This window comes from Schistocerca nitens, chromosome 9 (genome assembly GCF_023898315.1).
Source record: "Schistocerca nitens isolate TAMUIC-IGC-003100 chromosome 9, iqSchNite1.1, whole genome shotgun sequence".
NCBI classification, from domain to species: Eukaryota; Metazoa; Arthropoda; class Insecta; order Orthoptera; family Acrididae; genus Schistocerca; species Schistocerca nitens.
This window is the reverse complement of record NC_064622.1, coordinates 181,782,949-181,855,037: the sequence shown is the minus strand read 5'-3', so window position 1 is coordinate 181,855,037 and position 72,089 is coordinate 181,782,949.

Below are 72,089 nucleotides of genomic sequence, written 5' to 3'. Positions count from 1 at the left end.
AATACAGAGATACGTAAACGGGCAGAGTACGTCGCTGCGGTCGGCAACGCCTATATGAGACAATAACTGTCTGGCGCAGTTGCTAGATCGGTTACTGCTGCTATAATGGCAAGTTACCAAGATTTAAGAGAGTTTGAACGTTGTGTTACTGTCGGCGCACGAGCGATGGGACACAGCATCTCCGAGATATCCGTGACGTGGGGATTTTCCCGCACGACCTTTTCACGACTGTACCGTGAATATCAGGAATCAGGAAAAACATCAAACCTATAACATCACTGCGGCCGGGAAAAGATCTGCAAGAACGGGACCAACTACGACTAAAGAGAATCGTTCAAACTGACAAAAGTGCAACCCATCCGCAAATTGCTGCAGATTTCAATGCTGGGCCATCAACTAGTGTCAGCGTACGATCCGTTCAACGAAACATCATCGATATGGGCTTTCGGAGCGAAGGTCCACTCGTGTACCTTTAATGACTTCAACACACTAAGCCGTACATCTCACCTGGGCCCGTCAACACCGACAATGGACTGTTGATGACAGGAAACATGTTGGCTGGTCAGATGAGTCTCGTTTCAAATTGTATTGAGAGGAGGGACGTGTACGGGTATGGAGACAACCTCGTGAGTCTATGGACCCTGCATGTCGGCAGGGGACTGCTCAAGCTGGTAGAGGCTCTGTAATGGTGTGAGTCGTATGCAGTTGGAGTAATATGCGACCCCTGATACCTTTAGACACGACTCTGACGGATGATATGAATGAAAGAATCCTGTCTGATCACCTGCATCCATTCATGTCCACTGTCCATACGGACGGACTTGGGCAATTCCAGCAGGACAATGCGACAGCCCACACGCCCAGGATTGCTAGAGAGTGGCTCCAGAAAAACTCTTCCGAGTATAAACACTTCCACTGGACACCAAACTCCCCAGACATGTACATTATTGAGCATATCTGGGATGCCTTGCAACGTGCTGTTCAGAAGAGAACTCCATCCCGTCGTACTCTTACGGATTTATGGAAACCTCTGCAGGATTCATGGTGTCAATTCCCTTCTGCACAACTTCAGACGTTAGTCGAGTCCATGCCACGTCGTGTTGCGGAACCTCTGCGTGTCCGTGGGGGCTCTACACGATATTAGACAGGTGTGCCAGTTTTTTTGGTTCTTCAGTATACGACTTACTAATACTTTCTTAAAAGGCATGAAAGGAAACGCAAACAAAAATTTGGGATTGCATATAATTTTTCAGGGAGCCACTCTAAGTTCTACACGAGAACTTTGTGCATAAAATTAAATGCTTTCATTATTTTACAGTTGGTTATTTACATTTACTGGGGTGTTATTTATGCTAAAGACAGGGAAAATAGTAATTTTACTGTGCATGTTGCACATGTTACAGACGTCGCATTTTTACGATTACGTCGTTGTTACAAAGTTTATATAGAAAAACAAACTTGGTTTACGTTCATGAAAGATTCTCTCTCATGGCACATTTTTGCACCAAACCGGACATAGCGCATCACGTCACCAACTGTGATGTGCAGCAGAATGTATTTTGATGCAGTCTACTCGGGTTGTCATTTATTTTTTTCTCTCGATGTAATAAGAGCAGGTTTGAAGTTTCTGATAAAGTTCTTTACCTGGCGATAAAAACAGACATAGTAATTGGTGCTAGCGTAGTGCATTTGGAGGAATCACTTTAACACTGAACGATGGCAATCTTTCTTCAGCATGAAAAATTTGGTCTAATAATCACGAATTTTTTTATACTTCTCGCAAGTCAGCTAACAGAAGAAATTAGTTCACGTGCACTTAGGACATAAACACATCAGCAAAATTTTTTTCTGTAGGGCTGTTACGAGTTTGCCAGGTTTTGATGAAGTAATGACGACATATTTTGCCTTCCCCATTCCTCTCATGCCTTTTTGATAGATAGAATATATCGAGCATTACATCAGTCTACTTTCAATGTAAGTGACATTAAAAATTGAAACAAAAAGAAAGATGAAACAGTTTTCGCATAGCATCTCGATCACATGACCCTCAGATTACAGTTCCACACTATTGCCGCTGCAACAACCGCCGCCTAGAAATTACGCTAAGATAAATGGTGTAGGGTAATTGTAGAGAAAAAGGATATGGAAATGATGAAGGAAATATTATTTATAGTATTAAATGGTCTTTTAAGATTATTCTGGAATATATTATCAAATAAAGGAGGGGTTTGGCTGTCCGAACAGTCACCGTAGTTAAAGAAGAAAAAGCTGAACAATAAGATTCCGTTAAGAATACAAAGATATAAAAATTATAAATGTTCTTTGTCCTTTCCTGAAATAACTCCTTATACCAATTCAACGCTGCGGTAACACATTGATGTTTCCCTCCGTTATTACTGGTGTCCTTGCAGGTCCTCGTGATCGTCCAAAATTGTTACGATGGATTTTCATGGACTGATGAATAAATATAAAAAAAAACTTTTAATACTGTCACGAACATATCTGCACACACAACTTTTACGTTATACATTCACAACGTTAATAATACTTGGCGTGCGTACACATGCGTCTAGCCTCTTGTGGATCTCAACACAGACAGACAGACAGCTACTAACTAATTAGTACGCACTGTATTGCTCATTAATAATTGTCTCTGATCTCGCTATCCTTTAACGCTATTACGGATGTCATCGCTATCTAGCGGTCAGAGAGCACGTATTTTAAGCAGCTTCAAATTTACCGCCGCAATAGCTAATGCCTCTCCCAACCCACGCTAGAAAAAGCTATTTCTTCTAAACGCTAGGTCATCTGGAGCCCCTTCTTCCGTCACTTCACTACTGGCGAAGCCCTCCGTCTACCATAAATCTGGAGGAAATCGGTGACGGTGGGAAGGCGCTGTCCCCTTGTCAGTCGTGAATAGTTCGTGAAAGTAAATGTACGTTTGTCAAACTAGTGATCGCGATTTATTATAGTACTTGTTGCCGGAAGAAAATGATGATGAGAAGGACGTACTACACATTAACAGTTACATAATACATCTCTCATATTTAGGACAGCGATTGACAAAAGCGATTGACACTTATCAACCGTCATTTATTAAACGAAAGTGATTCATATTACTTTTTATGGTATAGTGAACTACAGATCTGGACCTAATTCAGAACATAAGTGTAAATTAAATTTTAGTCAGTCTACTTAGCAGCGCGGGATTAGCCGAGCGGTCTAAGGCGCTGCAGTCATGGACTGTACGGCTGGTCCCGGCGGAGGTTCGAGTCGTCCCTCGGGCATGGGAGTGTGTGTTTGTTCTTAGGATAATTTAGGTTCAGTAGTGTGTAAGCTTAGGGTGTGATGACCTTAGCAGTTAAGTCCCATAAGGTTTCACACATTTCTTCAGTCTACTTGCTTCATTTTAAGTAATACTTAACGTCACTTTCAGGTTGCAAACATGAATAAAAATTCCAGCACTGATGCAAACACCGAAACTCCTACAGTGTGTTAAGTAAGAGCTGTTTCTGTTGGAAGTGAAGCTGATTTACTGGTTCACTGTTCCAGAAAAGAAAAGTTAAGGAGTAAATTAAATTTGCCGCAAGGAAAAAGACGATATTTACAAACAATGTAGCTTCATTGTCATTTGAAACTAAAAGCAGTGGCTCTTCACAGCGTATAAATATGAACAGTAATTAATTTAAAAGCTCATGTGTTATTTTTTTAGCTAGATATCCATCACACCTTGTGTCTTTAGCGTTTCCTTTCGTAAAAGTTTTATTAGTCGATTAGATTAATTCTGTTTTGTAAGAATGTCCATTTCAAGCCGTAGTAGTAAGGTACAATAAATAAAATCTACTTAAAAAAATTTAAAATAATATTTCTTACATTACCAGGTAACAGCTTTGCCGCAGTGGATACACCGGTTCCCGTGAGATCGCCGAAGTTAAGCGCTGTCCGGCGTGGTCTGCACTTGGATGTGTGACCATCCACACCGCCATGTGCTGTTGCCATTTTTCGGGGTGCACTCAGCCTCGTGATGCCAACTGAGGAGCTACTCGACCGAACAGTAGCGGCTTCGGTCAAGAATACCATCATAACGACCGGGAGAGCGGTGTGCTGACCCCACGCCTCTCCTATCCGCATCCTCCACTGAGGATGGTCCCGGTAGGCCACTCGTGACCTGAAGACGCTACGTACATTACCAATGTTTCACTCTGTTTCAAAATGGCGTCGAATTCAACCCTTGGCTTCAAAAAAATCAGAGGAGGCGCCCTCTGCTTTAACATCTGTATTATCTCTGTTTTTTAGTACGGTCATCCGCAGCGTGCGCATGGTTCACGCATCCACGCCGACTGCTGTTCACCGACGACGAGGGCAGGAACTTGCACCACAGTACCACAACCGGATGTCTGCTGATTGGCATCAGTAGTAGGGAGACACGGGTGATGGCGCAATTTTGATATCAACTTGATATGAAAATTAATTAAATTGATCGATTACTTACACTTCCCCAACCCCACCCCCACCCCCTCCCCACCCAAGATGACATCATGTGTTTTTGTCAGCATGTACATGGGTTCTCCACCCCCCTGACTCTTCTCCACCCGTCCTCCCTCCCTCCCCCACCTACTCTACTGGCGGGAATTCCCATTTTTGGTGAGAATTTCGAATTTTGGATGGAATTCGGAATTTAAGACGTAATTTCTAAACTGTTTAAAGCGTACTGATTGTTCACATCAGGCAACTATACAGGGAGGAAGTGATGGAATGTATTCGAAGATTCGACAAGTTACGTGAAAGAAGAACGGGGCTGCTGAGCTCATTGATATTCTTATTAAGTTGCAGAGACAAGGGCATTATTCCAACATTTGCCAAAACTGTGCATTTCGTAAATACCGCTGCTGCAAACTTTTATAGTGTGGCCTCATGGTTTGGACCGTCTCCAAGAATTTTTACGTCACATGAACTCCATACATGAAAACATAAAGTTTACCATGGAGACAGATAAAGATGGTTGTCTGCCATTTTTAGACGTCTTGGTGCGACGGAAGAGTGATGGCACACTTGGTCACTCGGTGTACAGAAAGCCCACTCATACAGACCTGTATCTACAAGCCATCTCTCAAGCCGACAGTCTTCAAGCGGAACTGGAACACCTGCAAAAAGTATTTCTGAAGAATGGCTTTTCACCTAGGCAAGTGAACAGAGTGATGAAATCCCACAAACGACGGAACAAGGAAGAGGAAGAGGCCTTCAGGTCGACTGCTTATCTACCATTAATTGGGAATATTTCTCCACAGATAGGCAGAATATTGATAAAGTATCAAGTGAGAGTCATCTTTCGCCCTCTTCCAAAATTTTATCACTGGTGGGATCCGTTAAAGACGACATGGGGCTGCGTAAATCAGGGGCTTACAAAATTCCGTGTGAATGCGGCAAATCATATATAGGGCAAACAACACGAACTGTGCAGGAACGCATTGTGGAACACCAACGGCATACTCGCTTTCTCCAACCCACCAAGTCCGCAATCGCCGAACATTGTATTTCCACAGACCATTCCATGAATTACAACGACACACAAATTTTAGCCCATACATCAAACTTTTGGAGCTCGATTATCAATGAATATGTGGAAATAAGATTGTCTGATAACGAGACTCCCATCAATCGAGATAGCGGTTATCAGCTAAACTCTGCTTGGAATCCTGTTATAGAGAAACTTCGTAGTCAACGTAGTTATCTGCATACAGATGAAAATAGACCTGATATCGATACGCCAAGCTTTCACACCGTGGAGGGCGCGACGCGCAGCGCACAGAGTTGTTATGAACGCACACGCTGAGCAGCGCATGCGCAATGTCACCTCAGTATGGCTCTAAATAGCGGAGCTCAGCGCGTACTCGCCAGCACTACTACAGTGGCGCACATCTGAAGATGGCCAGAAGACTCTGCGCCGAAATATCATGGCAGGACGTTACTGATATCCGGCAGTTCTCCCGTGTTTTTATGGAACAATTTCAAAACTGGTGGGAATTCCGAATTTTGGCGTGAATTTCATTGCCTAGGCTGTGCTGACGGCCCACCCCACACCCCCACCTGGGAACTGACGGGAAATTGAAAATGGCAGTGCCCTTTCCAGGACTCATACACCGGTCCTTTTGGAAGGAAAACACAAGTGTGGCCCCCTAACACAATTATACCACCAGAGTCTCATGAAATTAGCAGTAGCCAATAGGAATGCAGCATCTAGTCACATCAGGAATATAAGACAGATCAAGCTGGTCTGCAGCATCCTCATCAGTGGATGTCACATCCTCCAGCTGTTAGGGTCTGCAACAGTGACGTGTCACAGCCTGTCGGGACCTGCAGCAGTGACAGCATCCTGGGATCCTGTTGCGCAACTGGTCACTTAATGGAGCAGGACAATCAGCTGTTATTGTTGGTCGAAGACACCCAGCGCTCCCCTGACTCGCTGAAGTGCACTGGAGTCCTAATCAGCACGACGCAGGTCGATACTGGGCTCCATCATACCTCGCATCGCAGAATATTCCATTGATATTGCATGGACAAAATGAGGATGTAGTGGATGAGAAGATACTAATTAAGCCCTGTGCACCACTAACGTTCACTTCAGTGTATAATTTAACCGCTAGTGTTTCGAAGTGCTTACATATTGGCACAGAAGCAACCACAGACGGAGATTGGCATGTTGTGATAGAGATCGAGAATGCAGCTAAAAATGTTAAAGTACGGTTTATGGAGGTGGAATGGAATGAACTGTGTCGTGCAGAAGCCTACATCAATCAGCATTTGATCCCCGAGAATCATTTACTGTGCTGCTCTATCTCTATCCATTAAAAAAGTGTACAATGACTCTGCACTCCGTGTGAAATCAGTGACACATCCATTTATCTAGAACACTCGACCGTTAAAAACTTGTTCGGTCTGCAGATGGTGCTATCAATTGTGCTGGAAATACTGAACAGATGGTTTCCTTGTGTGTGTATAGAGACATTGCGGAGTATCTAAGTATGAACAGTGTACATGTGGGCGACTTCGAACAGTAGGTCAATACGGTGCCAGTGAAAACTAATGTATTGTCAATAACTTTGAGAGAAATACATGCGGAATTCTGTGCTTCCAAGAAGGCATTATTTTCTATATTCACTACTGGCGTTAAGAAAAAGAAAGAACCAGTTGATATAGTGCATCCTGTGTATCATTACTGAATAAGAATGTATATAACCATGTATCTCCCCCCCCCCCCCCCACCTTCCCACCCCATGAACCATGGACCTTGTCGTAGGTGGGGAGGCTTGCGTGCCACAATGATACAGATAGCCGTACCGTGCAACAACAACGGAGGGGTATCTGTTCAGAGGCCAGACAAACGTGTGATTCCTGAAGAGGGGCAGCAGCCTTTTCAGTAGTTCCAGGGGCAACAGTCTGGGTGATTGATTGATCTAGCTCTGTAACACTAACCAAAACGACCTTGCTGTTTTGGTACTGCGAACGGCTGAAAGCAAGGCGAAACTATAGCCGTAATTTTTCCCGAGGGCATGCAGCTTTACTGTATGATTAAATGGTGATGGCGTCCTCTTGGGTAAAATATTCCGGAGGTAAAATAGTCCCCCATTCGGATCTCCGGGCGGGGACTACTCAAGAGGACATCGTATCAGGAGAAAGAAAACTGGCATTCTACGGATCGGAGCGTGGAATGGCAGATCCCTTAATCGGGCAGGTAGGTTAGAAAATTTAAAAAGGGAAATGGATAGGTTAAAGTTAGATATAGTGGGAATTAGTGAAGTTCGGTGGCAGGAGGAACAAGACTTTTGGTCAGGTGAATACAGGGTTATAAATACAAAATCAAGTAGGGGTAATGCAGGAGTATGTTTAATAATGAATAAAAATAGGATTGCGGGTAAGCTACTACAAACAGCATAGTGAACGCATTATTGTGGCCAAGATAGACACGAAGCCCACGCCTACTACAGTAGTACAAGTTTATATGCCAACTAGCTCTACAGATGATGAAGAAGTTGATGAAATGTATGATGACATAAAAGAAATTATTCAGGTAGTGAAGGGAGATGAAAATTTAATAGACATGGGTGACTGGAATTCGACAGTAGGAAAAGGAAGAGAAGGAAACGTAGTGGGTGAATATGGATTGGGGCTAAGAAATGAAAGAGGAAGCCGCCTGGTAGAATTTTGCACAGAGCATAACTTAATCATAGCTAACACTTGGGTCAAGAATCATGAAAGGAGGTTGTATACATGGAAGAACCCTGGAGATACTAAAAGGTATCAGATAGATTATATAATGGTAAGACAGAGATTTAGGAACCAGGTTTTAAATTGGAAGACATATCCAGGGGCAGATGTGGACTCTTGACTACAATCTATTGGTTGTGAACTGTAGATTAAAACTGTGCAAAAAGGTGTGAATTTAAGGAGATGGAACCTGGGTAAACTGACTAAACCAGAGGTTGTACAGAGTTTCAGGGAGAAGATAAGGGAACAATTGTCAGGAATAGGGGAAAGAAATACAGTAGAAGAAGAATGGGTAGCTTTGAGGAATGAAACAGTGAAGGCAGCAGAGGATCACGTAGGTAAAAACACGAGGGCTAGTAGAAATCCTTGGGTAACAGAAGAGATACTGAATTTCATTGATGAAAGGAGAAAATACAAAATTGCAGCAACTGAAGCAGGCAAAAAGGAATATAAACGTCTCAAAAATGAGATCGACAGGAAATGCAGAATTGCTAAGCAGGGATGGCTATAGGACAAATGTAAGGATGTAGAGGCTTATCTCACGAGAGGTAAGATAGATACAGCCTAAAAGAAAATTAAAGAGGCCTTTGGGGAAAAGAGAACCACTTGCATGAATATCAAGAGCTCAGATGGAAACCCAGTTCTAAGCAAAGAAGGGAAAGAAGAAAGGTGGAAGGAGTATTTAGAGTGTCTATACAGGGGCGATGTTCTTGAGGACAATATTATGGAAGTGGAAGAGGAGGTAGATGAAGATGAAACGGGAGATATGATACAGCGTGAAGAGTTTGACAGAGCACTGAAAGACCTAAGTCGAAAAAAGGCCCCGGCAGTAGACAACATTCCATTAGAACTACTGACAACCTTGGGAGAGCCAGTCCTGACAAAACTCTACCATCTGGTGAGCAAGATGTATGAGACAGGCGAAATTCCCTCAGACTTCAAGAAGAATATAGTAATTCCAATCCTAAAGAAAGCAGGTGTTGACAGATGTGAAAATTACCGAACTACCAGTTTATTAAGTCACAGCTGCAAAATACTAACGCGAATTCTATACAGACGAAAGGAAAAACTGGTAGAAGCCGACCTCGGGGAAGATCAGTTTGGATTCCGTGGAAATAATGGAACACGTGAGACAATACTGCCCCTACGACATATCTTAGAAGAAAGATTAAACGTACATTTCTAGCATTTGTAGACTTAGAGAAAGCTTTTGACAATGTTGACTGGAATACTCTCTTTCAAAGTCTGAAGGTGGCAGGGGTAAAATACTGGGAGCGAAAGGCTATTTACAATTTGTACAGAAAGCAGATGGCAGTTGTAAGAGTCGAGGGGCATGAAAGGGAAGCAGTGGTTGGGAAGGGAGTGAGACAGGGTTATAGCCTCTCCCCGATGCTATTCAATCTGTATATTGAGCAAGCAGTAAAGGAAACGAAAGAAAAGTTGGGAGTAGGTATTAAAATCCATGGAGAAGAAATAAAAACTTTGAGGTTCACCGATGACACTGTAATTCTGTCAGAGACAGCAAAGGACTTGGAAGAGCAGTTGAACGGAATGGACAGTGCCTTGAAAGGAGAATATAAGATGAACATGAACAAAAGCAAAACGAGGGTAGTTGAATGTAGTCAAATTAAGTCGGGTGATGCTGCGGGAATTAGATTAGGAAATGAGACACTTAAAGTAGTAAAGGAGTTTTTCTATTTGGGGAGCAAAATAACTGATGATGTTCGAAGTAGAGAGGACATAAAATGTAGACTGGCAATGGCAAGGAAAGCGTTTCTGATGAAGAGAAATTTGTTAACATCGTGTATTGATTGAAGTGTCAGGAAGTCGTTTCTGAAAGTATTTGTATGGAGTGTAGCCATGTATGGAAGTGAAACATGGACGATAAATAGTTTGGACAAGAAGAGAATAGAAGCTTTCGAAATGTGGTGCTTCAGAAGAATGCTGAAGATTAGATGAGTAGATCACATACCTAATGAGGAGGTGTTGAATAGGATTGGGGAGAAGAGAAGTTTGTGGCACAATTTGACTAGAAGAAGGGGTCGGTTGGTAGGACATGTGCTGAGGCATCCAGGGATCACCAATTTACTACTGGAGGGCATCGTGGAGGGTAAAAATCGTAGAGGGAGACCAAGAGATGAATAAAGTAAGCAGATTCAGAAGGATGTAGGCTGCAGTAGGTACTGGGAGATGAAGAGGCCCGCACAGGATAGAGTAGCATGGAGAGCTGCATCAAACCAGTCTATGGACTGAAGACCACAACAACAACAACCATGTATGTATTTTTTATTTCTTAGTTCTCATGATATTGCAAATACTACAGTTATTGCCACTAGTATTTTCACTGCAAACATGCAACAGGAGAAAATTATGTCATTTAATTAAATTCATCATAAAAGCCCATTGCACGCCACTTCCTGACACAGTCGGTATAATGGAAGGGCATAGTGGCCTTTATATTCTATAAATACCTAGTGCACAGCAGTACCTCTCGTAGTACGTGTCATCGCAGGGAGGCTGAAGCATCAACACTGTTGTAAGCGGCGGCAGCTGTGATGGTGTGAAGGAAGACCGGAAGAAGAATGGCCTACTCCTTCCCAGAAACATACGTGCAATAATTGTAGATCCATCCTACTGCAGCAAGACAAATCTTCTCATGCCACTGCTAATACGTCCAGATGGAGTCCGTTTTGAGCATTTATGTGTATCTTCAAAAACACTGAATAGCTGGTGGGGGATAATGCAAACGTAATTATAACATTCAAGCAGGCCAATCTGAGTTTAAAACATATTTACCAGGCTCACGTAGGAACCCATATGTCGTTCAATGATTTTATATAGATACATGCTGATTGCTGGAATGACTCACAGTATTCACAGTATAGGTTTCTTGTTATAGATAAAACAAGAAAACTGAATGTTGGCAGGTATATACGGAGCTTCCAAGAGTTCCCATATGTAAATAGCCGCTCAAAAATGTGAGTACGTCAGTATATGCATCACCATGGATTAATTCACCCGCATGCCGGGAGTTTAGCTTGATAGGAAGGGTGTGCATAGACAAAACATTCGATTGTAAATGGATGCGAAACTTCAAGCTCTCGAACGTAAAGTTGGAGGCGTACGCAAGGAACTGGAGACGTATTGTTACACCTTTCTGAGACCGAACAATTCGCTGAATGATCGGGTTAATGCAATCGAAAAGAAAGTAAACGACTTAACTGATGGGGAAATAGCTGTTATTGAGAATGGGACAATGTATGAATTGGTTAACGCAATTGGAAAGAAAGAGGACGACTCAAGTGAAGGGATAATAACTGTTGCTGAGAAGGGGGAACAGCATAAGAAGAACAAGAGCGGATATATAAAACCTCACGCTGCACAGAAGTCCGATTAGTATACACAGAGATGTCGACTAAGCATAAAGTCATCAAGGCACGGAAGGCCTTTCGCGAGAAGTTACGGCTGCTGAGGTTAGGGCATCTGAAGCGGAAGCAAACTCTGCGAAAAACCTTTAAACCCGTTACTGAATCCCTCGATAAACTCTCAGCGGAATTCCTCAACGACGACAATGACGTTATTGCCAATTTCATTACCTGTCACGGCGACGCTAGGATAGACAAAACATTCGGTGTTAGTGGTGAGAGACCATACATGTTGGGCACACGTCTATAACTTTAAATGAAAAAAGCCATACAGATTGGGAATAAACAGTTTCAAAGAATAGCCGGTCAACCGAACCCTATTTTCCTAAGACTGTAAATTATTCGCCTAAAGATCTGGAAGTGTCTCGTGGGATATAGCTTTTGGCTGATCTGCGTAAGAATGCAAAAACTGAAGCAATGTGAAATACAAATCCATTATAAAACATATGTTGGACGGTGAAAAAATAATAGCAGTAGTGATGGTATAGAAGGGTGAGCAATCGACTGCCGCAGTATATATATGTACACTATTTGATCAGAAGTATCTGGACACCCTCAAAACCAGGGTGGCCGTGCGGTTCTAGGCACTACAGTCTGGAACCGCGCGACCGCTACGGTCGCAGGTTCGAACCCTGCCTCGGGCATGAATATGTGTGATGTCCTTAGGTTAGTTAGGTTTAAGTAGTTCTAAGTTCTAGGGGACTGATGAGCTCAGAAGTTAAGCCCCATAGTGCTCAGAGCCGATGGACACTGAGGAGTCCAGAGTGGAGAAAAGAATGAGATCGTTGAAAAATGATCAAGAGGAAAATACGCAATATTGTGCAGGATATTTCTGAGTGAGTACAAATAAAAAAATAAAACAATAGTAAGTAAATTTTAGACATTCCAAACTTTAGTAACTGTTTCCGAAAACTTATACACTAAAGAGCCAAAGAAACTGACATACCTGCCTAATATCGTGTAGGGCCTCTGCGAGCACGCAGAAGTGCCACAACATGAGGCGGCATGGACTAGACTAATGTCTTAAGCAGTGCTGGAGGGAACTGACTCCATGAATCCTGCAGGGTTCTACGAGGGGACTGAGGTCTGTTCTGAACAGCACGTTGCAAGGCATCCCAGATACGCCCAACAGTGTACACGTCTGTGGACTTTGATAACCAGCGAAAGTGTTTAAACTCAGAAGTGTGTTCCTGGAGCCACTCTGTAGCAATTCTGGACGTGTCGAGTGTCGCATTGTCCTGTTGGAATTGTCCAAGTCCGTCGGAATGCACAATGAGCATGAATGGATGCCGTGATCCGACAGGATGCTTACGTACGTATCACCTGTCAGAGTCGTGTCTGCACATATCACGGATCCCACATCACTTCAACAGCACACCATTACAGAGCCTCCACCGTCTTAAACAGTCGCCTGCTGAGATTCAGGGTCCACGGATTCATTAGGTTGTATCCATACCCGTGCAAGTCCATCCGCTCGATTCAATTTGAATCGAGACTCGTCCGACCAGGCAACATGTTTCCAGTCATCAACAATCCAATGTGGGTGTTGACGGGCCTAGGCGAGGTGTAGAGCTTTGTGTCGTGCATTGATCAAGGGTACACGATTGGACTTTCGGCTCCGAAAGTCCATATCGGTGATGTTTCGTTGAATGGTTCGCAAGCTGACACTTGTTGATGGCCCAGCATTGAAAGCTACAGCAATTTGCGGAAGGGTTGCACTCCGGTCACGTTGAACGATTATGTTCAGTCGTCGTTGGTTTCCTTCTTGCAGAATCTTTTTCCGGCCGTAGCGACGTCGGAGATTTGTTTTTTTGCCGGATTCCTGATATTCACAGTACACTCGTGAAATAGTCGTACGGGAAAATCCCCCATTCATCGCAACCTCGGAGAGGCTGTCCCCCATCGCCCGTGCGCCTACTATAACACCACGTTAAACCTCACGTAAATCTTGATAGCCTGCTACTGAAGAAGCAGTAACCGACCTAACAATGCGCCAGACACTTGTTGTCTTATATAGGTTTTTGCCGCCAGCAGCGCCGTATTGTGTCTGTTTACATATCTCTGTATTTGAATACGCGTGCCTATACCAGGTTGTTTGGCGCTTCAGTGTATTTCAGGTAGATAATTCCCTAAATCTCAGGAATTACCTGGAGTACACTAGTCATATTTTCAGGGAGTTGCTACATACATACGCTGAGTCCATTGTATTAAATTAGCCGGCCGAAGTGGCCGTGCGGTTAAGGCGCTGCAGTCTGGAACCGCAAGACCGCTACGGTCGCAGGTTCGAATCCTGCCTCGGGCATGGATGTTTGTGATGTCCTTAGGTTAGTTAGGTTTAACTAGTTCTAAGTCTAGGGGACTAATGACCTCAGCAGTTGAGTCCCATAGTGCTCAGAGCCATTTGAACCATTTTGAACCATTAAAGAAATTATAACGTTAAGTGTAATTAAAATTATATTGGGGAATGTGCAAAATATTACTCAAAACTTTAACTATATAGTTAAAAATAGGTACATGTATCTCAATTCAGTAACTGAAATGTAATTGCATTACTTCTGTACACTAAGACAAAGTATTTAATGCGATTTTGCAGCCCCTATGTGATCCAGAAGTGCGATGCAGAACTGCTTCGGTCATCACGCATGTGCGAAGGAACAGGCGTTGTAGCGGCTGCAGCCGTTATGAAATCAGGAAATGTTTTCGCAGTTGCAAATATGGGCAACAATCTGCTGTGAAATGGAATGCCGACAACGAAAATTTGCGGACCAGTACTAGAACCCGATACCTTACCACCTACCATTATGCTATCCGAGCACGACTCACGGCACTTCTGTACATTGTCCACCACGTGTCTACAACCGGTACTCGAACATTCATTATGTATGTCCGCGTGTACATGAGACATTTTAACTGAAAATCACATGTCTTTGCATCGTACTTGTGAACAACAAAAAAAATTGGTCTGACAAGGGGAGGCCGCCAATTGTGAAATTCAGATTCGATTCATACTGCGCATAATAAAAGCTAATGGCCAGAGGTGTAATGTGGCAAAGCACCAAGATGCACTTCTCAGCCGTTGTCGAGAAAATCGACAGTTAAAGAAACCGTTGCCGTGAAATACTCTCTACGATCAAGTGTTTACTACAGCGTCGTGGCGCAGCGGTACGCGCTCGGATACATAATCCGAAGGTCGCCGGATCGAATCTCACGCCATGCAACATTTTTTTTATTATTAGTTTATTGTAATTCAAATATATATATATATATATATATATATATATATATATATATATATATATATATATATATATATATATATATATAAACTATTAATGAATTGCATATGCATGTTGGTGAAGGCGGATCGCTCTCCAGTTGTACCGACTCCATTTTTCCGTTTGTTTAACAGGGTGTACCAAAGCTCTCACGTCCGCTCTGATTTTCGACGATGTTATAAGTTGCGCTAGGGACCGCATCTACCTTCTTTCGAAGTTAGCACGCAACTACGCTGTTATGCGGCGGCTCGTTTCGGCCCATTCAACGTCTGTCCTTCAAGTGTAACGAGCGAGTAACGGAGTTTATATTTCATACCTGCCACAGCAAATTTGTGTTCGTTGGGTTTCTATTCTAATTCGAACGTTTGACTTACGCTATACGTATTCGTTTCGGAATATCGTTTCTACGTCTTCCGTTAACTATACGTGGTTAACATTATGAAGACAATTAATAACATTTGTGAAATACAACTTTGTTTGCGGAAAACATAATGATGTTCGAAGTCGCCAGTTTTCCACGACAAACGACTTTCAACAACTTATTATATGCATAATTATTGCAACTGATTGCCGGGAATGGTATATATATATATATATATATATATGGTTGCATGGCACGAGATTCGAACCGGCGACCTTCGGATTATGAACCCGAGCGCTTACCGCTGCGCCACAACGCTGTAGGAAACGTTTAATCGTAGAGAGTATTTCACAGCAACGGTTTATTTTAACTGTCGATTTTCTCGACAACGGATGAGAAATGCATCTTGGTGCTTTGCCACATTACACCTCTGGCCAAGAGCTTTTATTATGCGCAGTATCAATTGAATCTGAATTTCACAATTGGCGGCCTCCCCTTGTGAGCACTATAGCACTTAACATCTGAGGTTATCAGTCCCCTAGACATACAACTACTTAAAGCTAACTAACCTAAGGACGTGACACACATCCATGCCCGAGGTAGGATTCGAACCTGCGTCCGTGGCGGTCGAGCGGTTCCAGACTGTAGCGCCTAGAACCGCTCGGACACACAGGCCGGCTGTGAACAACACAGGCGCTAGACTATCGGATTTATACTCCGGCACAGGGCGAGCGACTTTCGATTAGAAGTCTTCCCTGTACGGGAAAATACGTAATGAATGTACGAGTACAGATTGTAGACACATGGCTGACAACAAATGGAAGTTTATGTCTGGCCGTAAGTCGTGCTGCTGTAGCCTAACGTCAGGCGACGGCTCGCCATAAAGCGGTTATCTTGGATCGAGTTGTGGTCTGGGACAAATTTTTATTTTGTCATTCCATTATACAACTGATAGCTCTCCATATTCACAAACGCGAATACATTTCATGTCAATTGTTGAATGTGCTGTAAAAGCTTCATTTCTGTTCCTACTGTGGTGTCTGGAATACGGGAAAGACAAAAAAAAAAGTTCAAATGGCTCTGAGCACTGTGGGAGTGGTCATCAGTCCCCCAGAACTTAGAACTACTTACACCTAACCAACCTAAGGACATCACACACATCCATACCCGAGGCAGGATTCGAACCTGCGACCGTAGCGGTCGCGCGGTTTCAGACTGTAGCGCATAGAACTGCTCGGCCACTCCGACCGGCAGGGGAAGTCATGTAATAAACATTGTCGATATAGGGAACTTCGACTCCCCTTAAGTAAGCTCAGTAATTTATGTATTTAAAAATTGTTTGTCAGGAGACAGAACGTTTTTACAACAGCACATGGAAAATCAAATGTATTGTTGAATACAGCTGTCTCACACAGAAGAAATTTATGGATTAAATAAAGGTTTTAGTTCCGAGAAGCATTATTCGACGCAATTCGCTACGTAATGCGGGAGAAACCGAACAAACAAATACGCACGTCAACAGCAGCGTCCAAACCATGATCAGTTTTTAAGCGGTCAGCAGCCGATTTGGGGTCACCTTTGACGTCAGGGCTTTTCCCGGTATCGTTGATTGCAGGTCACGTATTGTATGAGAGCAGCGACGGCAAAAAAAAGGTAACGTAAACGTTATATTCTGATTATGTGTAACTATAAAGGACATGTGTTCTTTGTTCTGCACAGTCAAGATTATCACCATCATAAAGAACTCTACGAGTAAAGAATTTCAATAACGAGATACTTTGTCTATGATATGAAACTAAAAATTTACATGGTATTAAAAACATTAAACTGATATATGTGATGTTGGCATTAAGTGCGAATGCTTTCAGCTACACTTACAAGCAAGATATCACATGTAAGTGGAGATGAAGCTGGACTGATGCCACTAGAATCAGGCTGTACAATAATTTACACTCTAAGAGAAAAGAAAAAAAAAGACACACCAGGAATTAATTTTTCGAGGGAGACTGAAATCTATGTATGTGAAATACATGAACAGACAAACAAATGATTGAAATTTCAGAAAAACAGTCAGGTTGGAATCCAACCACATCCTGGACGTCTTCAGACACGTCTTTGCTGGTCATCGGGGCTCAGTTCGAAGCGGGACTCATCAATGAAAACAGTTCTACTCTATTCAGTGATTTTCCAGACAGAAGAAGCGTCTGGAGACGCTCCAGACAGCGGTGGGATACCAATCAGACTTTCGTCCGCCATGCAGCCCGACAACCAGGAGTTACTGATGGTGTTCAAAAATGGTTCAAATGGCTCTGAGCACTATGCAACTTAACTTCTGAGGTCATCAGTCCCCTAGAACTTAGAACTTATTAAACCCAACTAACCTAAGGACTCCACACACATCCATGCCCGAGGCAGGATTCGAATCTGCGACCGTAGCGGTCGCTCGGCTCCAGACTGTAGCGCCTAGAACCGCACGGATGGTGTGGTGTGCCATTTCTTTTTATAGCAGGACCCCTATGGCTGCCATCCGCAGCATCATTACAGCACGGCGATACGTCGACGATATGCCACGCCCCGTTCTTTTTTTTTTTTGTGCCCTCATGGCAAGCCTTCCAAGGCTTATATTTTAGTAAGAGACTGCCCTCCCACGCACTTCGAGAGCTAATATTACTTTCCATTGTGCTTTCCAAACCCTAACTTGGCAAGCGAGTTCCCCGGATGTCTCCCCAATTAAGGACGTTTGGAGCAATGTGAACAGCCCCGTCCAACCAGCTCGGGATACTGACGGTCTAACGTGTAATTTCACTTGCGAGTACTGTTTATGAACCCGGACTTAGGATTGTATATACTGAACAACATTGTGTAACAGCCACAAGATAAATTTGAGCTACAGTGCGACGAGAGGAATTTATGGCTCTAATAGTTATAAACATTATCTATCCGACATATGAAAAAACAGTGAAAACAATGATAAAAATTAATTATTTACATAATATTTTATTATTTAATTGGACATATCGATTTGTATCATACAAAGACAATGATAATTGTAAATTCCTTTTATGATCTGCGTTTGTCTTCCTTTGTTTTTACCTTTTGTTGGTTGGCTTTTGTAGGTTGCGGACGCAAGACGTATATCAAACTGAGGTCTGTTAAGAAATTGTAAGTATTTGTTAATTATTACTTGAGAATAGAGTTCATTATTATTATAAATATGCGTGAATAATTATCTGTAACTTTAATTCCTCTCTCAATAAGCATTATCTGTGTTAATTACTTCTTTCCGCTGCAAGGAGCGCAGCCAGTGATGATAGCGATTTGTATCGCGTTTTTATCTGTGTTTCAAAGGTTTGCTTGATGAAAATTAGTCTAATTAGTGCACAATATGAAAGTAAAGTTTAATAAGCATTTCAAATTCTTATCCTGTTAAATTTGCTCTATCAATATAAAGTCTATATCAATTGTCTGCCGCCATCTTAACAATTATCTCACCGGCAAATTCAAATTACGCAACTCTGCAGACATAAATGCCGAAGGTAATAAAACTGTGTGAAAATAAATGTGCACCGGTGGTCTGTAACTTATTTTAATGAAAATAATTCGAATCAGATTGGTTCTTTAAAAACAGAGCTCATAGCACGATCCATATAACAAACTTTTCTTGCTGATGTATGGAGCCGAAATTAATTACGCACGAGTTGCGAAAAATATTGTTTCAGGTAACATACGTCAGTGTTGTGGACGGCTGATATTCGGTGGTTTTAATGATCGTTTTGCTAAAGACAACTGTTTCCATCATAATCAATAGTTGTATAGAATCTGTTGTATGAACTGTGATGTAGTAACACTTACACAACTTACAGACAACACTTTAACACAACGTTAACTTGGAGTTCTTTAGCAACTTGCCCAAATCTTTAGCCGGGAGAAAAATTATTTAGTAATTACTCAATGTAATAAAATAAGGTTATCGTTTTCATTTACAAATTAGTTAAATACCAAACCACTGAATAACACAGTAAACGCCACAATTGCTTATTTTGCATGTCGCACTTTGCTTGCGAACTTCTGTGTAATAATCAAAGCTAAGTATTGTAATCTTTCCCTTTTCTAATGAAACTCATTAATAAGATTTTTTTGAATGATATTTAGCTGTCCGAGAAAGCAGGTTTCCTAGACACTCCATCTTTGACGACTAGGCTGGATCTAACAGTGTGCACATGTACATCACATCTGTTTATTTCCGTCTCATTCACAGACAATTCCTTCGTGATGCGTCGTTTTGTTTTTATTGTCTTACAGTGTGTCCAAGGGTCTTAAAATAGCACTAGAATACTTATTTATTACTTATTCAGTAACAACAAACGCAGTACGCGGATTACATCAAGGGAGGTAACTACAGTCTTGCGGACCCTAGGGTAAGTACCTAAAGTGATGCCTTGTTACCCTGGTGCATGCCTCCTGTCCACCTCATGTTGAACTCTACACAACTTCCTCCACATAACCTTTATCACCACCACAACGTGCTGCGACCAAAGATGTGTAGATGTTCTCAACTGCTTTGATATACCGCGGCGTTTTCTTGATTAGTTCCCAAGTCCCTTTAAGTACTAAATTACAATTGTGACTCGATTCTTTTTTAGCACACCACTGTACTTTCTCTCATCTTGTCCCTTTATTTCAGTAGTTTCAATTAACTGATGTTCTAAGACCGGTAGGAAGGAAGATTCATGTTTATCGTTCCCTCAGCATCGAGCTCATTAGAGACGGAGCATAAGCCCGGATTGTTTCATGGTAGGAAAGGAAATCGGCCGTGCTCTTCCAAAGGAATCATACCCACATTTGCCTGGAGCGATTCAGGAAAAACATGGGAATATTAATCAGGATATTTGGACACGAATTTGAACCGTCATCTTCCCAAATGCGAGTCCAGTGTGCTTTCACTTCGCCACCTCGCTCGCTAACTGATGTTTGAGATGGATTCTTGGCCTCAGTGAAGGAAATAAACTATAAGTGCCTTCCGAATACGTAGCGCCCTTACTGTTGACCAGGAGGTTCACCTCGCAGTTATACTTACGGCAGAGGCCTCTTTGGTTTGGCCGCGATCTTTAGTGGGAAACATCGAGGAGTCTGGAGAGGGAGTTAGTGGACAGCCGGCTCGCTAGCGACACAGAGAGGACAACGCCGGCTGCCGGTGGAACGGCCTCGTGTGTGAAGGAGCGGTAGTTCTTCGCGGAGAGTCGTGGACAAGGGTGTGGGAGTGATGACTTTGGAGTGGGTAGCGGCTGCTCCAACACCGCACAGGAGCTGTGCGTTGTGTGGCGAAACTGCGTTTCTAGGGGTCAACGTGTCTCGTCTCACGGATTTGCTTGCAGCACTGCTCCTAGCTACTTTGCTGGCCACGATCGTTCTTGGTCAGCTGTTTTATTCGAACGTTACTTTTTGTACGATGTTCTGTAGTTTTCACCATTACTTGTTGCTGTTAAGGCTCCACCACCAGTAGAGCACTGTGTCCCTACACCACCAAGGTGTAGTTACTTGCAGATTAAAACTGTGTGCCGGATCGAGACTCGGACTCGGGACCTTTGCCTTTCGCGGGCAAGTGCTCTACCATCTGAGCTACCCAAGCACGACTCACGCCTCGTCCTCACTGCTTTTCTTCTGCCAGTACCTCGTCTCCTACCTTCCAAACTTTACAGAAGCTCTCCTGCAAACCTTGCAGAACTGGCACTCCTGTGGCTTAGCCACAGCCTGGGGGATGTTTCCAGAATGAGGAGGAGAGGTTCGCAGAAGAGCTTCTGTAAAGTTTGGAAGGTAGGAGACAAGGTACTGGCAGACGTAAAGCTGTGAGGACAGAGCGTGAGTCGTGCTTGGGTAGCTCAGTTGGTAGAACGCTTGCCCGCAAAAGGTAATGGTCCCGAGTTCGAGTCTCGGTCCGGCACACAGTTTTAATCTGTCAGGAAGTTTCATATCAGCGCACACTCCGCTGCAGAGCGAAAATCTCATTCTGTCGGTACTTGATTTGGCTGGGTGGTGCTTGTCTCCTTAGCTGTCTCCAGCGTCCTATGTTCTACGGAACTTCCAGCTTACTAACTGGTTGTTAATACTGTAATTGTGGAACTGTGGTCTTATTCTGAGGCTTATTATCACCAGCTACAAAGACTTAACCACTGAGCTGCGCCGGGTAGCCGAGCGGTCTAGGGTGTCTTGTCACGGTCCGCGCGGCTTCCCCCGTCGGAGGTTCGAATCCTCCCTCGGGCATGGGTGTACGTGTCGTCCTTAGCGTAAGTTAGTTTAAGTTAGATTAAGTAATGTGCAAGCTTAGGGACCGATGACCTCAGTAGTTTGGTCCCTTAAGACCTTACCACAACTTTCCAACTGAACCACTGAGATGGATAATCAAGTGTCAAAGGCTGTAAGAGTAGGCGAATGTATGCAAAATACTATAAGGGCAAATAAATTGATGACAACGGAGAGGAAAATAAAAATATGTAAAACAGTGTTGTGTCCTGTTTTGACATACTCAGCAGAAACTAGAGCAGAAACGAGGAAGATGAAACAAAAATTAACAGCGGTGGTAATGAAGGTAGTAAGTCAGGTCTAAGGAGTAACCACGTCTGACAAAAGAACAATGTGTCGATAAGGAAACATCGTGGAATACAAAGTACAAATAAGTGGAAGCAAAAGAAATTTGAAGGATTATATGGAAAGGAAGGACCCTTCAAGACTAGATAAGATTTGTAAACACGAACGACTGCAAGGGAAACGACTACCTAGACGGTCGGCACAGCAGTTGGTCCAATACATTCGCGGAATAAGGCAGACAAACGGAAAGAAGAAGGTTTGTCCCCGACTTAAGAAGCTAAGAGAAATCTAGAAGACAAAGTGTTCACCATCTCAGAGTGAGTCAGTGTAGTCTTACTGTTTTCTTTAAGGTCTGAAAAATTGTTATCTTCGTTTTAAAGCCCGCTGTGTGTGACCACACTATTTTCAGTTGTACACATTTATGTAAAGGTGTAAGTTTCCTTTGAGTGTGGCTTGAGCTTGAGTAGTTACTTTGAAATTCAGTTTTGTAGGCGACTCAAAATTATTTTTTTTATTTTAATCAAAGTGGTTGGCAGTAATTTTTACCCTAACTTCGGAAAATATTTTTACACAGCTTTTAAAAGGGTGTGAGTCTGAATTGTGCCCTTCGTAATTGTTAGTTTAAATCAAACCCCAATCTTCCTCTTGGGCTCTTGTTATTGGTTATATTGAAGTTAAGTATAAGTTTCAATGAGCTGCTAGCAATTTACTCGTTGATAAGTAGAACAGCCTATATTAATTCTTATTTAGTCGGTTCAGATCGACGCAACCGGTTATGGCGTTGAGTCAAGTGCCAGCACGCCAGTGGGGAACAACAGAGCGGAGAGGGCTGTGGCAAGACGTCAGCCAATTGCACACTGACCGACCCCTCTCCAGGACGACAACGCGGCAGTAGCGGCCTCTATGCGAAAAGAACATAAGCGCCTCGCCCGACTGGCCGCGGCCCGAGTTCTACAGAAGCTTTAAGACTATCGACCAGAACAGAAACGTAAAACTCTATTACTTCGATTGTATCAGAATTGTTATACTGAAGAGATTTCTTATTTTGTCTGTCGCCATTTACTTGCGACACATCTGTTTAACACAAAGTTGAGTATTGTAATATTTGCCATTTTGTAATAATACTCATTAATCTGATTTGTTTGAATGTCGTCTAGCGACCCGAAAAAGCAGGTTTCTCAGACACCCCATATTCTATGACTAGGTGGTATTCAAAGCAACGTATTTCTTATCATTGCTGAAGTCACTCCGTGGGTAGCCCGGCGCCTAGATCAATTAAGGTGACCGGAATATGGTCATTGTGGTGTCACCGCCAGACACCACACTTGCTAGGTGGTAGCTTAAATCGGCCGCGGTCCATTAGTACATGTCGGAACCGCGTGTCGCCACTGTCAGGATCGCAGACCGAGCGCCACCACAAGGCAGGTCTCGAGAGACGTACTAGCACTCGCCCCAGTTGTACGGACGACATTGTTAGCGACTACACGTACGAAGCCTTTCTCTCAATTGCCGAGAGACAGTTAGAATAGCCTTCAGCTAAGTCCATGGCTACGACCTAGCAAGGCGCCATTAACCATATCTGGAGAGAGTCTCACTTGTATTATCAAGAGATATGTACCACAAGGAAATTAATGTTAAGTAAACCTAAGTTCCGTTCTTTTCTTTATAGCATTCATAAGTATCCTGTTTCAGACCTCACGAAAGACGGCGTGAGTTGACGCGTGCTCTTTCGGCTACTTCTCAGTGTGGCGTAGCTAGCTTGTTACGCCACAACAGTCATAATGTCATATATTGTTCTTAATATGGTGAGGAGATTGTCTTCCAGCTAAATTTTGAGTTAATTTCTGTGCAAGTAATGTTCAAGTACCTGAATTTATCGAAGTTTTTTTGCACTAAAAATTTTTAGTTAAATTCTGTTTCAATTAAGCTCTTTTCAAACACTGGTTTCGAGTCTGTTTTACTATTCAGATTGCTGATTCTACCTGTAAAATAATGTTTACCTAATTGTTTCAAGTTAAATTTTGCTTTAACTGACCCTCAGTGTAAACTTCGCGGTTGAATCTGTTTTGCTGTTCAGATCGCTGAGCCTGTAAAATCACAATTCCTTTAATTGTTTCAAGTTAAATTCTGCTCTAATTAACCCTCTGTTTAAACGTGCCATTTGTACTTCGTTGTTATTTAAACTACTGAGCCTCCATGTAAAATCAAATTTCGCTTAATTGTGTCAAGTAAATTTTGCTTTAATATCTGTCTAAATATTTGATCTGATCGTTGAAACTGCTGAGCTTTTATGTTAAAGCGCAAGTTCCTTAACTATTCTATGGATGCTACCAACTGCCTCAGTAAGTGCAGCAAAAGTTATATTTTGGCGTATCCTTGTCTTGTGGTAAAGTCTTATGGGACCAAACTGCTGAGGTCATCGGTCCCTAGGCCTACACACTACTTAATCTAACTTAAACTAACTTACGCTAAGGACGACACACACACACACACCCATGCCCAAGGGAGGACTCGAACTTCCGTGGGGGGAGCGGCGCGGACCGCGACAGGACGCCCCAGACCACGCGGCTTCCCCGCGCGGCCTCGACTTGGGCTTAGACCTTCTACTCAAGCAGCCCGTTCCTTACTATCTTTCCATATTGTAAACGATTCATTATCTTAAACGTAGAATGATTTCCAAAATAGTTTTTGACTATATTAACATAATAAAACACAGGGTGTTTCAAAATACACTCCTGGAAATTGAAATAAGAACACCGTGAATTCATTGTCCCAGGAAGGGGAAACTTTATTGACACATTCCTGGGGTCAGATACATCACATGATCACACTGACAGAACCACAGGCACATAGACACAGGCAACAGAGCATGCACAATGTCGGCACTAGTACAGTGTATATCCACCTTTCGCAGCAATGCAGGCTGCTATTCTCCCATGGAGCCGATCGTAGAGATGCTGGATGTAGTCCTGTGGAACGGCTTGCCATGCCATTTCCACCTGGCGCCTCAGTTGGACCAGCGTTCGTACTGGACGTGCAGACCGCGTGAGACGACGCTTCATCCAGTCCCAAACATGCTCAATGGGGGACAGATCCGGAGATCTTGCTGGCCAGGGTAGTTGACTTACACCTTCTAGAGCACGTTGGGTGGCACGGGATACATGCGGACGTGCATTGTCCTGTTGGAACAGCAAGTTCCCTTGCCGATCTAGGAATGGTAGAACGATGGGTTCGATGACGGTTTGGATGTACCGTGCACTATTCAGTGTCCCCTCGACGATCACCAGTGGTGTACGGCCAGTGTAGGAGATCGCTCCCCACACCATGATGCCGGGTGTTGGCCCTGTGTGCCTCGGTCGTATGCAGTCCTGATTGTGGCGCTCACCTGCACGGCGCCAAACACGCATACGACCATCATTGGCACCAACGCAGAAGCGACTCTCATCGCTGAAGACGACACGTCTCCATTCGTCCCTCCATTCACGCCTGTCGCGACACCACTGGAGGCGGGCTGCACGATGTTGGGGCGTGAGCGGAAGACGGCCTAACGGTGTGCGGGACCGTAGCCCAGCTTCATGGAGACGGTTGCGAATGGTCCTCGTCGATACCCCAGGAGCAACAGTGTCCCTAATTTGCTGGGAAGTGGCGGTGCGGTCCCCTCCGGCACTGCGTAGGATCCTACGGTCTTGGCGTGCATCCGTGCGTCGCTGCGGTCCGGTCCCAGGTCGACGGGCACGTGCACCTTCCGCCGTCCACTGGCGACAACATCGATGTACTGTGGAGACCTCACGCCCCACGTGTTGAGCAATTCGGCGGTACGTCCACCCGGCCTCCCGCATGCCCACTATACGCCCTCGCTCAAAGTCCGTCAACTGCACATACGGTTCACGTCCACGCTGTCGCGGCATGCTACCAGTGTTAAAGTCTGCGATGGAGCTCCGTATGCCACGGCAAACTGGCTGACACTGACGGCGGCGGTGCACAAATGCTGCGCAGCTAGCGCCATTCGACGGCCAACACCGCGGTTCCTGGTGTGTCCGCTGTGCCGTGTGTGTGATCATTGCTTGTACAGCCCTCTCGCAGTGTCCGGAGCAAGTATGGTGGGTCTGACACACCGGTGTCAATGTGTTCTTTTTTCCATTTCCAGGAGTGTAAATATCCGGGTTTTAAGGCTTTGTAGCACATATTACATTCATCTTGTAATTATAAATAATACACCAAATGAAAGAGAAACACAAAACGTTTTTCTTATAATTACTCGGTGTGAACACCATCACACATCGAGTCGATAGGCGAAGTATTCCAAAACCTTGATCAATGTGTCAGGAGTAACTGTTGCAATAACACTGTTTCTAAAGTCGGATAGGTCAGCTGGTATCGGAGTCACATACACATGATTGCGTCAGATCGTATGGAGGTCAGGCATAAAATGCTGTGTCAATCGGTCCCTGAGTCCCAGTCCACCGGTCGAATACAACGTCGTTTAACCAGTCTCGTAGTGACCTACGCCAATGGCCGGCGCACCATCTTGCTCCCAAATGAAGATGTGTTGTTCAGCTTCTTCCCATTTGGGGACGGGCCGTAGCTGTAGCTCATCAAGATAAGAAACATCAATTACAGTTGATTCACCGAAAAAGAAAGGCCCATAAACTTCCAGCGGGGATAAAAAAATGGTTCAAATGGCTCTGAGCACTATGGGACTTAAAATCTATGGTCATCAGTCTCCGAGGGGATATTTCTTGGGGCTAAGCAAGGATGATTCGCATTTGTTCAACACGTTTTTCAGTCACTCTTTGTCAGTCCATACATGCTCTTCCCATTGCGTACAGGTATACAGACAAAACTGTTTTGAGTTGCACTTTTATTTGGAGTATTATTTGCAATTTTAAGTTCAACGTAATAAATGCTACAACGCCTTAAAACTGGAATGTTCATTTTGAAACACCGTGTACTTTTCTTGACTGATCGATTTCACCAATTTCTACTTTACCTTTCCATTTAAATTTTTCCAAATGTTTTCTTTTTTTATTTTAAGAGGCACCTTATTCACGGGGGCTTTGTCCTGGATGCAACAGTCTGTTTTCACACCTGCTATTAGCGCTTGATGATTTCCTTATTTGTGTGGTGATTATATTGTCATGACCTCTTAGAATAAACAACATATGAATGGAAACGTGATGCAGTTCTCAACAATACAGCGACCCCTCCAGCGGCCCACGCCGTTGCTTAGCATCAGTCTGAGATGAGTACAATGGCAAGCAACGTGAGTGTTTGTGTCACAATTCAGCAAAACCTTCAAAGAAAAGGGAAACGCAGTAAGAGCGGGAAGCGACAGCAGTCGAAAGGTAAGCCATTTGACATCCGTCATCTCGTGGCGCTCAGAACTGACGCATAACATAAATTCAATGAACATAGAGATCTTTGAAATAGCGGTCATATTTAGGGTAATTTGTATTTTCAAACCAGTTGTTCAAGCGTTTATCATGAGCTATCTCAGGCCGTCTGTATAGGAGAAACTTGAATATTGCAAATTTTGTTATTACAGGAAAACCGGAATACTACAAATTATGAATACTCCTACCAAATAGCCGTGCCAAATGGTTTCTGAATTCGTTCGCATGGATAACGTTCATCAAGTTGAATACATCGTCACGCTCTCTGGACACACACGTTTTCAATGCACTTATCGTCAGGCGTAAGTATTTTATAATATTTTCTAGCGTAATGTAGACATTTAATGCGTTAAGCTATATTTGTGTCAGAAAACTAATTTTTAAGTCATAGTTGTCTTATTAATGGATTCATTTGAAATTGTGGTTTCTGCTTGTACATCTTTAGATTATGTTGGTCGGTTTCATGGTCTTTGTATCAGTGCAGTATGTATCCTCAGTCCCAGCATAGTAGGTCCACACTGCCTTGGCTTGTCTTCCCCTAGTACTGAATCGGTAGAGACAGCTAGAATTCGAGTTGCTACTATGTACAGTGTCTCACTGTTAACGTGGGCAATGAAGTCGTACTGTGGGCCTTAGGCCCTGCACTACAGCCAACATTGGTTACTGCTGTGTTTCATTTCAGTGACAGGAAATCTTTTACTGTCTGCGTAATTCTTACAGTGCTGTTATAATTAAAGTACAGCTACTGAGGAAGTCCATTGTGGGCTGTAATTATCGTACGGAAGCGAAACTTGGTAGATATGCCAATGCGTTAATGCGGACCGATTTACGATGGAAAAAATTAGTTTCAGTTTTGGCTACCAGATGCAAATGTGTCGCTGTACACTGTTTGTACGACGGTATGACATCCATGTTGTTATTTGACAAACCATAAAGTGAGTGAACAGTATGACTGTCGAGAAGAGGGACAGTGGACTGTTGGTGAAACTGTTTCATGTGAACGGCAGCAGTCACGGTGCTGCGTTGAGAGAGTATCGCCGACTGCAAAAGCTGAAAAGAATGAGGAGAGACCCAGTACTATTAAATAGTTTAAAGAACATGATAATGAGATTCGAAACCACACGTGAGCTTGGTATGACATATGGAAGAGGACGGCGTCTTATCCCCGTGCAACTTATTCATGAGGTTGCTGTTGCTGTAAATGACCAAGCAGAACGTGTCCCGGGAAATGCCAGTGCTCGTGGAATGTCACGGGAACTGTCCATCCCAACGTAAATAATACGAAATGTGTTGCGGTATGTTTTACACTGATACACGTACAAGATCCAGACGCTGCAGAAACTGGAACTTCATGATCGGCAGCAACGTTCTGAATTTGCTCTTCGGTTTCTGGCATGGAGCGCAGTTGATGACATGTGGCCGGACAATATTCTCTGAAGTGACGAGGTACATATTACACTATAGGGTGGAATGAATATACAGAAGTTGCATATTGTTAAATCGTTCAAATGGCTCTGAGCACTATGGGACTTAACATCTGAGGTCATCAGTCCCCTAGAACGTAGAACCACTTAAACCTAACTAACATAAGGACATCACACACATCCATACCGGAGGCAGGATTCGACCATTCGATCGTAGCGGTCGAGCGATTCCAGATTGAAGCGCCTAGAACCGTTCGGCCACACCGGCCGGCTGCATACTATTAAACCGCGTGTTGTGCACGAAGAGCTATTGACCCGCAGTACGTGATTGTGTCCTGTGGATTCAAAAGAATCTTTGTTGTCGGTCCGTTCTTTGAAGAGGATACACCCAGAGGACCCGTCAGGTGTATCGTGACATCTGCACGTTCTCGAGACCTCCTTACGCAGCATGCGATTCCTGCTTTGGAAGAGAGCATCTGTATGGAAACCACTAGTTTCACGCAAGATGGGGTAAACCTCATGTCTCTCGCATAGTGAAAGATCTGCTTAACACAACCTTACACGAACGTGTTAGCTCCAGAGGTTTTCCCGTTGTATGGCCTGCAAGATCGCCAGATCTGAATACACGTGATTACGGCTCTGGGGATATCCAAAAGAACGCGTTTCCCAATGACACTTTCTGTCTGTAGGTGCTCTGAAGGCCAGTATACAGTAATACGTCCCTCAGATTCCACCGGAAATGCTGTGAGCATCTTTTGATCACGTCCTTTTACGGATACAGCATCTCGCCATTATCTCCGTGCTCATTCTGAACAAATTGTGTAAGCGACGGCTTAATAAAAGCAATATTATGACTTTCTCACTAGCTTGGCCTTTCCTGCCCACGTGGCGTTTCTAATCCATTACATATGGTAATAATCCTATTCGTCTTTCTCGCATCCACAGCACCTGGATTGCATCTGGCAGCCGATATAGTAACTAATTGGTTTCGCGAGTAAATCAGTTGAGGATGGACGCATTATCTTTTCTGCCAAGTTTTGGTGTCATATGATGATTACGCCTCACGCTGGACCTTGCTGAGTAGGTCCACTTTAATTAGCTATAATCACCCGGCACTTGACCTCTTACGCCGCTGTGTACTCTGATGCAACACATGTAGTCCCATCGACGACAAGCTCGTTAAGTGGCACACACACGAGCGAAGTATCGCCGTAATACCGCGAGCAGTATGTTGTTGCCTGCAGTCGGTTACACACTAGCAATTTACCGAGAGACTTCAATCAGTATTTCGAGCGCCATTATGTCAGTAAGTTGAGTTAATGAAAATTATGTGCTACGTCTAACAAAACTGCTTATTTTGATGAAGTCACTTAAAAATATAAGAGTTTAAATGTTTTAAGCTTGTTTCGCAGTGATTTTGGTTCTTTGAAACTAATATATCGTATAAAGAAAATGATCAGACTTAAATTATATTCTACTTACATAAAGAAAACTTGATAGTGCCCACAATTTTGGAGCTATCTTAGATCAGTACATAATTTACTAACTTTTCTAATTCCACTTTCCTGTCTCTCTATTCATATTGTTTTTATTGTTGCAGAAGTAATTTATTTACTCTTGAAGGAACACTTAATGGTAAAACACGGCACTAATATTCAGGAGAAAGGCTGTTCAAACTGCTATCCTATATACAAAATTAGGTTTCTTGTGATTTCTCTAAATTGCTTAAGACGAATGCCAAGATGTGTCCTTTCAAAAAGGCACAGCAGGTTTCCTTTTTTGTCCTTCCCCAGTTCGAGCTTAGGGTCAATTCTTAATCACCTCGTCGTCGACACTAAAATATTTACATTTTGATTCAATTATGTGATTTCCTTTCATACTCTTTCTGCGTGATTGGCTGATTTTATTTGTAGTGTGTGATTTAGGACCATTTAGGCAGGTTTCATGCATTAATTTTACAGGATACCTCTTTTCAAATTACTAGCCTTTGTCTGTATTATGTTATATTTTTTATCCACGTCAAGTGAGCTACGTACACACTACCAATCTGAAATTTGGAAACATATTTTGAAGTCCTCAGTTCCGTCAGAGCCGTGCCCACGATATTTGCTTATTTTCATTGTGAGTTTCTGCGGGTTGACCTATAAGTGCTACAGACTCGGCAGAAGCATTTCCAATTACGGCATGGTCAGTAATAGGTACGCAATCTGTGATTTTCGCCGCAACAAAACAACATTCGTTCCATACACCTAATTAATCGATGTATAAGTCCTAATGGAGATTGATTTCTCATCTCACCGATGCAGATAATTGAGTTTCATATCTATTCCTCTGAAGAATTTCCAAAATACACTTAATTTTGACAAAGGGAAATGCTTCATTGGGCTTATAGATTTTACGAATTTTTCATTTTTTTGTCATTTTATTAATCTTTATTTTTTCCGTTTGTATGTTTCAGTCGGCAGAGACCCACTCTTCCAGAAGGCTCTACGTTTATGCTCTGGTTGCCCCAGACTAATAACGCTCTCGCTACAGCTCCAATCCTTTGGGAAATAAATCTGAGGTCTTTTTTCACCTTTACAAAACCCAAACGCAACATCGAAAAGCTGCCTACTGGACGAATAAAATACACTTATTGTACAGGCTGCAGGTGTAAGTTTTATTCTAAATTCGGCTTATAAATTCGTCGATCCAAGATGTCATTGTTCTCACTTGTCGGTTCGTGTAATGGGATACCAAGTTGGTTTATACAAGGAAGCATGCAAATTAGGTCGACGTTGTAGCTTTCTGTATCATTTGGCAGAATCTATAGAGTCAGACGGTGGTTATCCGTGCGATTAATTCGAAGTACTGAACATTTTTGGAGCTTCTCACCTCCATACACAGCAAAATCTCGAGGTTTGGAACATAGTTTATACTATATTTTCCTGATGTACTGCTCATGTCTTTAGTTTTAGCAGAAGTTACAGTCTGATCCTTCATTTTCTGAATAAGTGAAAGACATGATAGAAGATGTGAACTATGTATAACCACGAACAGTGACTGATTGTTAGCAATAAGCTCGTGTGTCGTTTGAATAAATTTACAAATAATCAGGCAATTATATTCACTCTGACAACCGTTTTATTTTCAGCAGAATAGTAGCTTTTATAAAAGTAACTGATAAATAAAATGAACGACTGTGAACGCGCAGTTCCTGTTGTTTCCACACTAATTATTTGGAAGTTTGCACGGGCGTGTGTTGTTTCACGAGAGATTGCCAATATTCAGGTATATGACAGGAAAGATCATTCTAAACAAAAAAGTCAAGTAAACATAGGATCTAAAACGCATACCTTAGGAGCTATCAGCAATTCATGATCTCCGATACTGTGAAACAAATCTCTTTTGCTGCAAGCTCTTTGCCTTCCATATTTTGGGAAGTGGTATTATGCACCAAAACAAGAAAAAAATGTCCAGTAAACATGTGCTCTAAAACACATACCCTAAGAGCTATGAGCACTCGTTCATCTTCACTACTTTGAAATACAACTCTTCCAGTGAAGTTTGCAGTTTCTGTCGTCCAAGTTTCATTCCCGTATTGATACTACACTCCAAATCAGTACTTCCAGAACAGACTTTTAGGTTCGTATTAGGTATTCATATGTTTCACTTAAAATAATATTTTCTTCGTATTGCCCATCTACTTTTTGTTCTTTCTTTATTCTGCCAGCTGAAACGGAGTATCTGTCTGGTGCTCGTTGACTTCGGCTATTTTTCTGTTATTACGTTGAAATCTTGTGCTCAGTCCTGTTAAACTTTGCTACTGTCAGTAACATATTTCGGTATTTTGTGTTTAATAAACTGTTAGCAATTAGTGGTCTTGTGTTTACTGTTGATGACTCTCGATTATGGAGCCCCGGGTTCGATTCCCGGCAGGACGGGAGATTTTCTCCCCTAGAGGCAGTATGTGTGTGTGTGTGTGTGTGTGTGTGTGTGTGTGTGTGTGTCTTTTGTCCTCATCATCATTGTATCGTCGTCAACACGCAAGTCGCCGAAGTCGCGTCAACTAAAAAGACTTGCACTGGGTGGCCGATCTACCCAGAAGCAGTAGACGTGTACTGTACTACTTCCTCAGCATGTTCCAGTACACAGAGCGGACTACACTCTGCACGGAGACACTCCAAAAATATTAACGAACTCATAATCAAATGTAATGATATGAAAACATCAAAGATGAAACTTCTGTGAATTGATAAACAAATAGAGCCACTGCGTTCGATTTATTTTGCATGAAGGATTTTGTCATTAATTAAACTTATTTTTGTAGCTGTGCTGTGTCAGGATGAAGTTCATACATTAAAATCACGCAACGAAACCTTCAGGAATTATTGTGAAATGTGCAACTCCAGCATGCACTTCCATGTTCTGAAGAGCAGCTTGCATCCAGTGTTTCACAGTCTGGGTTCTAATATCATGTCTACAGTATATGTGAGTTTAATATTACTATTTAAATGAAGTTGTTCCTTCGAGATGACTTTGTGTTGTCAATAAATTTGACAAAACTTTTGGCTACGTAAAATTATAATAATTTCAACCATTTTAATCTTGCAATGGATAACTGACGGAATTTCTGACGATTTAAACAGTAAATCTCACAATATCAAGTGCCAGCAAAGTTAATATCAATTTTGGATTGGTTCGTTCCGTAAACGTCAGGGTTTTGTTGTTATGATATTGTGACCAAAGATGTATCTCCTTACCTCGCTAGCAAAGAAATACTGCGATGAAGTGTTGCATGGTCCTGACGTCACCCGTTCTCGCTGAATGTCGTTACTAGAAAAAGCGCCCTTTGGTATCCATTTTATAATAAATTATATTACTCTGGAAGTTCAGGCTGTAGATAGACCACAGCTGGAAAAACCCTTTTGTAAAGACCCAAGAGTGATAGCTAGACAGGATATGGCTTGTAACTAACACACGGAACCAGAGTGATAGCAATGCACGCAAGAGTGAATTTATACATTGGCTTGCGTGCGTCTTTATTAAGAGTTTTCACTTGACCGAACATGCAACAATCCTTACAGTTCCTGATGTTTCTAATTGAGCTGATAAATTCAAATTTCCACTTAATATTTAAACCTCGTTACACTGCCCAGTTCCTTTCCCAATTCTATATACATGATTTTCTTTAATTGACAGTAACACTACTTTTGTAAGTTAGTAGTCTCTTCCCATTCCTCTCAGTCTTCCGCTTAGCTGAAATGTCCGTCAATCACGAAGCTTCTCGTTATTCTCCAAAATATGTTTAAATCTTCTTTCTTGATAGTGGATCTTCACCGGATAATACTGCGGTATTCTCTTCTTTTCTCGTTCTTCCAGTCAAACTTCCTTAAATGCGTACATGCACCGACATCTTCTAGAAGTAGAGTTCGTCAAATAGGACTCCCGTTCCACCATTACGCTTCGACACGATGATAATGTAAGACTCACGGCAGTTAATCTATAAACAAATTTCACGCTGCGTTACGTCGTGATACTCCTCGCTTAATGTTCCATTTACCGGCACCGTCTAACCTGCTGTTTCACTATCGTGACACACTTAAAGTCCCACAACACTTGCGTACTTCCATTACATCTTACTCTCTCCCTTCCACTCCCCACTATCAGCTGTCCCCTCTTTCCGTTTCAGAACATAGGTAGCATCCATGTTGCTAAACCGTTATCCTGGAATCCGATACCAGTTGCAGCCTGTCCATCTAAGCTAGCAATGGAAACAAGAATTTGATTGAAACTTCCTGGCACATTAAAACTGTGTGCCAGATCGAGACTCGAACTCGGGACCTGTGCCTTTCGTGGGCAAGTGCTCTCCCAACTGGAAGAAAGGATTTCACGGAGACATGGCTTAGAAGCAGCCTTTCTTCCAGGAGGTATGCAGAAGAGCTTCTGTGAAGTTTGGAAGGCAGGAGACGAGGTACTGGCGGAATTAGAGGTGTGAGGAGGGGTCGTGACTCGTGCTTGGGTAGCTTAATTGGCAGAGCACTTGCCCGCGAAAGGCGCAGATCGCGGATTCGAGTCTCGGTCCGGCACACTGATTTAATCTGCCAGGATGTTTCATAGCAGCGCAGACTCCACTTTACAGTGAAAATTTCATTCAAGAATTTGATTTTCAGTATGTCACATGGTTACTGACCGAATTTACAAAATTAAAATGCTCTCATAATCCATCATTAAGATGTATAAACTTTTCTTTAAAATTTAATTCAATAAGACAAGTACTACTGTTAGAAATGTGTGTTTGCATTGAGGCAGCGTAACCGAAGGCGAACAGATACTAGACTCACGTCGTATACGAGAGTGAGAGCACTTAATGAATTCCAGTAAAGTTTAACATAATTTCAAAACTTAACGAAACTTTTTCTCTCCGACACTTCCCCCCCCCCCCCCCCCCCCGCCACACACATACACACACACACACATACACACATACAAAATGTGAGAGGAAAAAAGTTTATCGATTACTACAGAGTGTTTATAATTAAACTGATGGTGTTCCGAGAGTTGCAGTGCGGGCTGTATAAATAATAGTTACACCTAACGGGGCATGGTACCTAATACAGCCGGCTGGGCTGGCCGAGCGGTTCTAGGCGCTACAGTCTGGAACCGAGCGACCGCTACGGTCGCAGGTTCGAATCCTACCTCGGGAATGGATGTGAGTGATGTCCTTAGGTTAGTTAGGTTTAAGTAGTTATAAGTTCTAGGGGACTGATAGCCTCAGAAATTAAGTCCCATAGTGCTCAGAGCTATTTTGTACCTAATACATTTATTTATAATGAAGTACTGTACAGTGCAACTTCCATATTAAAATATTTTGATATACAACACTTTACATAGCGAGACACAGGTTCATTCACAAATTAACTGCATAATTTTGTACAGAAATAGTTAAAATAAATGATAATATGTTACACTTGAAACAAGCAGTAAGTTATCCGTAAACATCAGTTAACTAGAATTAGAACGTATAGTGGCAGTTATTTTTGGCTCAAATAACAAATCTCTTCAATCACTTGTAGTGCCTCATTTCTAATCAGATTCACTCAGTATCAGGGGACGAAATTCGACTACACTAATCTTGCTTTACTTGTTGTTGATATTCACCTCATCACCTCCTTTTCAAGATCCCTAAGTTATTGGTTATCTTCTTTCTTTGCTTAGAGGACTGCTGCGAACTTAACAGCTTAACGGAAACTCGTTGGTGGTAGTGATATTGACAGGGATACAGCGTTCGCTTTACTTAACATGTCAGCTGTATAAAAACGCGGCGACGCGTTGGGGCTAAGCTGTTTGTGGTTACCTGCCAGTGGCAGCTGCTCCTTCCTGATTAATGGTCTCTGAGGGAGGGCGTCTGAATTGCTCATCTGTTCTCACTGTTGGCCACCGACGAAGTGTACAGACCACGCGCTATGAGCGTAACACAGGGAATGTTCACAAACACTGAGATAATCTAGCAACGCAACTGTATCTAAAGTCTCCTTCCTGGCAAGAATGTCATCCCCCAGAAGACATGGTCGGATATCAGTGTAACTTCGTATATCTATACACCAGTGGGAGATATGTTAAAGATAAGCGTTGCAATTCTCAGTTATAGGTATAACAGTCAACACAGTGTTGAGGTTTGTTACCAGTTCTGGAAGGGTAAGTAAGGGGCGTGAATAGCGCCAGATGTTGAGTGATCACTATGAAGGTAATGGAGGTACCGCATATTCGAATGAGATGGCATGATGAGTACATGACAAAATATGAAAGGAGCCTCCTTGTGGGTACCCATTTGGTCACTCGTGCAGTATACAGATTTCTGGGGCTTTTTGATGAACAGTGGCCCGATGTTCAGTGAATGGGAACATAAAGGTAAACGAACTCGACATCAATGCTCCAGTCGACACGGCTGATCACCATAAGGGAGGATCGCCATAATGAGCGGCCAGAACATCATAACCACCTCATATCCATGCCTCCCATCAGAGCACAAGTCATAGACTACATGCAACGTTCTGTATCATCCTGAACCATTGCTCTTAGACTAGCCAGATTAGGGAATTAGCGTCTCACGCGTTAGCTGTCGTTGACATTACAACACAAGCGGCTGGGTCTGGACTGGTGCATGGAACTGAAACCATGAAATGCTGATGAACGGTGCCGAATTATGCTCAGCATTGAATCGCTCTTCTGCACCATCCGTATGATGGTCGTCGGTGGGTATAGAGGCAACCTGAAGTGAGGTCCCATTCTTCGAATCTTTTGGAGCAGCACTGCAGTGTTACTCTTGGTATGGAGAGCCTACAGGAATGACTTCAGGTCACGGCTGTCAAGTCTGAGGGAACTCTGTGACAGTGTCAAGATGGCATGATGCTCTTCAGACGTGTTACATATCTCTGTGAGCTATCTACGTGATGTCGAGGTACTCCAATGGCCAGCACGATCCGAGATCTGTCCACAGTAGTGCATGTGTGGGACGAGCTAGGATGTAAAGTCTCCCCTAGTCCCCAGGATATCAGGGACCAGTTACAACAATTGTGGACTAGCTTACCTCAGGAGAGGATACAACGACTTTATGACATGCATCCATACCGTATCAGTGCGTACATCCAGGCCAGAGACGAATGATTCAAATGGTTCTGAGCACTATGGGATTTAACATCTGAGGTCATCAATCCCCTAGAACTTAGAACTACTTAAACCTAACTAACCTAAGGACATAACACACATCCATGCCTCAGGCAGGATTCAAACCTGCGACTGTAGCGGTCGCACGGTTCCAGACTGAAGCGCCTAGAACCACTCGGCCACTGTGGCCGGCAGGCCAGAGACGGAGCAACGTCATACTATTACGTGTGTTCGTGCTGCCACGTTCCTTGTAAATATGAGACGGCATCTTAATCACATGCCCTTTTAATCTGTGAGGTTTCACTTCATTTCCTCCTCCGCTTCTGGGTGCTTAACTGTTTTAGTGACGCAGAGTCTCGGAGGCAACTCTCTCCTAACTTCTCCTTACTACAATTTTTCGAAGTTGGTTTAAAAAAACTATCTGGCTGTGTTTTCATCTGACCAATCAGGGCCTCAACGTTAACCTTAAGCTCCGCCTACAAAAATTCTGTCTATCCAATGAGAAACGTTATACTTTTCGTGGTGGGGCAATGTTTTTAAGGTTTGCAATGTAACAGAGACGCGAAAAAGTCTCACGCTAAAACTTGCAGCTGGTGTGGTCCTTTTAGCGTTATAGTAAGATCTATACTGTTCTTCTGGAGGGCTCTATCTATTAACATGGGCTGGGAGGTGGTCCTGACGTAGCGGAGACGCGAAAAAGTCTTACGCTAAAACTTGCGGTTGGGGTGTGGTCCTAGAGGTTAGCTGGCGACGTGGGTATCCGTCCCTATTTGTAGGGCCTTCCAGCTTAACACGGTTCTGCTCTCGGCTTCTGTTCTCGTTTCTCCCCTCGGAACTGCGTCTGTCTCACGGTGGGAAGGTATGACATGAATTTAGGCATTCTTGTGTTAGTCTGTGGTATTCCATTTGCTCACTCGTTACTCGTATTACTGTGGTTAATTTAATGTCAAGAATTATTCGGAGCTATGTGACGTACTACTGGATTTGCTTATCATGTCAGGGTTTTCATGGAAGGTGTTGGATTTGCCTGACACCTTACATATCACCACCCTTCTAACTTAATTTTTGCACTGAATTTAGGCAATGATTGAATCGTTGTCTAAGTCAGTCAAAAATTATTCCTTTATCTAAATTTTGTAGCCTACTGATCAGCCACGTTATTCTGGTTCTATGCCAGTTTGTATTACTAATTTATATTTTTATATTCTTCCACATTATTCTCAAAAATGACAAGAGAAGAATATTTTTATGCTATTATTAATTTTTAATTATTTTCTTTCCTTATTTAAGTGTGAAGTTTGTTTTTTAAGAAGTTTGTTATCGAAAGTGAGGAGTCTTTCACATCGATTTTCTTAGAAATATTGTTTTTATAAATGTAGTAATTAAGTAAAATCTATTCCTATCACATTTTCTAAATATCATGTACAAGTAAAATGTTTTTGTTTCTAGTCACTCATGTCAATATTGTTACACTAACAAATAAGAATTATTTCCAAGAATTGCTTTGACAAAGAAATATACATACACAAGTATTGAGATATTATCCTAACAAATGGTACAAATGTTAAAAAAAAGGGAAAATATCTAACAAGATAATTTTTTATTCTTTGTTTTTATAAGGAGAAAATAAGTAAAATATAGTTATTCTTTTATTTTTATGAGGAGAAAATAAGTGGCATATAGTTTTAGTGTTTATTATGCCTTACGTTTGTTCTTTATATACTGTCCATTTCAGAACTAATGACTTATTTTTATCTATAGTCTATTTCTTTTACTTAAGTCCATAGGCAATGACTGTTATTTTGTAGTTTATTAGCTGTCTGGTGTGCTTAACTTATTTAGTTTTTCACACGTTTCTTTGGCACAATTCCTACATCACATAATTTGATTTCACACATTCAGACAATCCTACGAATGTTTAAGCATGAGGTTGGCGAATGTTTTTTGCACAAAAGTGATGGACTTGAGCGAGATGGATGTGGGCAAGTATTTGATGTACAGCTTCGTTCGTCGTTGCTTGTTGGCTTTGCAAGTGTGTCTTGCTGTTATGGAGGTCCCATAATGGAATGGAGCTGTGAGTGCAGAATCTCGTGTTTTACTGGCTTTGTATGCGTGAAAGTCATCGTTATGTGTCGCTGAAAGCGGTCGTTTTTCGTTGTAATACTTCGCAGACGACTAGTTTACAATAGGATAGGGATTTGGGAAGGTATGTCGTCTATTCTTCACCCATCTTCTTTCTTGGTCTCAATCTTGCGAATCTTCAACTTCTGTTCTTCCTGCTTTTTCTCTGCTTCTTACTTGATTCTTGGTTTTTCTCTGGGAAGGAAATGGAATTATTTATTGATAACTAGTCGCTTTGAAGTTCTCCTCCTAGTAACAGTTTGATAAATGGTTTGGGCATGTCATTTCTACGTTGTGGACGTTTCCTCCAGTTTCGTGCATCAGCGTGCTGTTTAATAGTGGTAGTCTGACTTTTACACATATTTTTTTGCCAGTGGTGGCTTGCTCAAGCCGTCTTCTCGTCACACCGTTTTTTTGCTCGCTCCGCTGAGTCGGGGCGCTCGGAGACCCTTCCGGCATTCGGCATCCCGTCGCGTCTCTGCAGGGCTCTGCCACTGTGTGGCTCTGTGTTCTGTCCCAGCAGGGATCTGCCTAGCGGGCAGATTTATTGCCCACTTCCGATACAAGGGCCTTCTGTTGGTCTCGCTGTCCTTTCCTTTCTCTCGATGCTTCTGCCTTGTAGGAATCGTGTCTTGCTAATTACGTGCTTTTCTTTCTTGATACTTCTCGCGCTGCAACTTGTGGGTCGTTGCAACTGGTCTTTGCTGGAGTTTTTACAATGGTTCTTACAAAAAGTTTTACTTACAATCATCTAACACATGTCTATTACCTACATTGTTTTACGCCTTCTTAAAAACTTTACAAATTTTGGCGCCCTTTCCTTGTTACAATTCAAAGATATTTTGAGAATTCTCAAATTCGTTTTTTATTTTTATGTAGTGTCATGGTGTATAGCATTTTAGTGTTTCATGCTGTTAGATTATCTACGTTTTATCCCTTCACCTTAATCTATGGTACTATTGGTGTTATTTTTGTTTTTGTTTTTATTGAAACTACTTTCTTTTTCCCACCTTCCTCTCTCTATTCATTCTTCTTTCTTATGGCGACCTTATCTGCAACATAATCTTGAAATATTGTGCTAATTATTTACCAGTAATAAAATTAACCTTCAAACTTGTACTGAAAGTGTTTAATACTGCCAGTCTTAGGTAAAAATACCTCTGCTTTATCTAGTAAAATACCCTCTAATTCTCTTTACTGTGTTCCGAAATACCTTGAACTTCTTGCAATTTTTCGTTGATTTCTTTATGGACTTCTAACATGAGTTGAGGCGATTCCCCCTTTTGTGCATACCTTTCTAATTCTTCATCCTCTTTATCTCGTATCATTCTTAATTGTTTGTTTATGACTGGTTTATCTTCTAATTTTAGCTTTTGCTCAAAGAGAAGTGTGACATTCCTGAATGTTACGCTACATTTCCCCATATCTATTATCGCTCATCTCTCATTTAAAAAATCTGCACCTAAATCAAATCTACATTTAGTTTAGGTATGATCACAAAGTTGGCTACGATCTTTTGACCTTGACACGAAAGAGTTAACCTTGTTTGTCTCGTAACTTCTGCAGCATTGTTTCTAATAGGACCTCTTACTTTAATCTTACGTGTTTTTCAGAACTGGCAATTCCACATTGGCATTACACTGCATGAAGAAAGTTCTGTCAGTTCACTTCCGCTATCAATTACAATATTGACTGGGATGTGCTTTGCCATGGCCTTCACAATTGGTTGAATTTGAAAGGGTTGGTTCTGTTCTTCTTCTTCTTGCATCAACGAATCCTGCACTGAATCATACATGAGTCTTTTTAGGAATTTCCCTTGTGAATTCGAACTTTCTGTAGGATAAGCCACAACTGCTACTTCTCTCTCTTTTATTTCCTCTTCTCTGTTTCTTCCTTCATTTACGCTTTCTTCAACATCCTCTACTTTTTCCTCATCCTCGTCTATCTTCTCCTTCTTCGTCGCTACTTCCACATAATCGCATCTAAATGCTCTAATTAACGCTTCATAGCTTCCTTCATTATGTACGTTGGGTCGTGTGCCCACTCGTAACTTATTTTCAACTTCTGTCGACTGCGCATTATCCTCATTGAATTCGCTTTCCCTGGTTTCCATCTCAAATAGCTCTGCAATACTCATTACTTCGTCCTTTCCTCCTACATTCGTTGTGCATGCCCCTGGTAATTCATCTTCCTCGTCAGTATTCTCCAAATTAATTTCGTTGCAACACGATATTGTTATTTTCTTGTCTTCAAATGGTTCAAATGGCTCTGAGCACTATGGGACTCAACTGCTGTGGTCATTAGTCCCCTAGAACGTAGAACTACTTAAACCTAACTAACCTAAGGACATCACACACATCCATGCCCGAGGCAGGATTCGAACCTGCGACCGTAGCAGTCGCACGGTTCCGGACCGCGCGCCTAGAACCGCGAGACCACCGCGGCCGGCTTCTTGTCTTCGTTTTCATCTGGTCCCTGCGGATTTGTTTCTTCCATCTCCTCTTCTCGTGATAAGATTTTTACTTCTCTGTTCAGGGTGCTGCAATTGTCGTGGGTCGGTGCGTCATTCTCTTTGGCATGGGCGCTTCGCTGTCAATTCGACCGTTTATAGGGGTTTGGTGGTCTTACCTCCACCTCTTCTATCTGTATTCTCTTTTCTTGTTCAGCTTGTTGATAGTGGTTTCTTTGTTGATAATTTGTCGGTCTATTGGTTCCCCAGTACCCGTTCCGGTTGTCGTTATTCCCTCTGTAATAGTTGTTGCCGTTCCTGGGTGAATTATAGTTATTGCCATATTCTCTTCTAAATCCATAACCGGTTCTTTGTTGAAATCTATTGTCGTTTCTTGGTGCGAAGTTATCACACGGTTCGTAATTATTGTTCCTTCGTACTGTGTCTTGTGGATTCCACTGCTTTTTGCTTTCGTTTTCACGTGCGCTTCGTCTTTTTCTTGCGTAATCTTCCGAAAATATGAACTCTAGTTCCCTTAGAATAACTTTAAATGCTTCGACGTCATTGCCTCCGCGAACTACTAATGACTGCTGGTATTTGAATGGTAGCTTCATCGCGCATAATTTAATGAACTCTCCGTCACTGTATGGTACATCTAAGCATTGATTTTACTTTGCCATTAATTCGAAAAATTTCACGGGACTCTTCTCTCCTGAATTTTCAAAATATGGGTTCTGTAATAATTCGTACTTCACTCTGTTCTGTGCTTCGCTGGACCAATATCGTGAGAGAAACTTCTCTCTGAAATCTTCGTACGATCGGCATGTCGCTGCAACATTCTGCATGGTTTCTGCGACTGTTCCTGACATCTGTGCACATATAAAGTCTAATTTGTGTGCTAGCGTCCAGTGTTCTGGTAATCCTACTCGGAATTGATCAATAAAAGTTTGTGGATGTAATGAGTTTCCTTCTCGAAAGTGTTGAAATTTTCTGACTGTGAGGAAATGATCGTTGTCGTACTTCGTCATAGTTCCACATGAAATCCACGGTTCTTCGCCACTTTTGTTTCTGATCATTTCCCCTGTCGTTCTTTCCGGTTGTGGTAGATCCATTGGATATTGTCCACTGTAACTTTCGCGTACCTGCGGTGCAGGCTGTCTGATTTCACGTATGTTACTTTCCGCCTGTGATTGGAATCGCAAATGCATGATATCTTCGTTAATTGCTTGTTTTTCCGGTGCTGTTACAGATACGGATGTGGTTGCAGACTCTGTGCTTGTTCGATCCTGTTCACTACGCTCTTCAATCGTTTGCAACAACTCTGTTCGCAGTTTCTGAAATTGTCGCTTCGTTTGCGCTTCTATTTTGACTTTGCGGTTGTCACATCTTTTCAGCGCTGTTTTGTGATACGTTTGTGTAACGCACTGTTTTCAACAACTTCACGCGCTGTACCTGCTGCTTGTCTAGTAATTTCGTTTATCTGTTTCTCTAGTTTCTTGACTTCTCCCTGGGTGTTGTTACGTAATGTTTTGATCTTGTCCTGAATGTCATTACGCAATGTTTGTACGTCCGCTTGTACCTTGTCAATGTCTGTTCTCAATTGATTGTAACCTGTTATTAAGTTTCCTATCACTTCTCGAGATTCTTTTGCCTCGTCTTCAATATGACTCAGGTGTAACTGAATTTTTTTGTTTTGTTCTTTAATCGCACGCATTTGTCTCGTGGTTTCTGCATTTTGTTTCGTCATTTCTGCATTCTGAATTTTAATTTGGTTCGCAATTTCTTTATTTTGTTTTGTCATGGTTTCCGTCATTAATTGTAATAATTCTGCCAGATTGGCGGGTCCTATTGCGTTTTCTTCTGACGACCTACGCTCTGTGTTTTCGCCCAAGTGTTGGTTCGCAACCGATTGCATGGAACTGTGCGGTGACACGTTTCTGCCCGAATTCCTTGTACTCTGTGGTGAGGGAGCTCTGATTACTTGTACTATGGGTTCTACGTATGCAAGACGCAAGTTAGAATCGTTATCGACTGTCTCTCTACGTTCCTGCTCCTCTGTCGTATGCTGACTTATGTTTTATATGCCTTGACGTACATTATCCTCGTTATGGTGCGTTATATGTCCTATTTCTCGCGATACTGCATCGTCTGTTGTACTGTCCTCTATTCTCTGTCCATTCTAATGCTGGGTCTCTACCTCAATTCGGTCAAGGTCTCGATCTGCCATTGCTAATCTTTCCGAATCCCTTATTTTCTGTTTTAAAAGCAATTCACACGCCCTACTTCGCGTCAACATGCGCTCATACGATCTCATGCGTTTCATAAACTTTTTGCACACACGACTTGACAATCAATTCACTTACTTGTTGGGTCAGAACCAACTGGTCAACGATGTATCCGCCACCTGTGCGCTTGCATTGGAGAGAAACCTTAATTCTAACAATATTAAAATTCATAACTTAATTATGCTATTGTCTCTGCTAGAATGTCTCACTATATATTGAATACTTTCTTACTATCTATCGCTGCAGCTACTGTTTACAACTACTTATAACTTAAGGGAAAAAAATTTTTTTACTACGAAAATTTTTTAACAGGATATTTTTCTGACCTAGTTAGGCATGTGGTCGTCTTTCATTCATGGTATTTTACCATCCTGGCAGGGTCGCCATTTTCTAACATTCTGCATGATGTTTGTTCTATATCATATCTCCCTACCACTTTCGCGCAACGACGCTCTGGGTGTGTTTTTTAGGGAATTGACTAGTTTGAACCTGGGACCTGTTGCTGGTAAGGAGACGCCAGACCACACATGACATGTAGAGTTCAGAAGAATTCAGTGAGACTAGCGATGATATAACCAAATACTTAATGATTTCAGCGTCAGCTCCACTGCACTCCCTGTAACAGAATCTTAATACTAACTAAATTTAGTGGAAGGGGTTCAAGGCTTTCCTATTTTTAGTTAGCTGGTAAAATAACGTCGAAAAAGCAGTTAAGTTTACCATTGGAAATTTTATTCTACTCACAAAACATTGTTTATCAATCGCAATATTGATAAAAGGAAATGTTTTAATACAGGATGATAAAAACCAACTTCGTTCAACAAAAATATGAACGAATATTCCCTGAGTGGGTTTCCAAGTTCTTCAATGGATCGAAGGATGACCTATGCCATGTCACATCTATAATCTAGGTTTAAATTAAGTTTCACAAAAGAGAAAACTATGAAAATGGCCTACAGTGACTCTCAATTATCTTTAATTGCTTATCTAACTTGTCGTAAATTACAGTGGCTGATGTGGCTTCTCAATAACTATATAACAGAAAAATCATCGCGTTTCAGATTTTTACTTCAAGTGGCAAATGTGAACACCATGAGCTTTAATTGACGATCGACACTAGTATTACGCAAAAAGGGGGTGTAACAGATGAGACTTCTGCAGTTCTGAGTGAAGCTTTATGCACTGTTAAGCGGCACTTTGTGCGTTCATTACCTTGTCGGTGTTCGTCATGGGGTGGCGGACAGCACAGCTCCGCTCACCTCGCCGTCTCGGAAGCAACTCTCTCCTAACTTCTCCTCACTACAATTTACCGAAGTTGGTTTAAAAAAAAACATCTGGCTGTGTTTTCATCTGACCAATCAGGGTCTCAATGTCAACATTAAGCTCCGCCTACAAAAATTCTGTGTATCCAATGAGAAACGTTATACTTTTCGTGGTGGGGCAATGTTTTTAAAGTTTGTATCGTAACAGAGATGCGAAAAAGTCTCACACTAAAACTTGCAGCTGGTGTGGTCCTTTTAGCGTTATCGTAAGATCTTTCTTCTGGAGACCTCTAGCTTTTAACATGGGCTGGGGGGTGGTCCTGACGTAACAGAGACGTGAAAAGTCTCACGCTAAAACATGCGGTTGGGGTGTGGTCCTAGAGGTTAGCTGGCGACGTGGGTGTCCGTCCCTTATCGTAGGGCCTTCCAGCTTAACACGGTTCTGCTCTCGGCTTCTGTTCTCGTTTCTCCCCTCGGAACTGCGTCTGTCTCACGGTGGGAAGGTATGACATGCATTTAGGCATTCTTGTGTTAGTCTGTGGTATTCCATTTGCTCACTCGTTACTCGTATTACTGTGATTAATTTAATGTCACGATTTATTCGGAGCTATGTGACATACTACTGGATTTGCTTATCATGTCAGGGTTTTCATGGAAGGTGTTGGATTTGCCTGACACCTTACACCTTCACGTTTCCACTTTAGTATCACATCGGAAACAATGGACCTAGGGGAGTTTAGGAGTGTGTAATTCTCGCATACAGACGTATGTCACAAGTGACACCCAATAACCTGACCACGTTCGAAGTCCGTGAGTTCCGCGGAGCGCCCTATTCTGCTCTCTCACAATGTCTAATGACTACTGAAGTCGCTGACTGGAGTACCTCGCAGTAGGTGGCAGCACAATGCACCTAATATGAAAAACGTTTGTTTTTGGCGGCGTCCGGATACTTTTGATCACATAATGTACGTTACCACTTCGTCAACAGTTCTTGCTCGACGCGGAAGATAATACAATTGTTATACATCTGTTTATGCGTTTCCTGGCCTTTGTAAGCTCCACAATTTCTTTCCCAGCCATCTACGGCGGTTCGGTGCAGTCTGCTATGAGCTCCACTGATGGCATACCAACACTGTGGAGGCTCCCGTTGTCCGTTCAGCGTTGTCACTTCTGGAGTGCTCGTTATTCCTTGTGCTTTACTGTCTCTGCTAATGCATATAGGAGGAACGAATATCGCACTCGACTAATTTGGAACCTCTCTATGGAATGGGCACATAAAATTTCTCTTTAAAAATGCTTTTGTTTGTAAGGGAAACAAACCGACGCTTTCAATTGACACTGGGCGTCGCATGAATGACGTGATGAGCACTGTTTGGTTGAGCTGACAACAGCTACACGTTGCAGAAAGGAAATTCCAAATACCTGCCGAAACACCAGATAAAATGCGCCTGACGACTCTCAGGAGGCGCAGCCTCTATATTACATAATAGTTACTGAAACAAAATAAGGCCCAAAAATAACATACATCTACTGCAATCATTACCTTATTGTCTAGAAGGTTATTCTGTAGGACTTCCTTTATATTTTTTTTCTTTGTGAAATACTTTCATTCAAAACCCGACGAATCATTTGTAATTACCTGGAATAAGATTTTATCTTTTATTTTCTCCAGTCTTATCAGCTAGATGTCTATTCTGATTTGCAGCAGTTTATCTAAGCTTATCATACAATCACACAAGCTCTGCTTTGAGATTTATTTTACCTTGCCAGCCTGGATGTAGCCATCACCACTTACACGTTATTTGCTTTATTTCTGGCTTCCATTTATTCTTATTCTAGTTTTCCTGTATCATGATGAATTACCTTAACTCAGATTTATTTTAAACTGGACTACGAACCTATGACAGTTAAACAGCTTAATCACAACGGGACAAAGAGCGTTGGGCCATCTACAGCTTATCGTTTGGAACAAACTGTAAATGTGATTCCTCCTATACAACTTAATGCATTGCACAAACAAATTTCAGCAGAAACAGGATCCTGATTCATTCCCCTCCCCCACCCCTCCTGCCCACACACGGCTCCGGCTCCATTCCTGAAGATGTGCTGAAGCAATCTTATTCATCATGACTCAATTCTACAGCTATAGATGCCCACAATACAAAATCTGCTTCATTATATGTATGTATAAACAAAATATTTAAGGAAAGCTTAAGAATATGCACATAGAACGGCTAACAAAAGAAGCTAGTCAATGAATGCCTACAGGAAGTATTAAGCATGCAAGCTTGTCGCAAGTGTACGAGTGGATTGAGAAATCTTGGAAATGTACCGCAAATATAAATTTTCATGACACATTCAAAACATGCTGTGTTTCTAATTCACTCGATAGCACGGAGAACGACGCTCTCTACGAAGAGAGTAGCGACGAGGAATGGAGTAACAACTCCGGATCATCTGTAATTGGAAACATTAAATATACGTTTATGACAGCTCAATAAAATTTCTGTTTTGTATGTTTGCTTTTCATTTGCAAGTCATTTTCTTTGTATAAGTGTGACAACATCCAGCCACTCTGTGAGCCTCTGCTACTATTAATGAGAAGTGCCACGTGCTACCTATGTGCCTGTTCACGGGTTAGTTACGAGGGTGCATCAAATTCAAACTGGATTTTTGTTCATGAGCCTTAACAGTCGGCAGGACCGTACTCGCTCTTCTAGTATTGTCGGTTGGGGCCGTTAACAATGGGCAGTGCCTGCTGTTATATGTTTCCTACAGCTTCTTGACGTTATCATATAGCTTGCTTTTGCGAGGTTCGATGGCTATTAAATAATTTACTATATTTCACCGTAATTTCATTGACCGAAAATATTTCGCGAAAATATTTTACTACCACTTTTTTGGCGTTCTTCTCTTCACCTGCTTTCTCCTATCTTGCATAAATAGACACTGTAAATGTTTTTTAATGAACAAGTCAAAACAAGTTAAAAGTCATCTTTAAAAAACACGGTGTTTCTGTGCTTGCTGTGTGATTAGTCCTTGTTGATTTTTAACTTTTTTCCCGCACGGTTCCGCGCATCATATGAACTTTGTTCTGCTACGTTTATTTTATGAAGTGTTCGCTCTCTCGTTCAAGCGGTGTGCGTGGATTCATATGTGCTTTTAATTTTTTTTTCTTTTTGGTGAAGTTACTTCAACGTGCCAGGCATTCAAGCATTGGGCCATTGCGTTGTCAAGTGTAGTCTTTTATAATATGTTTTCATTCCTTCACTGCAGCTTATGTGTGGAAATCACATCCCACGACAAGCTTTTGGTACAGGCTGGTGTATTATTTTTAAATTTTTATTAATCTGAGCTGAGTGGTCTTCGCAGGGCCTTGTGGCGCTCCGAATATCTTCTTTTAAAATTTATGAATGTCTGACGACCGACAGTGGCGTAAGTGCCCACAATCAGCTGGTCGAAGGGCTTCACGATCCTCCTCAGTCCCAGAGACTGAATCGGTGAAGCCCTCCCAGCCAGTTAAACCCAAGGAGCAGCGTGAGAAACCAAAGAAGAAGCGCTCTAAGCCCAAGGAACTCGCGGTGGCAACCACCCCACCGCAACCTTCCAGCTCTGCGTCTGAGGACGAGGTGGAGATTCTGGCGTCCGCTGAGGACATGGATCTCGCCGGTCCCTCAGACGCCATGAATAGCACTAGCGCGGGTGCTCAATCAGAGGCAGCAGGTGACCCGGCGGCGTAATCTGCCTTCCCAGTCCCGTCACGCCTTTCCCAGCCATGGCCAATACCATCATCCAGTGGAACTGCAACGGTTTCTTCCACCATCTAGCTGAGCTCCGCCAACTTATCAGCCTTCACCCTTTCTTCTGCATTGCTCTCCAGGAAACTTGGTTTCCAGCAATGGGAACCCCCGCCCTCCGTGGCTATCGGGGTTATTATAAGAACCGAGCAGCTTATGAAAGGGTGTCTGGTGGCGTCTGCATATATGTCCTTCACACTCTGCACAGCGAGTCTGTCCCTCTCCAGACGCCTTTAGAGGCTGTCGCTGTACGGGTGTGGACGCCACAGGCTGTTACCGTCTGCAGTCTTTACCTTCCACCGGATGGTGATGTCTCGCAGCATGTCCTGGCTGCACTGGTCGCCCAATTGCCGCCACCTTTCTTGCTATTGGGCGACTTCAACGCCCATAACCCTCTGTGGGGTGGGTCAGTGGCAACAGGTCGAGGCGCCATCGTTGAGAATTTATTGTCGCAGCTCGATCTCTCGCTGTTAAATGATGGTGCCTTCACACACTTCAGTGTGGCGCATGGCACCTACTCCGCCATTGACCTTTCCATCTGTAGCCATAGCCTCTTACCGTCTGTCCAATGGAGTGTGCATGACGACCTGTGTGGTAGTGACCACTTTCCGATCTTTTTGTCACTACCACAGCGCCACTCTTCTGGGCGCCCTAGCAGATGGGCTATGAATATGGCAGACTGGGACTTGTTCTCCTCCACTGCCGCTTTTGAGCCTCTCTCTACTGATGACATTGATGCGGTGGTTCAATCGGTCACCACCGGCATCGTTACTGCCGCCGAATCAGCCATTCCCAGTTCCTGTGGGTCCCCTCGGCGGCGGACTGTGCCTTGGTGGTCGCCTGGGATCGCTGAAGCGATTAAAGATCGCCGGCGGGCGCTCCAGCGTCACAAGCGACATCCCTCCATCGACCACCTTATCGCCTTCAAACGGCTGCGTGCGCGGGCCCGCCTCCTTATCCGCCAAGGCAAGAAGGAGTGCTGGGAGCGGTATGTATCCACCATTGGCCTCCATGTCACTCCATCGCAGGTCTGGGCCAAGATTCGACGCGTCTACGGCCATCGGACCCCTGCCAGCGTCCCTGCGCTCTCACTGAATGGAGCAGTTTGTACTGACTCCGACGTCATTGCAAATCGCTTAGCAGAGCATTTTGCTATGAGTTCCGCCTCTGCGAATTACCCCCAGGCCTTCCGCTCCATTAAAGAGCGGATGGAACGTCGGAGCCTTTCGTTTCGCACCAACCACCTAGAATCTTACAATGCTCCATTTAGTGAGTGGGAATTTCGCAGTGCCCTAGCTGCTTGCCCTGATACCGCTCCTGGGCCAGATGGCATCCACTGTCAGATGCTGAAACACCTTTCAGTGGACTGCCAGCGGCGCCTTCTCGATCTTTACAACCGTCTTTGGGTCGAGGGGGAGTTTCCGTCGCAATGGCGGGAAGGCGTTGTCATCCCCGTTCTGAAACCTGGAAAGAACCCTCTGGAGGTGGACAGCTACCGTCCCATTAGCCTCACCAACGTTCTTTGCAAGTTGCTTGAACGGATGGTGAGCCGGCGCTTGAATTGGGTACTGGAGTCTCGGGGCCTTCTTGCTCCGTCTCAGGGTGGGTTCCGTAAAGGCCGCTCCGCCACCGACAATCTGGTGAGCCTGGAGTCGGCCATCCGTACTGCCTTTGCCCGCCGTCAGCACCTGGTCGCTGTCTTTTTCGACATGCGGAAGGCGTACGATACGACATGGCGTCATCACATCCTTTCTACGCTTCATGGATGGGGTCTTCGTGGTCCTCTGCCGATTTTTATCCGCAATTTTCTGTCGTGTCGTACCTTCCGCGTGCAAGTCGCGGCCTCGTATAGTTCCTCCCACGTCCAGGAGAACGGTGTGCCACAGGGTTCTGTTTTAAGTGTCTGTCTGTTTTTAATAGCCATTAACGGGCTTGCTGCGGCCGTGGGAAATTCTGTCTCCGATTCCCTGTATGCTGACGACTTCTGCCTTTATTACAGCTCTACTGTCATTGCAGCGGTTGAACGTCAGCTACAGGGCGCTATCCGCAAGGCGCAGTCTTGGGCTGTAGCGCATGGGTTTCAGTTTTCGGCAGCCAAGACCCGCGTTATGCATTTCTGCCGGCGCCGAACAGTCCATCCTGAGCCGCAGCTTTCTCTTGCCGACGAACTGCTTGCTGTGGTGGAGACCCACAGGTTTTTGGGGGTGGTTTTCGATGCCCGGTTGACTTGGCTGCCTCATATCCGGCAGCTCAAACAGGCATGTTGGCGGCATCTCAATGCTCTGCGATGTTTGAGCCACACCCGCTGGGGCGCCGACCGCTCTACCCTCTTACGGCTCTACCAGGCGCTCATCCAGTCCCGCCTGGATTATGGGAGCCTGGCTTATGGCTCAGCATCCCCATCTGCGTTACGGGTGCTGGACCCAATTCTCCACAGCGGGATACGCCTTGCCACTGGTGCTTTCCGCACCAGCCCTGTGGACAGCGTACTAGTGGAGGCAGGTGTACCTCCACTGCGGTTCCGACGCCAACGTTTGCTGGCCGCTTATGCTGCCCATGTTCTAAGCTCGCCCGGGCATCCTAACTATCGTCTCCTGTTCCCGCGATCGGTCGTCCGTCTGCCAGAACGTCGGCCCCGGTCTGGTTGTACAATAGCGGTCCGCGTCAAAGAGCTTCTCTCTGGGCTTCGGGTTTTCACTGTTCCACCTCCTTTCCGGGCTACTTTGCATACACCCCCATGGTGTGTTCGTCGCCCTTGCCTTCGGCTCGACTTGGCACAGTGCCCGAAGGACTCAGTCCCTCCAGAGGCCTTCCGCCGCCGCTTTCATTCCATCCTGGCCACGTATCAGGGCTCTGGCATTGTTTACACCGACGGCTCGATGGTTGCTGGTCGAGTCGGTTATGCGCTAACTCTAGGGGACCATTCCGAACAACGTTCCTTGCCGGATGGCTGCAGCGTTTACACTGCTGAGCTGGTCGCCATCTTTCGCGCCCTAGAGCATATCCGCTCCTGCTCAGGTGAGTCCTTCGTTATCTGTAGCGATTCCCTGAGCGGTTTACGAGCTCTCGACCAGTGTTTTCCTCGTTCTCGTCTGGTGCTGGCTATCCATGAGTCTCTGCATACTCTTGCCCGTAGCGGCCGCTCTGTGGTCTTTGTGTGGACCCCCGGTCATGTCGGTATCCCGGGTAACGAACATGTTGACCGCCTGGCGAAAGAGGCCACCAGTAAGCCATCTCTGGACGTTGGCCTCCCAGAGACTGATTTGCGGGCAGTCTTCCGCCGCAAAATCTTGGCGCTATGGGACGATGAATGGCGCGAACTGACAACGCGCAATAAACTCCGTGATGTCAAGGAGACGACGGCTGTGTGGCGGTCATCCCTGCGAGCCACTCGCAGGGACTCAGTCGTTCTTTGCCGGCTCCGCATTGGCCACTCCCGGCTGACACACAGTTATTTACTGCGCCGGGAGGACCCTCCTCTATGTCGATGTGGGGCTGCTTTGACAGTGGCCCACATTTTGATGGCCTGCCCCCTTTTAGCTGTGGTCAGGCAGACATTTGCGCTGCCTGATACGCTCCCTGCCCTTTTAACAGACGACTCCACTATGGCTGACTTAGTTTTACGTTTTATTCGGGCAGGGGGATTTTATCATTTAATCTGAGTGTTTCTGTTTTATTTTATTGTTTTGTGTTGATTCTGGCCTTTGGCCTATGATTTTAAACTGATTTTTTTTTAATGTGTTTCTCAGTGGTTGACTTTTCCTTTTTTATTTCTATGGTCGGCCAACCACCGTCACACTCTGTGTGGTTTTAGTTCGTTTTGTCTTGTCTTTGTCTGAGTTTCTCTTGTTCTGTTTCGTCTGTGTTCTATTCTGTTCCTCGTTTTTATTCTCTGTGGGTGTTCTTTGTCTTTGGAAAAAGGGACCGATGACCGTAGCAGTCTGGTCCCTTTGATCCCCCAAACCAACCAACCAATCTGTCCTATGGATGCTGATTCACAATTGTTATATTCGTGGCGTACTGATTTACAGCGTGAATGTGAGAGATGGTTTCTGTGTGGTTTTGCTTGTTCGGTATCGGTTTTGGAAGTTTCTCTTCGATTACTATGTTCCCCACTTAGCTGAATATTTTATCGGTATGGATGAATATGTCTCATTTTCTTTTGCTTCTGGATTCCTATTCTGCTGAGCCCTGCGTGTTATAATTTTTGGGGTATCGGATTCTTCTCTGATGTTTTAGAGGGTTTTGTGTTGTAATGGGACACCTGTTCTAGCATTACTTTTTTAATAGAAGTAGTCGATACCAGGATAAGTCTCGGATCTGGTATAGGTGCACATTCTCACTGAAAGAATTTCATACGATTTTGTATACGCTGTACTATATTGTCACGCAGAAGAAGGTGTAATTAGATGAATGACGAACACTAAATTCACTTAATGAGGTTTATTCAGCACTTGCACATACAAGAGCGGGGAGCGAACTGCCTCCGGCCAGAACACATACGGTATATATGAAGTTACAGAACATTCCAGTACAGTGATTCTTGACAATTGTGTATACTTCTAGAATGTACACGAACCGATTATAGAAGTTAAAATGGTACATTACAGATGAGTTGCAACAGCCTAGTATCATAACCACTACACCACGGTGCTACTCGGCTACTGATGTGAAAATATCTCAGGTGAAAAAGTATAAAAAGAAATTAATTTGTTCTGTACGTACAGTTAAAAATACTCTTCTTCTAGAAATACTTGAAATTAGAAATTCTGGCATACTAGAAATTCATATTATTAACTGCACAATCTAGCGGTGATTATGAAATTTATTTTTGGATTCATCTATAAGATAATGGTATAACACGATAAAGATTCTACTTTTGTCAACAGAGTTTGTAAACTCTTTTGTTTTGTAAACTTTTTGGAATATTGGGAATGCGGTAGAATGTTAGGAGTAGTGAGAATGCCTCTGATGGAGACAGATGTATTCATATGATCGACAATAACAATGTAATTTGGAATATTAGGTGGAAATTGTAAAAACATTATGATATCGAAAAAGTGACAAAGAATAAAATTCAAGAAATATACAGCCAAATCGTCTTCAGTTATTTAGTATTCAGAAACTCACAACCGTGTAAATCTAAATTTTCAGCTCAAGAAGGTATCTCTAGACGCAAGAATTGGAGCCAACAGCATGAAGAGAAAATGAAGATAAGTAAAAAGTTTTTCTTTTGTATACCTTACGCCTCTCGAAGTTTTTGAAAATAATTAAGAGACTAAAACAACTTTAATGGTGATGTGTGGGAGGGTGCCCAGGGGTTGTTAATTCTTCGCTTGTTTGTGTACTCTCCATTTCAGTTTCTCTGTCATGAGGATTTTATAACCATTGTCTAGTATTATTTGCTTTATTACGTTTAATCCGTGTATGTCGTTATGTTTGTTTGCGAGTGTTTGTAGTATGCGGAGCAATAATCTGAAGCCTGCTTGTCCCTCTGTCAATGAGTGGTTTGATTTGTTGTGAATAGCGGTATTCGCAGTCGGTACATGAACGATACGTAAGGAGCGGCAGTAAATTTAGGTTACTTACTCTATACGGTTCCTGGAATGTTTGAACTTGACTTTGGTTGGCATCTATTTTCAGGCATCTGCCAGTTCGGTTTTTACAACGTTTCGGCCGTCAACCGTAACTGGGGCAATTCCCGCTACCCTTGGTTATAAACCATGTGAGGCCAGTTTGCAATCTCCTTCATAAATTTACTGCACTTCCCCGTTACCTTGTTAAAGAATCGAAGTCTGCTTTACCTGCAACTGAGCAATATGATCATTCCATTTCACCTCCATGCGTATGGTAGCGCCCCGATGATTACGTGAATAAGAGATTTTTATGACAGTAAGGAACCTCCAACTTGTTGCACTCGCTGGACAGTGTGTCTAAGGCGTTCAGCCTGACTGGATTGCCGCCAGATACGTCTCCGACGATTGTCTGGTTTAAGGCATATACGTCCTCATTGGTGAAGAGAACGTGATGCCAATCCTGAGCGGTCCATTCGGCATGTTGTTGGGACCATCTGTACCGCGCTGCATGGTGTCGTGGCTGCAAAGATGGCTCTCGTCATGGACGTCGGGAGTGAAGGCGCGCATCATGCAGTCTACTGTGCACAGTTTGAGTCGTAACACGAGGTCCTGTAGCTGCACGAAAAGCATTATTCAACATGGTGGCGTTGCTGTCAGGGTTCATCCGAACCATAATCCATAGGTAGTGGTCATCCACTGCAGTAGTACCCCTTGGGCAGCCTGAGCGACGTATGTCATCGCCAGTTCCTGTCCCTCTGTATTGCCTCCATGTCCGAGCAACATCGCTTTGGTTCACTCTGAGATGCCTGGACACTTCCCTTCTTGGGAGCCCTTCCTGGCACAAAGTAACAAAGCAGACGCGATCGAACCACGGTATTGACCGTCTAGGCATGCTTGAACTAGAGACAACAAGAGCCGTGTACCTCCTTCCTGATGGAATGACCGAAACTGATCGGCTGTCGGACCGCCTCCGTCTAATAGGCGCTGCTCATGCGTGGTTGTTGACATCTTTGCTCGGGTTTAGTGACACCTCTGAACAGTCGAAGGGACTGTGTCCTCAGGAGTTCTGGGAACCGGGATGATGCAAAACTATTTTTGATGTGTGTATTCAAACTTTTCCTTTCGTTTCTAATGAACTTTTTATAAAAGGATCGTTTAGCGCTAATGTTCCTTTCCTTTGCATTACTAAGCCACTTGGCTTACAAATATGAAGGGAAATAACACGTGATGTCTGCTCCTACGTGATTAGTCTTCAGGTGGGCACACAACCCATACTTCACCAGCATAATATCTCCGCTCTATCGTCTACGGATGACGTGCACAACTGTTCTTGTGGCCAAAATGGTCGCGATTACGTGACTGGGCTGTTGTTCGTCAGCAACTTGTTTATGAAGATCATTCAGCTGTGTGGACTCAACACAGACCGGGGCGGGGGTTCCCCTCGAATATAGGCGTGCCTGCTTTGATTAGGTGTCATGATAATTAGAAGATATGATTGAAGCATATTTCACATCTGGGTTCATAAATCATTTAATGTATCGTCTTGAAGCTCCGTTCGACTCGACGGCCAGCTCTATTTTAACAGTTGTTGCTACCAGAGGAGACAGCACTGTGCACTAGATTTCGTATCCTCTCTAGCCGCATATCACATGCAGATTTAATGATGTATCCTTCCTGCTGTACTTCATAAGCACCATAAGTAATGTTTCATTATGTGTTGTCCTCACTGGTGTTTCACTTAATAAAGACCACGGTCAAATCTCTGGAAATATTGTTTTCCATTTCTCGCGGCACTTTATTCATTAGTTCTGAAACGTCCCCTTAGAAAAATTAATGAATTACTGTGCTGATAAACCTTTTACGTTAATTGCTTTTCAAACAGCTGAGCAAAACTGAACGTACTCAGATATTACTCTCTTTACTTCTTCTGATCAACGCTAAACTGACACAAAATATTTTTAGCGCAAAGCAATGTGACTTTCAGAAATCCCTACAAAAGAATGGCCCTGACTAACAATAACCTATACCTTTCATGAATCACTTACCTCACAGAAATCTTCGTTACTCGAACTACTGCAATACAGCGAGCGCCAATACTGCAAGCTAAATAAAAGATTCTAACTACTGAAGGGACTAACTACTGATAGGCATAGTTAGCAAATGAAAGATTTTGATAGCATAAAAACAATGTATTTACCTTGTGTTCAAAAGTCATAATATATATCAGTTCATGACATCCAGTCTTACAAATTTACTGTCTCTGATGGACACACGTCCAGATCATCCGCTCTCAAAACTCTGCCATCTCTCTCCCAACATCCACCACTGCTGGCGGCTCACCTCCAACTGTGCAACGCTACGCGCTGTTCACATCCAACTGCCCAACACTACAATAGCAAATTCCAACAATGAAAACCAGCCACAGACTGCACACAGCACAGTCAGTGATTTTCATACAGAGCGCTACATGGCGTTACCAACATAAAAACCTAAACAGCCTACTTACAGGTCCAAACCAGAATCATTCTTCTCTTTGTCTCGTTGAACACGTTTACTCATCGGGAGAAGAAAGGGAAACTTTCAAAACTCCTAACACACTCTGAAACTCGTTACTTTATAAAATTGTGAACTTTTCTTCTGATGTATAGCCTGTTACGTCATTTATATATTTCGTCACGTCTGAACACATCTAGAGTACTGGCGGAATGTAAATCGTGCTGAGGAGAATCCATAAATATTATAAAAATGGCAGTATTTATATGTGTGTGTAAGTTTAAAATCTGCTCCTAAACCTCTGCACCGATCTGAACCAAATTTGATATAAATATCTCTTAAGATCAACAAAAATGGCTGTGGGTGTAAGAACCACTTTCCTATCAAAGGTGGAGACATGACGTAATAACAAGTGAGATGCTTGAAAAACTGCCGCAAAATGTATCACGTTTAAATTTATTACGTCTCTTTCAGCAACACATTTTGTAGATAGTATCCACACATGCCATTTATTGTACCTATGAAATTATATCGTTAAATGACGTATATATCAGGAAATATGGTGTCACAAACACTGAGATGCGTAAAAAATGCTGCAGCATTAATTATGTTCCAATACATTTATTCTTCATTGTTGAGGCACTCCTACAGTCGAGTCAACCTAAGGAAATCCCCTGGATTCGCATTCGGAAGAACGACAGTTCAAACCCGCGTCCAGTCATCGTGATTCACGTTTACCGTGATTTCCCTAAATCGATTCAGGCAAATGCCGCGATGGTTCCCTTGAATGGACACGGCCGACTTCTTTCCCCGTCCTTCCGCAACCAGTTGTGACCAATGACCTTGCTGTTTGGCCCCTCCCCGAAATTAACCCAACAACCAAGGAAATCTCTGACACCTGGCAGCACTTTTGACGGCTTTCAACTGAAAAGCGAAAATCGTTGCAGGGGAAAACAATAGCCGTCTGTAAAATTGTGATGAGCCTTTGCCCTGGAGACGTTTACAAAATCGAGTTGTAGCTCCCAAATATAACACGAAATATTGTTTATAATGGAGTTCAGAGTTAAATAAAGATTGAGAAAGATTTTTTTGCGTACTATGTTCCTTATTTTAGATACTGTAAATGCACATTTCTTTTGCAACTGTTAATTATTTCAATTGCGTTTTCACGAATAGTGGGAATGAAATGTTTTATATATTACACTACAAACACAGTTCGTTTTTTTTCCGTTTCTGATAGAAAGTTTGCAAAATGAACACCCAGGAAATGCCGGGTTTATCGGCTAGTATCTTTTATAAACGCACCGGTTTCATTTGATAAAAATTACTGTGTTTCTGTAGTAGTAGCATTTAGTAACGGCAAAGGTTATATAAATTTTGAATCTGTTTGGAGCTTTTTAAACAAAATATTAACCTGCTTGTGATAGTCTCGGGGTTTTTACCACAAACAATTATAGTACTTTGTTTGTCTAACGATTTTGGTGGTAAGAAATGTAATCACGTATGTACACTGTACATGATGTACGAAATATTACTCCAGGCGGTGTCTTCATTATGCAGAAGTCATAGACCTTTCTCGCTTCCTTCCCACTTCGTGACCTTTCTAGTGATTTTGTTCATCCGCAAGAGATGAAATTTAACAACTCAGCGAATTTAACTACTGCTTTCGCACAGGCGATGAACTCTGAGAGTGCTGAAACAAAAGCATCTGAAACAGTCGCAGAGCAAACTCAAGATGAAAGCGTGCGCTTCGGTCGCTGTACACAGACCACAAGTATCAAGTTTGTTGCAGCAGAAGATTCTATGTTCCGAGAAGAGTTCTGACTTCACAGCACAATGAAAGCCTCTGCGCAGAGAGACAGTGGATACTGAGTTTCTGACGTGTTAGTAGCAGCAAGCTGTTGTCAAATGTCGTCGCATTTGCCAGACTATTATGCTTAAAAACCTTTATGTCCAAAAACGTCAAGTTTCCTCCCAGTCTGGAGATATGGTAAAGTGGAAAAGAAGTATACAAAGGCTGGTGTTTTGTAACTGCGATCAACGCCCGATTGATGTCTGAGCTCAATACCAACTGAAATAAATTTTCCTTGCACGCTAATCACGAACGGAGGCCGGTTGCGATTTTATCGCACAAAACAGTTCAAATGGTTCAAATGGCTCTGAGCACTATGGGACTCAACTGCTGAGGTCATTAGTCCCCTAGAACTTAGAACTAGTTAAACCTAACTAACCTAAGGACATCACAAACATCCATGCCCGAGGCAGGATTCGAACCTGCGACCGGAGCGGTCTTGCGGTTCCAGACTGCAGCGCCTTTAACCGCACGGCCACTTCGGCCGGCCACAAAACAGTGTAACAACGATTGTTGATTAAGCACTGTATGAGCTCGAATCTCTCTGATTTTACTTTCGTGGTCTTTTCGTAAGATATACATAGGAGGAAATGGTAAACTGGTTAACTCTTCTAAGAACATACATTTTCGAAGTTGAGCAGTGCACAACACGTCTCCTGCAGCGTCTGCCACTGGAGCTTATAAACATGTCCTTGGCTCTTCCCGGCTTACTTAATCGATCTGTCGCGTAAAAACACAGCTCTTCTTTGAATTTCATCAGTTCTGTCCGGTAGGGTCAAAGTCTGACAAATATTACCCAGAAAAGGCTTTCATAAACCACCTCCTTCATAGGTCGATTGCACTTGCAGAGGATTCCTACAGTGAATCTATCTGTCATCTGCCTTGCATATGATTAGGCTTACGTGATCATTCCATATTACATCGCTCATTACGAACGCCCCCGGATATTTAATGGATATGAATGCTTTCAATAATTCTTCGGCAATCGTTTAGTGACAACGGGTCCTTACTTCTGTTTATATGCAGCACGTAACAATTTTTTTATCTAATTTCAAACGAAAGATCGACACCAGCCCCAATCGGTCATCGAAATAATTCGGTAGTGAATGTTGAAAATTTGTGCCGGACCGGGACTCGAACCCGAATCTCCTGCTTGCCGCTAGCGATTGCCGTAGCCGCCTAAGCCATCCAAAGACGCTTTCCGTCCGACACACATTCTCAACTTGTCACAGGCTAGTAGCGTCCAACTGTCCATTCGTTTACTTGCTCTCAGCGAGTTCTGTAGTCTCGCAACAGGCTCGAGCCCCGCTGTGCGTCTGCTCTACATAATCAACGCAGTCAATCCTACAGATATGCTACGTATATACGAATTGTCTCTCTTACAACTCGTCAGGCGCCTTTTCACTGGTGTTTCGGCAGATATTTGCAATTTCGTTTTTGCGTGGTGTAGCTTAACAACGCACAGTGCTCATCACGACGTTCACGTGACACCCAGTGTCGACAGAAAGCGCCGGTTTGTTTCCCGTTACAAACAAAATGATTTTTAAAGCGGAATTTTACATGGATATTGGACAGAGAGGCCCCATACTAGCCCAGTGCTGCATGTGTTTTATCGATACGTATGAAGAGGGACAGTAAAACTAGAAGAATTGGAATTTGGAAATTTGCGATAAGGTCTTATGGGACCAAACTGCAGAGGTCATCTCTCACTAAGCCTACACACTACTTAATTTAACTTAAACTAACTTACACTATGGACAATACACACACCCATGCCCGAGGGAGGACTCGAACCTCCGACGGGGGAAGCCAGACGGACCGTGAAAAGACGCCCCAGACCGCGCGGCTACCCCGAGCGGCGCTAGAAGAAAAACCGGTGCTCCGGCAGGGACAGTACTTTCCTGGCCTGAGCTGACTGCTCCCGCAAAGCATGAAGCGCTACTGAGTAATAGTTGGCTTGTTGTTTATTCTTAGTGTTTTACTGTCCCTGTTAATACATGCCGATAAAAAAAACAAAAACCAAAAAACATCGCGCTAGGCTCATCTGGGACCACACTGTCGAATGGGCAACTAAAACTACGCTGTACAATTTTTTTTTTTTTTTAGTTTTGAGACAAAGACCGGCGCTTTCTGTCGCGACCTAGCGTCGCATTTAAGATGATGAGTAATATTTGTGCGGACTGACTCCAGCTACTCAATGCAAAAACTGTATGTGCTGAAACACGGAAATGCGCCTTATGACTCTTAAGGAGACTCTCTCTCTCTCTCTCTCTCTCTCTCCCTATATATACACTAGGTGCGACAATAAAGTAATGAGACTGATGTGAAAAAAACGTTGTTTATCATTTTAGTCAAGTGTAGTGTTTCCAGAATGAGATATTCACTCTGCAGCGTAATGTGCGCTGATATGAAACTTCCTGGCAGATTAAAACTGTGTGCCGGACCGAGACTCGAACTCGGGACCTTTGCCTTTCGCGGGCACGGGTACTGGTAGAGCACTTGCCCGCGAAAGGCAAAGGTCCCGAGTTAGAGTCTCAGTCCGGCACACTGTTTTAAGAGTCTCAGTCCGGCACACAGTTTTAATCTGACAGGAAGTTTCATATCAGCGCACACTCCGCTGGAGAGAAAATCTCATTCTGGAAACATCCCCCAGGCTCTGGGTAAGCCATGTCTCCGCAATATCCTTTCTTTCAGGAGTGCTAGTTCTGCATGGTTCGCAGGAGAGCTTCTGTAAAGTTTGGAAGGTAGGAGACAAGGTACTGGCAGAAGTAAAGCTGTGAGGACGGGGCGTGAATCGTGCTTCGGTAGCTCAATTGGTAGAGCACTTGCCCGCGAAAGGCAAAGGTCCCGAGTTCGAGTCTCGGTCCGGCCCTCAGTTTTAATCTGCCAGGAAGTTTCAAGTTTAGTGTTGTCTGCCTCAAAGTAGTTCCCTTCTGATTGCACACACTTTTTCCAGCTCTTCTTCCATTGATGGTAAGATTTCTGGAGCTCATCTTCTCTTAATATCCTCCAACACCCTCGTCGCAGCTTTTTGGACATCTTGTGTTGTTTGAAAATGGTGTCCCTTGACCGCCATTTTTACTCTTGGACATAGAAAAAAGTCGCACGGTGCGATATCTGGTGAATAAGGTGGCTGTGGTAGTACTGAAATTTGTTTTGAGGTTAAAAATTGCTGTGTTGGCAGAGCAGTATGGGATGGCGCATTATCGTGATGCAGAATCCAATTATCAGCAATGTTGGCACGGACACGAAGAACTCTCTTACGAAGTCTTTCTAAAATTTCTTTGTAGTAATATTGATTAACTGTTTGTCCATGAGGCACCCACTCTTTTGAACAATTCCCTTGGAATCAAACAAGCACACAGGCATGCATTTCACTTTTGACTTTGATGTGCGAGCTTTTTTTGGTCTGGGTGATCTCTTTGAGCACCATTGCGGCGTTTTGTCTGTGGATCGTTCCGGTACTGAAAAAGCCAGCTTTCATCACCAGTGATAACACGGATTAACAATTCTGGATTGATTTCCGTTTGCTGTAATAGATCGACTGCCACATTTTTCTGTGTTTCTCGATGTTGTGGTGTGCGATTTTTGGTGACCATTTTTGCACAAATCTTTCTCATACCAAGATCTTCAGTTATTATTAGACGAACCGTTTCTCAGTTGATGTTCAGTTCTTCTGCAATCATTTTCACGGATAATCTTCGATCGGATCGTACAAGTTCACGCACCCTGGCCAAGTTGACATCCGTCCGTGAGGTTAATGGTCATCCACTGCGGTCTTCAACTTCAACATTCCTTCGGCCTTCACTAAACATTTTATGCCAACGAAAAACTTGAACTCTTGACATAACCTCCTCTCCAAAAGCCTTCTGAAACTTATTGTAAGTTGTCGTCGCGTTTTCACCCAATTTAACGCAAAAAGAAATGGCATACCGTTGCGAAATATTATGCGGTTCCATTTCCGTGACGAGAGACACAAACACGTGTTAACTTATTACACAACTCACGACTGAGCAGTTGCATCGATGTGCCGCTTGGACTAGAAGCAGCTTATAGACCAAGTTCAAAGACATTGTGCCTACACAAGTCTGCAGGCTTGCCACATCTTGCAAAGAAAATCAGTCTCATTACTTTATTGTCATATAGTGAAGAGTCAATAAAACTTGTACACGTGCCTAATATCGTGTAGGGCCCCTGCGAGAGCACGCACAAGTGCCGCAAAACGACGTAGCATGGACTCGACTAATGTCTGAACTATTGCTGGAGGGAACTGACACCATGAATTCTGCAGGGCTATCCATAAAGAGTACGAAGGGTTGGAGATCTCTTCTGAACAGCACGCTGCAAGGCATCCTATATAAGCTCTTTGATTTTATCCATACTGGATGAGAGGTCGTGGTTGTGAATGTCAATGCTAAAAAATACACTCCTGGAAATGGAAAAAAGAACACACTGACACCGGTGTGTCAGACCCACCATACTTGCTCCGGACACTGCGAGAGGGCTGTACAAGCAATTATCACACGCACGGCACAGCGGACACACCAGGAACCGCGGTGTTGGCCGTCGAATGGCGCTAGCTGCGCAGCATTTGTGCACCGCCGCCGTCAGTGTCAGCCAGTTTGCCGTGGCATACGGAGCTCCATCGCAGTCTTTAACACTGGTAGCATCCCGCTACAGCGTGGACGTGAACCGTATGTGCAGTTGACGGACTTTGAGCGAGGGCGTATAGCGGGCATGCGGGAGGCCGGGTGGACGTACCGCCGAATTGCTCAACACGTGGGGCGTGAGGTCTCCACAGTACATCGATGTTGTCGCCAGTGGTCGGCGGAAGGTGCACGTGCCCGTCGACCTGGGACCGGACCGCAGCGACGCACGGATGCACGCCAAGACCGTAGGATCCTACGCAGTGCCTTAGGGGACCGCACCGCCACTTCCCAGCAAATTAGGGACACTGTTGCTCCTGGGGTATCGGCGAGGACCGTTCGCAACCGTCTCCATGAAGCTGGGCTACGGTCCCGCACACCGTTAGGCCGTCTTCCGCTCACGCCCCAACATCGTGCAGCCCGCCTCCAGTGGTGTCGCGACAGGCGTGAATGGAGGGACGAATGGAGACGTGTCGTCTTCAGCGATGAGAGTCGCTTCTGCCTTGGTGCCAATGATGGTCGTATGCGTGTTTGGCGCCGTGCAGGTGAGCGCCACAATCAGGACTGCATACGACCGAGGCACACAGGGCCAACACCCGGCATCATGGTGTGGGGAGCGATCTCTTACACTGGCCGTACACCACTGGTGATCGTCGAGGGGACACTGAATAGTGCACGGTACATCCAAACCGTCATCGAACCCATCGTTCTACCATTCCCAGACCGGCAAGGGAACTTGCTGTTCCAACAGGACAATGCACGTCCGCATGTATCCCGTGCCACCCAACGTGCTCTAGAAGGTGTAAGTCAACTACCCTGGCCAGCAAGATCTCCGGATCTGTCCCCCATTGAGCATCTTTGGGACTGGATGAAGCGTCGTCTCACGCGGTCTGCACGTCCAGCACGAACGCTGGTCCAACTGAGGCGCCAGGTGGAAATGGCATGGCAAGCCGTTCCACAGGACTACATACAGCATCTCTACGATGGTCTCCATGGGAGAATAGCAGCCTGCATTGCTGCGAAAGGTGGATATACACTGTACTAGTGCCGACATTGTGCATGCTCTGTTGCCTGTGTCTATGTGCCTGTGGTTCTGTCAGTGTGATCATGTGATGTATCTGACCCCAGGAATGTGTCAATAAAGTTTCCCCTTCCTGGGACAATGAATTCACGGTGTTCTTATTTCAATTTCCAGGAGTGTATATCGGCTCAACCACTTGTTTATAGTGTGTTAAAAAATATATCGGCTCAACCACTTATTTATAGTGTGTTCAAAAATATATCGGCTCAACCACTTGTTCATAGTGTGTTAAAAAATATATCGTCTCAACCACTTGTGTATATAAACAAGTGGTTGAGCCTATATATTTTTTAACATTTCCATACAAGCTCAATAATGTTCATTCCTGGGGAGTTCGGTGGTCAGCGGAAGTGTTTAAACTCAGAAGAGTGTTCCTGGAGCCACTCTGCTCTGTAGCAGTTCTGTACGTGTGTGGTATCGCATTGTTCTGCTGGAATTGCCCAAGTCGGTCAGTATGCACAATGGACATGAATGGATGCAGACAGGATGCTTACGTACCTATCACCTGTCAGAGACGTGTCTAGAAGTATCACGGTTCCCATATCACTCCAACTGCACACGCCCCACAGCATTACAGAGCCTCCACCAGCTTGAAAGTCCCCTGTTGGCAGTCAGGGTTCATTGATTCATGACGTTTCCTCCATACCCGTACACGTCCATCCACTCGATATAATTTGAAGGGAGACTCTTCCGACCAAGCAACACATTTCCAGTCATAAACAGTCCAATGTCAGCGTTGACGGGCCCACATGCGACGTAAAGCTTTTAGTCGTGCAATCAGCAAGGGTACTCGAGTGGGCCTTCCGCTCCGAAAGCCCATATCGGTGATGTTTCGTTAGATGGTTCGCACGCTGATACTTGTTAATGGCTCAGCAATAAAATCTGCAGCAATTTGCGGAAGGGTGACACTTCTGTCATGCTGAACGATTCTCTTCTCTTCAGTCCCTTACTTACAGGATCTTTCTTCGGCTGCAGCAATGTCTGACGTTAGACGTTTTACCGGATTCCTGATATTCACGGTGCACTCGTGGAATGGTCGTATGGAAAAATCCCGACTTCATCGCTACCTCGGAGATGCTGCATCACATCGCTCGAGCGCCAGTTATAACACCCTGTTCAACCTCACTTAAATCTTGATAAACTGCCATTGTATCAACAGTAACCGATCTAACAACTGCGACAGGCACTTGTCGTGTGTAGGGGTTGCCGACCGCAGCGCAGTATTCTGCCTGTTTGCATATCTCTGTATTTGAATACTCATGCCTATAACAGTTTCTCTGGCGCTCCAGTGTATGTGTGTGCGTGTGGGGGGGGGGGGGGGAGGAGGAATTCTGTTTGTAGGACATATTTGATCTACGATTTGGCACAGTGTAAAATTAATTCTAGCAAGCACCTTATTTTAGCGCATAAACAACGTTTAGGATGCCCCGTAATAGATCTACCATCTCAGTGGCATTTACATTCAGATAAGCGTAGCATCGTTTCTTGCTTAAATAATTATTCACATTACCTGATTTGGAACAACTGATGATCCATATCTGCGTTCAGGAACATATTCAAGAACCTTATCTGCGTCCGAGTTACCAACGTTGTCACACATTCGTACAAACAGCCCGTGCGAAGCGTTTTTCCGGTAGTAACATTTTTGGCACTTATCGCTGTTTACAAGTAAACATCCTGAAAAAGTTGTTCATAGCGAAAATCTGCAATTTGAGATAGAGCTGCCGAATATCGGAATATCGTGAAACTATCATCTATTATGAATAAAGCATGCATTTTCCGTGTATTACGTGCAGTAGCTGTGTTTGTCATTGACTGTCAGTTACCACTGTTTACGACCGAAGTTTTCATAGTACGAAAGTCATTACCTATTAAGTTAAATCAACTTTTCAGAATTCTGTTTTAGATTCCATCAACACCATATGAGCGGAGTTTTTGTAATTCTGTTGATTTCAGTCAAGACTGATGGTGTTACTTCGAACTGCTTATTTTAGTCGAATGACGTTCTTAACATAATCTCTTGCTTCTTAAACTGAACCATTTAATCCTCTTCTTGCTGCTGTATCTAGAAAGTGATTGCGAAAAGTATTTGCAACTTCTGAATCAGAACACGCAGGTTTATGGACATTTTAATGACTCTCCATAAAATATTACAGTATTTTTATAGGTTGAAAGTAATGTCGGATCATTACTTATTCTGGTGTCTATAGAAATTTGCCTTTTTCTCTTTTTGCATGACATATTAAACCCTTTAGTTATCGGTGGCTAACTTGCTCTTTTAATAATCGTTCTGGATGACTGTTTAGGAAACCTACCTTCAAATACCAACATAGATTTTCTATAAAATTTCACATTAGCTTACCTTTCTATATTCAGGGTGATTCAGAAGCAACTGTACACACTTAGTGGGTGTAATGTGTGCATCAAAATAAGAGTAAAATGTTAAATACCGTTTTGTCTGTAATTGATTTATTTCAGAGTTATGCAGTGCTGTAGGGATCACAAATGCGATACAAACAACACAAAATTAATTTTTCTCAGAAAACAACAACACGAAGGGACTCGAAATTCAACACAACTACGTACTGTACATTTACCGCACAACATGTTCAAAATGAAGTCTTACGGTTCTTGAAATCTTGCACGTCCGTTCATATCACTCTCGACAGTTGCACAGCCACTTTCACTCCGCTACTGTAGCTGTGTTACATTCTCAGCTGCAACGCTAAACACGAGCTCCGCCAGACGGGCCCATGTGTAGAAGCCCACGGTGACAAGATTTGGAGAGCTGGCGTGTCAAGCAACTGGTCTTGCATGACTTATCCACTTATCGGGTAAGAAACACTGAGATACTCTCTTGCCTCCCGACAGGAACGAGCATGCGTGTATGAACCACAAGTTGGTTCGTGTAAGGAGTGTGTAACCTCGCTCCTACTAATCGGCCTATCCTGCTTGCGATATAAAATATGACCGTGGATTGGTTGTATGCCGAATGGAATTTTTCTAATTAAATAAGGCTATCTTTCCCGAAGAAGTAATACCGATAAGTAGGAGGAAAGTGTCCAGCCGATCTTTCTGATAGAAAAGGGTACTAAAAATAAAAAAGTAATTAAACCGAACAGGGCTACAATTTGGAAAAATGAAAGTTATTTTGTGCATTCACTCACAGAAAAGGGGTACCACTGATCATGAATCCAAAAGTTACACTAATGGACGAAAAAGAAATCATTACGGTCGCCAGCCCACTAGGCGATTTACATCCAAAGTCCTGTTCGAGATGATGGGAAAGAAAAACGTTTATTATTAAAGACTGACGTGGCAACTGAAGGTTGTCACGTTTTTTGACACTAATTGTGAGTCTGTAATGATGAAGAAAACTGAGAAGCCACTTTTACGTTAAGTTTGTCATTAAATTTTGAAAAAGGCAATCGAGTAATGATTTGAAAATATCCACTTAAACTGTATGTTACTATTGAACTTCGTTACGTGAACAATGGCTTTCAGAGACCTCAACACAACGTCATCAAAGAAATTTAGAGAAACGCAAGCACTTTTTACTTTGCAGTTACTTATATTTCAAATTGAATTTCATATTATTGTCTGAACAACTGAGTCTTTTTTACTGACTTGAACAGAATTAAATTTTGCATACGTACCAAACTAAACAGCCATGTGATCCAAGCTAAATGTAAAATAAATAAAACTTCCGCAACTTGTGCATTTTCGTTAGATTTGGATTTTTTCCAATGATAGATTATCAAACTTCAATTAGCATATAAGGAAGAAAGGGAACAAGGACACTCCTTGGTTACAATGTCTGGGGGCAAAAAGGACACAATCGTACTGAATTTAACTGATTATTATTTAAATAAAGTTCATTAATCAAATCACATTCAGTTGTGCTCCTGGGTTAACCGTTAGTACTTTCTACCAATGAACAGTCTTACTTCAGTGCTGTGCGTGCGACGAAACACGGAGCCGACGACGCATCTGTGTTGCTGGAACTGCTGCTGTTGTTGAAGGTGGTTGCATCTTGTGGAGCCACGGCTAACTGCAGGAACGGGCAATCGTAATTAATACAGCCTCTTCCGCCCGTCCACTGTTTGTACTCCTGCTACTAGACATCTGCCCGGCGCGCGAACATGATGCCGCCGATATGGTACTCTCTACTGCGAGAGCAGTAACACCACACTTCCGCACACTACAAGTGCTGGAACCCGTCTCCTCTATCTCCACGCGCTCTGCTCAACAACTCCCTGCCCAAAGATTTCACAACGCACAAGCACTGCTATTATCGTTGCTAGTCGATGCAAATAACAATTCCTTTGGCTTTTACCCAGAGCTTATAAGTTTCACAGTAAAACACAGATAAATACAATGAAACGTCAACAGACTTCTACCTAAATGCACAAATACAGCGAAGCAATGTCCTTACTAATTAAAGAAAGCATTTAAATTGCAAATATTTACATCTCATTTAACAAAAATTTATATATCGGTAGCAGGTGCCATGCATCCTGCATTTTCGGTGATACAAGTGGGACATAAAGAAACAGACCATCCAATTCATGTTCGAAACACTGTCGGTACGCCGGCCATGGTGGCCGAGTTGTTCTATGCGCTTCAGTCTGGAACCACGCGACTGCTACGGTCGCAGGTTCGAATCCTGCCTGGGGCATGGATGTGTGTGATGTCCTTAGGTTAGTTAGGTTTACGTAGTTCTAAGTTCTAGCGGACTGATGACCTCAGATGTTAAGTCCCATAGTGCTGAGACCAATTTAACCATTTTTGAACTGTCGATACACTTTAAAAGTCAGGTGCTGGTAATAACTTGCGGTCCGAGTAAATACCATACCTAATGTTCGCTGCAAAACGTTGTTAATACCCTCGTACTGTAGTTACGCGAGGATTCTCATACGCCCTCTTGTACATGTTACGAACGTTTATGTTACCCGCACTGCTAAAAGCACTCTCGCCTGTGAACAGTACCAGACGACCGAAACGCGGTTCAGCAGCACCGCGCTCGAGTAATCACTGAGAAATTCTGACGTCTAAGGTATTCTACAGGTGTCACCTAATCTACTGTACCCTCTGCAGAGGAAATAGGTGGAATTCCTGTCCCCGTAGCAAGTGCATATCTGCGTATTCACCGTCTAAGTACGCCAACGTACCGTACTCAGGGACTGCAGTGGGTGAAATGCCGAATGAATGAATGTGCGTACTACGTTTGGCCCCGCTGCATTACAACAGTGCCATGGAGTACAACGGACCAACCGAAGTTGTGGGGTCTACATCTACATGATTACTCTGCAATTCACATTTAAGTGCTTGTCAGATGGTTCATCGAACCACAATCATACCATCTCTCTACTATTCCACTCCCGAACAGCGCGCGGGAAAAACGAACACCTAAACCTTTCTGTTCGAGCTCTGATTCCTCTTATTTTATTTTGATGATCATTCCTACCTATGTAGGTTGCGCTCAACAAAATATTCTCGCATTCGGAAGAGAAAGTTGGTGACTGAAATTTCGTAAATAGATCTCGCCGCGACGGAAAACGTCTTTGCGTTAATGATTTCCATCCCAACTCGCGTATCATATCTGCCACACTCTCTCCCCTATTACGTGATAATACAAAACGAGTTGCCCTTTTTTGCACCCTTTCGATGTCCTCCGTCAATCCCACCTGGTAAGGATCCCACACCGCGCAGCAATATTCTAACAGAGGACGAACGAGTGTAGTGTAAGCTGTCTCTTTAGTGGACTTGTTGCATCTTCTAAGTGTCCTGCCAATGAAACGCAACCTTTGGCTCTCCTTCCCCACAATATTATCTATGTGGTCTTTCCAGCTGAAGTTGTTCGTAATTTTAATACCCAGGTACTTAGTTGAATTGACAGCCTTGAGAATTGTTGTATTTATCGAGTAATCGAATTCCAACGGATTTCTTTTAGAACTCATGTGGATCACTTCACACTTTTCGTTATTTAGCGTCAACTGCCACCTGCCACACCATACAGCAATCATTTCTAAATCGCTTAGCAATTGATACTGGTCTTCGGATGACCTTACTAGACGGTAAATTACAGCATCATCTGCGAAGAACCTAAGAGAACTGCCCACTCGTCGCTTATAGGATGCCTAAAGGATGCTGCTTTTTTCGGAATGCTATACAACAATTCTAGCAAATCACATTAATAGTTTTTATTACAATAAAGAAAGATTGACAATACTTAACTTTTACAATTGAGCCGTGTGTCGGCTCTCAACGTATATCGCACTGTAAAGATTGTTCTGAGTCCTTCCATTCCATCGTTAATTGATTCTTTCATATTTATCTTTATGCTGCGTTCCATTCTGTTGAGATTCGCCTCTGGCGGCGTGTCTGGTCTTATCGATCTTCGAGTCGTTGCTTCCTGTTAGCCTTGTGTAAGGGAATAAGATCTTTGGGGGGATGGCCGGTTTGTTGCCTAGCGGTGACGAGTCGGTCGGTCGTTTTTTAAAAAGGCAACATAGAGAATATCGTAGGATGAGACCGCGGCGTGGCGTGGCGGTGGGGAGTTGGCTGTTGTTCCGAGAAGCCGCGTGGTCTGTCCTGGCGGTGCGAGACGAGTGCGGCGAGTTGACGTGACAAGACTGTAAGCTCTTGCTGTGAGCACCCGAGGGCCATGGCTGTGGTTCCGCGTCACTACTTGGTGGGAGCGGCAACGGATGTCTTTAAATTTTCCGTCTGGATGCGGGAATGATGGACTAGTAACTCGCCTAACCTGAGGAGTGCTATTTCGCCGCCGTGGTTGCAGAGAAGGCGAGGGCTCCGGTGACAGCGCGTGGCTGTGTGACTGTGCCCAGTTGGGTACGCTGGCGACGTGTACACGTTCGGGTGTGAGGAACCTTTGCATCGGAGTTCACCTGCTGTTTCTCTGATAAACTGCAAGTTAAGTTGGTTAAAGGTTTAGATGTTAATTGAAGAATTTTGGTTTGTGCAACCAGCGTCTTTTCCGCCTTGTGGCCTCCTGCGTTCGGGTTTCCTGTCCCTCTCGCCGGTGTATTTATAGACACTGATCTTTCCGCTTCTTATTAGTACTTCCCGATAGGACGTGTATTTTTGGGCAGTGATTATTGTTTTAAATTATATTTTTTCTGCTTTGTAGCCT